This window comes from Amborella trichopoda, chromosome 12 (assembly GCF_054954075.1).
Source record: "Amborella trichopoda isolate Santa Cruz 75 chromosome 12, AtrichopodaSantaCruz75HAP2 v2.0, whole genome shotgun sequence".
NCBI lineage: Eukaryota > Viridiplantae > Streptophyta > Magnoliopsida > Amborellales > Amborellaceae > Amborella > Amborella trichopoda.
Genome location: NC_142347.1, coordinates 38842478 through 38914566, shown reverse-complemented (window position 1 = coordinate 38914566; position 72089 = coordinate 38842478). Strand labels below are relative to the sequence as shown.

At 35.0% G+C, this 72089-nt stretch overlaps 2 protein-coding genes, 2 long non-coding RNA genes and 1 other non-coding gene across 12 annotated transcripts in view; 2 read left to right on the top strand and 3 right to left on the bottom strand.

Moving 5' to 3' along the window:
* The first annotated feature begins 13919 nt into the window (after window positions 1-13919).
* Window positions 13920-20271, top strand: LOC18446898 (transcription factor bHLH76). 6 transcript variants are annotated; one of them, XM_088853733.1, is made up of 9 exons: window positions 13920-14100; window positions 14622-14671; window positions 16871-17086; window positions 17484-17549; window positions 17657-17725; window positions 18590-18661; window positions 18977-19048; window positions 19254-19388; window positions 19737-20271. In XM_088853733.1, the coding sequence occupies exons 3-9, from the start codon at window positions 16925-16927 to the stop codon at window positions 19836-19838; spliced, it is 678 nt and encodes a 225-aa protein (XP_088709859.1). In that variant the 5' UTR covers window positions 13920-14100; window positions 14622-14671; window positions 16871-16924; the 3' UTR covers window positions 19839-20271. The 6 variants fall into 6 exon arrangements, with proteins under 6 accessions (XP_088709859.1, XP_088709857.1, XP_088709856.1 ...); XM_088853730.1 differs by lacking the exon at window positions 13920-14100 and adding an exon at window positions 14138-14535; XM_088853731.1 differs by lacking the exon at window positions 13920-14100 and having other exon boundaries at window positions 14125-14671.
* A 6321-nt stretch (window positions 20272-26592) lies between these two features.
* Window positions 26593-33800, top strand: LOC18446897 (ATP phosphoribosyltransferase regulatory subunit). 3 transcript variants are annotated; one of them, XM_088853736.1, is made up of 4 exons: window positions 26593-26706; window positions 26794-27019; window positions 33239-33304; window positions 33399-33800. In XM_088853736.1, exons 2-4 carry the CDS (start codon window positions 26879-26881, stop codon window positions 33558-33560), a joined length of 369 nt encoding a protein of 122 aa, XP_088709862.1. In that variant the 5' UTR covers window positions 26593-26706; window positions 26794-26878; the 3' UTR covers window positions 33561-33800. The 3 variants fall into 3 exon arrangements, with proteins under 3 accessions (XP_088709862.1, XP_006857064.3, XP_088709861.1); XM_006857002.4 differs by having other exon boundaries at window positions 26593-26710; window positions 26828-27019; XM_088853735.1 differs by having other exon boundaries at window positions 26593-26710.
* An 18066-nt stretch (window positions 33801-51866) lies between these two features.
* LOC148779580 (uncharacterized) lies at window positions 51867-58668 on the bottom strand. Its single transcript, XR_016045309.1, has 2 exons — window positions 58490-58668; window positions 51867-52947 (listed from the first exon to the last, which is right to left on the bottom strand). It is a non-coding gene; the product is annotated as an uncharacterized LOC148779580 (long non-coding RNA).
* Window positions 58669-65047: 6379 nt separating this feature from the next.
* Window positions 65048-65186, bottom strand: LOC148779579 (U6atac minor spliceosomal RNA). The gene has a single exon (XR_016046644.1). It is a non-coding gene; the product is annotated as a U6atac minor spliceosomal RNA (small nuclear RNA).
* Window positions 65187-71177: 5991 nt separating this feature from the next.
* LOC110008365 (uncharacterized) overlaps window positions 71178-72089 on the bottom strand; it is a 1668-nt gene continuing 756 nt past the window's right edge. Inside the window, exons 2-3 of the long non-coding RNA XR_016045800.1 lie at window positions 71643-72062; window positions 71178-71549 (exon numbers count right to left, since the gene is read on the bottom strand). This is a non-coding gene — a long non-coding RNA (uncharacterized LOC110008365). The remainder of the gene's footprint in view (window positions 71550-71642; window positions 72063-72089) is intronic.

Below are 72089 nucleotides of genomic sequence, written 5' to 3'. Positions count from 1 at the left end.
TACATTTGAAACAATTATAAATCAAGGTTGGCCATAATAGACATAAAATTCTAATAGAATGAAATCTAACTACTAGAGAAAAAGTATGAACAAAATCTATACCTTCCTTGTGGTTATACCATTTAGTAACAAGTCGTGCTTTATATTTATTTATACTACCATCATCCTTGAGTTTTCTTTTTAATATTTATTTGCAACCAATGGGTTTTCTCCCACTAGGCAAACTACCAACTTCCATACATGGTTTTTAGTTATAGAATCCATTTCTTCATTCATAGCATTATATTCCAAAAATCGAATTCAAGAATTAATAGCTTATTTATAATTAGAAGGTTCAGGAATATATTGACAAGCAAAATTATAGTATTGGTCAAGAGTGTCCATGCAAATAAAATTCTGATATGGTGCTCTTCTGTTTCTAGAACTTCTCCTAGGTTCACTGTCATCTACATTAGTAAGTTCAAATTTATCACTCCCATTATCTATGTAGTTATCAAGGTTTTCTACATTAGGTTCATAATGTTCTATGTTTTCATTTACTCCTTTGTTATTGTCCAATTCATGTATATCTATAAGAGAAAGTTTGTCTATTTTCATATGTTCTTTTAAGAATTGTGCATCTCTATATTCAACCAAAGATTTGGTCTCATGGTCATAAAACCTATGACCCTTAGAAGTATCAGAGTACCCTAGGAATGAGCATTTTCTAGTTTTAGCCTACAACTTAGATCTCTAATGGATTGGGATAAGTACATGAGCATCACAACTCCAACTTTTTAAATGTTTCAATCGAGGGTTACGTTCAGTCCATAACTCGTAAGGTGTTTTCTCTACAGATTTTGAGGGAATCCAGTTTAAAATATACATAGCAGTAGGCAATGCTTCGCCCCAAAAAATTAAGGACAAGTTAGCATGACTCATCATCGATTGCACCATTTCCATAAAACTTCAGTTACGCCTTCAGCAACACCATTTTGTTGGAGTGTGTGAGGCATGGTCTTATAGTGTATTATCCCATTTTCTTTACAAAAAATATCAAACAAATTACAACAATATTCCCTTCTTCGGTCCGTTCTAAGGATTTTAATTCTTTTATCTAATTGGTTTTCAGCTTCTAATTTAAATTCTTTAAACATTTCAAGTGCATCAGATTTTCTACTAATTAGATAAATATAACCAAATCTCGAATAATCATTAATGAATGAAATAAAATATTCCATGCTCCTATGTGTTTTTACATTAAGTGACCAACATATATCAGAATGAATAATAGACAATAAATCATAAGATCTAGTTGCCTTACCAAAGGGTTTTCTACTCATTTTACCAAATAAACCTGGTTCACAATTTTTAAAATTTAAATTCGTTATTTTTAGGAATCAAGTCATCATTAACAAATCTAGAAATTCTATTTCTATTAATATGACCCACACCCATATGCCACAACAAACAAGTTTCATCATCACGCACCCTCAAAAAAGCAGAAAAAGATGAAATTTCATTTATTTTATCAAGCAAATACATATCCCCTCGAGCTTTCCCCCATACAATGATTTTCCTATTAATCCCAATAGAAACTTTCTCATCCATGAAATGAACTTCATATCATTTGGCATCAAGCCTCCCGACTGAGATCAAGTTACAATGCATCGAAAGAGCATAAAGAGTTTCAGAAAGGAGCAAGAAGTTACCATTTGGGATGACTAATTTATAAGTGCCAATACCCAATACATCAGACTTAGAATCATTGCCATAGAGATGACATGTTCCCCAACTTTAAGCTCTTTAAGTTCTACAAAGCCCTCTCTAGACCTGGATATGTGCTTAGTGGCTCCAGAGTCCACCCAACAATCATCAATAGACACATTAGCTATTAAACAATCAATTACTACAAACAAGTAGTCCGACCTTAGTTGGGTGTCTTGGGTGCCCTTTTGTTTGGGCATTGGGATTTAAAGTGTCTCATCGTCCCATAAATGAAATATGCCCCCTTGGGTCCATTGTGCAAAGACTTCTAGTTTTTATTTTCAACATTCTGCCTTTTATTATTGTTCCAAGGTTAGTAAGGTTTTTTTTTGTTAGAGGATTCTCCATTTCAAGGGTTTTGAGATTGAGCAATGCGAAGTGCATCAGCTCTCCTTGAAGATCTACGATCTCCTTTAGATTTCAATTCAATAACAAGATTTTGAAGCGTAAGATCCTTGCGGTTTAAAGATAAAGTAGTTACAACAGATTCCCAAGAATTAAGCAAACTATTCAATATAGTTAAAACTTGTTGTTGATCATTCAAAGCATAACGAGCACTCATAAGTTGTTTGCCCAACAAAATCATTTTCCTAACATGTTCAACCACAAAGTCATTTTCTTTTATCTTCAAATAATAGTACTCTTGAGTCAATACTCTTAAATTACTCATAGAAGTCACCCTAAATTGTATCTCCAATTCATCATAAATATCTTTGGTATTTTTAAATTCATCAAAACTTAATAATTCATCATCCATATTCTTTAAAATTATGATCCTACACCTCTTATTTTCTTTTCCCTAATTAGCATAAGCTGATCTTACTGCCTTATTGCTGACATCAGTGGGCTCAGTAGGAAATATAGTTGAAATAATATGATCTAAGTTTTCATGCTCTAAGATCAAGGCTAATCTTCTTTTCCATGTATTATAACTCAACCCATTGAGTTATTCTATCTTCAATTCTAGTTTGAGATCCATCATGATAAAAAAATACAGACTAAAAATAAATAAAATCTAGTTTATAGTTGCGATCTCACCGGGTGATAGTATGGACTATCAAAGATACAGCTCAAGAAAAAAATATACAACAACCGGTGAATGGAAGAAGCCTCCATGTGAATCCAGCTCAATCAATAATCCTTCCAACCCTTCTCATCAAATACTACCCAAATAGCAAACAAACAGCAACATATGGGGTTCCAGTAGATTATTTTCTCCCTCTGGATTTGGGGAAAAAAATGATAATAACAATATGGATTAAACCACAGTAAAATAGAAAAGATTCATAAACTATAATAATGCCAGAGAAGATGACTCTATTCTCAGGATAACAAACATCAATGAAAATCAGATATATGAACAGGAGAGGAGAATACACAGTGTCTAAAGGGGGGGAAAAAAAATTGAAAGGCTGATTAAAGTTCAAGTGTTTAGCCCTTTCTTTTGTAGTGCATCACAACAGCCAAAAAAAGAAGAAATTTTTTTTAAAAAAACTCACCATTGGTCATGGATGCCAGTTACCAGAGTTTGGGGGCCATGATCTTTGCTTAATTGTCCGGATAATTGCCATAGATGTCAAAAAAAATAGAAAAAAAAGTCCCATTGTTTTGTTTCTTCTCTTCCCTCATTCAAAAATTGGGCGAACCCTTAGGGAGTAAAAAATACTGAAAGAAACAAACCTTTCTCCGTTGAAATAGCAAGTGTAAAACAAAGGGTAGAAAAAGACGTATCATTTTGGCTCAATAGAGTTACTGCTAGAGAGAGAAACAAAGCTGTTGAAAAATATATGTTTGAAGATTAAAGATAGAATCAAACCAGCAAGAAAAAAAAAAACTTACCTCCTTTGCTTCTCTTTCTTCGTCCTTGAATCTTCAAAATCGACAGAAGATTTATGAATTTTTATTTGTCAACGAAACAGGAGGAGAAAATCTCTCCCTTTTGATGTATCAAGAGAGAGAAGATGGGCCAAGAGACTATGCCTCTAGATTTGACAAAGATTTGGGATTGGATCTATGCCCAAAAAAATCCCTTGACAAATTTATCTTTAGAGAGAGAGAGAGGAAAAGAGCACTAGGTTTCTTCTTTCTTTTTCTTTCCCAGAAGTTATGGATAGGGGTTATAACTTGTAAGTATAAAAGGGTGTTTTAGAATGGATAAAAAAAAAACTCTTGTAAGGACTTTGGATAGAAATAAATTGGAATCGAATAAATTTTTAGGGGTATTATAAGGAAATTACTGTGCCAAAAAAAAACCCCAAAAGTAGCCCCAATTTTTTTTTTTGTTTTTTTTTTTTATTTGGCACCAAAAACATTTATGTATTGAGATCTTCATTATATAGCTAAAAAAAATCCGGCAAGTTGTATTTTGATATCAATTTAGCCCATCTCGCTCTGATACCATTGTTAGTCTCAATAATGAAAATTAACGAATAAAATAAAATCGATAAATAACTTACTCGGATCTGTCTTTAAATCACACGAGAGATTTAAGATTCTATATTAAAACCTATAGACCAAGCTATCCGGTGACAGGCTACCTTGAGAGTCCTCTTAGTGGATCTCCTTCATCAATTTTCTATCATTCTCTATCTTTCTTACTTGAGGGGTTAACCTCTTTTTATAGAGAACCATATTTTGTAACTCTCACATTCATGGTCTATATAAGTTGAGATTCAAGTATAACTCATGCTTTAATTCCCTTAAGTGCAACCAATTAAGATTAACAAGTTGTCACCAAACTATTAACCTATATAATGAGTTAAACATGTCATTAGTGCACTAATGACTCACACAATAGGATGTCATCCAAGCATTCCTACAATTTGATGAAAGATATTTAGAAATTAAATAATTTTGTACATGTATACATAAAAAAAAGAACATTTCTTACAAAGAATCCCAACACAAAACTAGGTTTTCCCTCGAGTGACACTCGGTTTTCCCTCCAATGCAACATCCTATAAGCGCTCTAAAATGGATCTTAGTATATGACATTGCCTCATGTAAACCACATGAGATTTCACATATACTATATAATATGGCTTTTGAACCATTATTATAAAAATAAATTCTCTGGATAAAAGAGCTTGATAGGCCATATTTTCAACATATGTAACATAAACTAGAGGTTTTTTTTTCCATTTTCTCATATCATGAAGGTGAGCCTAAATGATCAAAAAGTCACAGCCTGATTACATTGTCAATCCTAAACAAATAGAATTTAGTTATTGTTTACTATAGCGTTTAAGAAGTGCTTTAGTGGAACAAACCTTAAAAAGAAACATGCTGATGTTAAACGGTATATGATTTACCAACTTTAATGATTTTTCTATAGTAATTTGACCCTTTAATATGACCCTTCTTGTGAATCTTAATGATAGCGTTGCAATAACTATTATTCCCAAACCAATAACTAAATAGTGAGGCGAACCTCTTGATTTGTTTTATGTTTCCCTCTTTTATAATTTGAAAAATATTGGGTGGATCAGCCAATCATGTGTTCTCCCAGGTTTTTTTGAACGTTAACTATTATTTTTATTAGATAAGGAGTAAAGCTCCATGATACAACAACAAACAAAGAGATGGAGAAAGGCGTTTTCCTGGATTTTGAGGCATGCTTTCTCTGCTTCCTCAACTATACTTACATACTTCCCCTATCCAACCGACCAGAATGAATGGTTAGATGGCTTCAATCACAATGTCACATCTCTGCACTATCTTATTTCGTTTTTCTACATAATATTTTGACACCAAGTTTTGGGCGTTCACTCCTCTCTTAAACTCGCACATGTAAAACAAAAATAAAAAAAAAATCTTTAATAAAATTAAATGATCAAAATACTCTTGAAAGTTTTAAAAGGTATTTTGGTCATTATATTTTATAAAAATAATAATATTTTTTTAGGTGCGTCCCATTGAGATGATGGCACGTACCAAATCCCATATCAATACAATCTGTAAAAAAAAACTAAAAATAAAATATATTGAGGGGTAGGATATGACTCACTTGATCTAAACTGAACAGCTAGATAGGGAAATTATATATCTTCTATTCCCTTTTGAGGAACATAGCAAGTATGTCCCAAATTCAGATCTTCTATAGATTTAGGACTCAAAAACATCCCAAATCACTGCAAGTCTATTTTTGCTACTATTCATAAAGATTTTTTATTAATTCAAATGAATAGTCTAAAGAAAACATAAAATTAATTATTTTTAAGGCTCAACATTCTTTTTCTTTTTGGTTTCTCGATCATGGTAGCCTATGTGACGTACTTAACTTTGAATCATTTAGGAGGATGGACTCGCTATAGGGGACACATCCCACGACTACTAACACTCTTATAATCTGTTGTATGAAAATATTTAAATCTTATCCCATATTCATTTCATTTTTATTTTTCCCATTTTCTTGTAATTTAGTGAATTTTTAAATATTTGAGAGTTAATTACATATATTCAGTGAATATAAGTGTAAAATCCGAGATTGTCTTTCCAACAATTGCCATCAACATTTCAGGAGTCAACCGAGTTACTGGACCTTGCCTCTTGGACAAGGCAAATTTGGGTGCCCAACTCAACAGGCACCAAAAAATTGTAAAAAATACATATATAAAAAATGTAAAAAATAGGAAATGTTTAAAAATATGTTTTCAGATGATTCGAATGGTAACTTTTATTGTTGCATGATCCAATTTTATATTTTTTTTCCTGAAATTTTCAAGGTATAAATCAATTTTTTCAATAGAATTTTTTTTCATATTCTATAGTTTTAAAATAATTTATATTACTTCATTTTAGTTTTGCTGAATTCAATTTTTTTTTTATACGGCAGGTAAAGAGAGATAGGGGTAGGTGAGAGAGAGATGTGAGAGTGAGAGAGAAAGAGGGGTAGGTGAGAGAGAGATGTGTGAGAGAGAGAAAGAGAGGTGTTTTTGTGTGCCAGAGAGAGAGAGATGTGAGAGTGAGAGAGAAAGAGAGGTGTTTTTATGTGTCAGAGAGAGAGAGATGTGAGAGTGAGAGAGAAAGAGAGGTGTTTTTGTGTGTGTGTGAGAGAGAGAGAGAGAGAGAGAGAGAAACAGTCGGGTTGGGTCAGGTCTGGGTGTGGGTGTACTTGGACCTTGAGCCAGACCCAAACCTACCCAAGTCCAAGACAAATCGTCCTAGAACCAAACCCGATAGGGAGTGCAAGACACGGACCGTCTCATATCCATCCCGAGAATCCAAGGCGGGTTGGGTTGACCCGACCCAAGTCCTATCCAATTCAGATAAAACTATAAGAGTTTTAAAAAATAAAACCTCATAAATTTTGATTCTCATACCCAAAAGTATATAACTATGAAAATATTTTAAAAAAATGATGCAAAAAAAAGTAGTAAAAATTTAGATTTTCAAAATAATTCAAAACAGATGGGAAAAATGTAAAGGGTGGGGTTTGTATAGAGCCGAGGCTCTAAACAATCAAAGTAAAGCGCATTTAAAATAATATTGAAAAATGTGATTTCAATGCTTGAAATCTTTGTGATAGCCTTAAAATACATTTCACCTTTAATTATAAAATATAAAGCTTCAAAAATAGAAACTTGATGGTCCAAAAATGCGTTACAAGATGCACTATTTCCTAAACTTAAAATTCATTTTTTTATCGTGTTCATGCATCTTGATGCCAAGATGATCAATTTCAGGATACTTGGGCATCAAAACAACTTCTTCTAGTGAAAGTTTTGAGGTGGGCTCTAATTTGATTGTTTAGAGCCTAGGCCCTATATAAACTTTTTCCAAATGTAAAAATAGGTATTTATGGCCAAAACACTTTCTAGAAAACGTATAAAAAAAAAATTTCCAAATAAATTTATTTTTGTTAGAATTTTTATTATTTTTTAAAAGGTGTGGTTTCTATAAGGTTGCAACCTTAAACAATCCAATTAAGGTGCACTTCCAAATTGTATCATAACATGTAATTTTGGTGAAAAATATTATTAGGATTATCTCAAAATATATTTTTATATCTAATTATAAAATTTAAAACCCCAAAAATGCTTAAACCCAAGTAGATCTATAAAAATATAAAAATCTTGAAAATGGACGGTTTAGATAATATATTGCAAGCTGCACAATATTTGAGACTCAAATCTTTTTTCTTGCTATATTCATACATCGCGATGTTGAGATGACCAATTAGAGGTTTTTTCAACATTAAAACAACTTTTTCTTATAGATTTTTGAAGTGCATATGTAATTCTACATTTTAAGGATGCAACCTTATATAAACTTTTTTCCTTTTTAAATTCCTTTTAATATCCCCTAGTTGAATACTCAATTGGAGCACAAATCGAGCTCGGCAAGGACCCGAGCCCCAATAACTCGACTAAGTAGAAACTAGAAAGTATTCTGCCGATTTTGTGAACGCTGGTTGTGACGCAATTTCAATGTGCAAGAATAAAGGTGAGTTTGTGACCACCTTTCATAAAAAAATGAATGGCCACAAGCCCTTAACTCTCAAAACCCCACTCTCTATTTATTGAGAAACCCAAGATTTAAAACACATAAAAACAAGGATGCAGTTTGTATAAGGCTGAGGCCCTAAACAATCAAAGTAAGCCGCATCTTGAAACATTATCGAAAACGTCATTTCAGCACAAAAAATCTTTATGATGGATTGAAAATTTATTTTCATATCTAATTATGAAATCCATAGCTTAAATAATGGTGTATATCAAGCAAAACTATGAAAACTTGAAAATCTTGAAAATTGACGGTTTAGATAATGCATTACAAGATGCACTATTTTCAAGACTTGAAGTCTATTTTTTTTTTTTACGTTCATGTATCGCAAGGTCAAGATGATCGGAATTTGAGGGTTTTTTAGTATCAAAACAACTTCTTCTACTGATTTTTTGAAGTACACCTTAATTTGATTGTTTACGGACTCATCCTTATATAAACAAAAATAATATGTATGTAACTATGTAAGAATGTCTCCCATTTGTGTGAGATAAAAAAGTAAAATTCATATAGGAGGCGGTGGGAAGGGGAAGAGGTGGCTATCTAACAAAATAGTGAATAAGAAAATAGAAATTGGCCTATATATATATATATATATATATATATATATATATATATATATCAAATCCCGCTTTATAATCGGGCCATGCTTTTAGACCCAGACCCGACCTGCCATGTCCATAAACAGAACCCAAACACTTGTATTCATATCATAAATAGACACACGTGTATGTGTCCATGTTACATAGACTATACGTCTTTTTTTGCCATTTTCTCAGACCATGAAAGTGGGCTTAAATGATAAAAAAGTCAGCCTGATTACATTGTCCATCCTAAACACACAGAATTTAGTTATTGTTTACTATAGTTTTTAAGAAGTGTTTTAGTTAAATAGAACTTAAAAAGAAACAAACTGATGTTAAATAGTGTATGAGTTGTCAACTTTAATGATTTTCTACAGTAATTTGACCCTTGGATATGACACTTCTAGTGGATCTTAATGATAGTGTTGCATTAACTATTATTCCCAAATCAATAATTAAATAGAGAGGCCGACCTCTTGATTTTTTTTTTGTATCTCTCTTTTATAATTTGAAAAATATTGGGTGGATCAGCCAATCATGTGTTCCCGCTTTTTTTTTTTTTTTTTTAATGTTAACTATTATTTTCATTAGATAAAGGAGCAAAGCTATGTAAATACAACAACAAACAAAGAATGAGAGAAATGTGTTCTCCTGGTTTTGAAGGACCTAGGATTCGAAGTATGTCCCAAATCCAGATCTTCAATGAATTTAGGACTCAAAAAAGATCCGAAATCACTAAGTCTATTTCTGCTACTATCCATATAACTTTTTTATTAAGGAAAAAGTTTATATAATGGTGCAACCTTAACATGTAGAATTAAAGTGCACCTCAATAATATGTTATAAATGATTATTTTGATATTGGAAAACTATCTAATTGATCATCTCAATATCGAGATGTATGCATATGAAAAGGAAAAAGGTTTTGAGTCCTAAAAAATAGTGTATCTTTCAACATATTATCTACACCGTCCATTTTCAAGATTTTCAAGTGTTCATATATCTAGTTGATTTGAACTATTTTTGGAGTTTAAGATTTTATAATTTCATATTCAAATAGATTCTCAAGGCATTCTAAGACTTTTTTACACCAAAACTATATTTATGATTAAATTTGGAGGTGTGCCTTAATTAGATTTTTTATGGTTGCAACTTTATACAAACCACACCCTTTTATTAATTCAAATAAATAATCTAAAAAAACATAAAATTAATTATTTTTAAGGCTCAAAATTCTTTTTCTTTGTGGAATCTCGATCTTGGTAGCCTATGCGACGGGCTCAACTTTGAATCTTTTAGGATGATGAACTCGCTATAGCGGGCGCGTCCCAGGAAACCTAACACTCTTATAGAATAGAATCTGGTGTATGCAAATATTTAAATCTTATCCTATATTCATTCATTTAATTTTTAGTTTTTCCATTTTCCTGTTTTGAGAGTTAATTGCATATATTTAGGAAATATTGGTGTAAAATCTGACGATCTTTCTAATAATTGCCATCAACATTTCAGGACTCGACCGAGTTACTTGGTCTTGCCTGATGAAGGAAAATTTGGGTGCCCAATTCAGCAGGCGCCAAATAAATTGTAAAAAATATATAGAAAATATAAAAAATAGAAAATATTTAAAAATATGTTTTTAGATGATTCTAATGGTTTTTAAGATGATTTGGGAACTTTTATTGTCGCCTGATCCAATTTTATTTTATTTTTTTTGAAATGTTCATGATACAAATCAATTTTTTCAGTTGTCCATCTTTCAATTTTTTTTCATCTTCTATAGTTTTTCAATAATTTCTATTGTTTCTTTTAATTTTTGCTGATTTAATATATTTTTTACCTTTCTGTTTATTTTTTTCTATTTTTTATTATATATATTGCGAGATCCTGACCGAAAGCAATTCTAAAAACATTGAATGCAAAGCAACCATTTGAAGTTACTTCTAGTAAGAAGAAGGGAACCTTATGACTAGCTCCCCAGGACCTTAAGGGTTCTCAGTCACACCCTCACGGCGGGAGAGAGAGAGAGGGGTTGGATCGAGTCCTGGTGTTCCTAGACTTTGAGCTAGACTAAAATCTACCCAAGTCCAAGACAAATCGTTCTAGACCCAGGCCTGATAGGGGGTACAAGACACGGACTGTCCCATACCCATCTTGGGAAGTTAAGTTGGGTCAGGGTGACCCGACCCAGGTCCAATATAAGTAGGATAAAATTATAGGAGGTTTTAAAAATAAAACCTCTTATATTTTGATTGTCAAACCCAAAAGTCTACAACTAATCAATCCCATGTATCAAAAGGTTTAACTCTAGAAATGTATACATTGAGATCATTTATTTATTTTTGATATAGGGAGATCATAATCATTATTAACCATTAGATATAATATTAGGTGGTTTAGAATGTGTCAGTGACTGGTCACAAAGTCTAAAATAAAATTTCTTGAATGTTGTGACCAATGTTAGAAAGTGCGACTCGAATCGAGTAATCAGTCTTAGCCTGAGCCTAATACTCAAGTCGGGTCTGAGTAAATAGTTTAAAAAAATAGATTAAAAAATCAACTTGATATTTTCAAAATAATCCAAAAAAGATGGAAAAATGTAAAAACAAATATATGTGGCCAAAAATACATTTGCCAACATGATAGAAAATACATATATAAAAAATACATTGGAAAATTTTCAGATTTTTTTTTATTTTTTGAATTTTTTAATATCCCTTTATTGAACACCCAATGGGGGACATCTCAGTTTGGCAAGGGCTTGAGTAACTCAGCTGATTTTACAAACACTGGTTGTGATATACTTCAATCCATTGAATATCACATCCAATGTGTAAGAATGATAGTGGGTTTGTGACCATATACCAAAAATGAATAATCTTATATTATATAATCGCTTGACTCCCTGAAGCCCACTCTCTCTTTATAGATAATCCAAAAATTTAAAAGACATAAAAAACGAAAATAATACGTATGTTACTATGTAAGAATGTCTCCCATTTGAGTGAGAAAAAAGAGTAAAATTCAAATTGAAGGCGGTGGGAAGGGAAGGGGGTGGCTATCTAACAAAGAATGAGTAAAAAAAAACAAAATGGCTTATATATTGGAACAGGAAATGACCTATTATGCTTTACAATGGGGTCCATGCTTCTTGACCCAAGCCCAACCTGTCGTGTCCAGAAGCAAGATCCAAGACCTCGACCTGTGTTGGGTCAACCCAACCGATTCCTAGTCCCAAGGAGAGATCTTCATGACATTGCATTATAGGATTGTATAAGAAGAGATCATTTATCTTTTGTATATTAAAGTCATAATTATTCTTGTTTTTTAAATTTTAAATGGATGGTATTAAGAGTGCTATTGAATAGGCAGCTTTTAAAAAAAAAAATACTTGAATTTCATAACTCATCCCAAGCCATCCAATTTGACATCTAATGAACGGAAATAATTGTCATCTTTATATCCAAAAGATAAAAAGTCTCTTTATAGACAATCCGTGATATTAGGGTGACATTTCAAAGTTCACGGAAATCATATTAAGAGGAAAATCAAAACGGATGAAACGATAGTTTAGCATACACGATATATGCTAAACCGGGGATGGTTATACCAACTGAATGTACGTACACATTTCCTAATTATAATCCCTATTTACTTCATATCTATCGTCCGTATTGGGAATCAAGGAACGTCTAACATACCCATCGTGTGTATATAAAAGGTAGGGAAATTTACGTATGGACCGGTTTTAATAGCGTTATAACTAAATAGTAAAAAAATAGGCTATTAACCCAGAACGATGGGAACTTTAAATTTTTTATTTTTTACCAAGTTTGCTTTCAATCTGATTTTTTAAACCTCAGATCATTTTTTTCTTTAAATTTTTTCCCGTTTTTAGCAAGTTTGCCCTAGTCCGATTTTTGAAACCTCGGACCCCTTGGTAACATTTTAAAAAAGAGAACAATTAACAGTATGATGTAACCGCGTTTTCAAACAAAGCTTTTGTTGCCTCCAACTATTGAGGAGAAATGGCGGGAGCCATGGCTACAGATTTCCATTAATGCGCGAGTGTTTATAAGTTGTGCTCTGGGTTTGGACCGGGTTCTGCCAAATTAGAAGGCAACTTAGATATGATATTTAACCATGGCTCCAGCCATTTCCCCACAATAGTTTCAAACTAACAATTTATTTATTTATTTTTATTTTTATTTTTATTTTTTGGGGAAAATGACCTTTAACTCACTATCCGAAATTTCCATTTTTATTAATCCTTTAGGTTAACCAAAATCCTTTGTATTTCTTCAAGTTTTAAACTTTAGCCCCCTAATTATATTTTTATTTGTTTTTTTTACAAATTTGATCTTTTTGTTTTACAAAATGAAAAACCCATATATTAGTTATCCATATTTTTTTTTGTCACTTGCTGTATAAATTTTATTGATGATAATAATTTATAATTATTAATAATAAAAATAATAACATCAATGATATATTAATTGTTAAATATTTCATTTCTTGTAAGTATTTTAATAAAGTTTTTGATAAATAAATAATAATAACCATTAACAATAGTAACAAATATCTTGATTAATCATTTTCAAGTTCAAACAATATTGATATAATTGTAAAATAGGTCATACTATTAAAAAAAATTATTATTTTTTTATGTCTAAATATATAGAGTGGGATTCACATAGGGTACGCAATGGAAGAGAAAGGAAGAGAAAATTTTGTAAAATGAAAAGATCAAATTTATTAAAAAAATAAAAAAAAGCACAATTAGTGGGCTAACAGTACCGAAATTTTAAATTTGAAGAGGTATAAAAGATTTTGTTGAACCCAAAGGGCTAATAAGGATAGAAGTTTTAAGCTGGGAGTAAAGATCATTTTTCTTTTTTTAAAAAATTGTCCCATGTTAAAAACATCAGGCACCTTACTGTTGAAAATAAGGTCTGATGTTGACCATTAACTCTTTTTTCTTTTTTTATGAAAAATATGATCCGACTTTGAAAACATCATACCACTTTGAAATGTTACCAAAACTTTTGATGTTTAAAAAATCGGACTAGAGGCAAACAACAAAATTGAAAAACTCGGGGTTCTCGTCCTTCTGAGTACGAACTTCACATCACATTTTTTGTGCTATTTCGTTATAACGCTATTAAAAACAGGTCCAGACTTACGTTAACATCTGTTTACTGATTTTTGCAAGATCATTTCGCTGATGACCGTTATTTTGTTTTTTTGCTGGAACTGATAGTTTGGGGTATGATAAGTCGCATTCTATTTGATTTTTTTGCTTCAACAATGTTCAGAGAATCAGTTCATAGAATCGTACAAACACTAAGAAGTGGAAATGATGGGATGCCATATTATGCATCTAGAGAGAGAAAGAGAGATGGGTTACAAACCAAAATAAAGAGGAGAAAGAGAGAACGGATTAATGGGGTTGAAGCGAGAGAGATGGGATTGAGAATAGAGACAGAGGGAAACATGGGTTGAGATGAAGAGATAGGCTTGAGATCTCTAAAGTTGAAATTAAGAGAGAGAGAATAAAATATTCATAAATGGGAAACAGATGTTGAGAAAATAGGCCCATAATAGTTCAACAACTGATAGCTGTTGAATGGACAGCACTGTCAGTAAAAGACTCAAGCTTGGTCCTGAAGAGAAGAACCTGCAACTAAGAGAGAGAAAAAGAGTATAGACAAAAAGCTGAAAAAGGATTAGGTTTGACAGCATTTCCTATTTATTAATCATTATTTTATTTTTTTATTTTTTTTACAGAGAGCAGTTGGTAGTGGTTAATCATTCAGAAAGTCTCCACAGTTTGACAGGTAAGCCTGTAAAAACACCCACCAATTTCCATTTTGTAATAATTAAGATGAATTTGATGCCTTTTGGGATTCTTTGACGGTACGTCATTTATGGGTCTCTGAAAACAAGCTCTGGTTTCTGGTTATGGAATCTTCAAACCTCAATAGATCATACCCATTTCCATTCCCTTATTAAGTCCTTAAGATTTTAAACCTGAATTTGATGTAATGGGTCTGAGTAAAACATCAAATTCTGGTAATTTTCTGAATTTTACTTGTTCTCATTGTGAAGTTCAATCTTCAAAGGATCTCTTTTTTACTTCCTCCTTGTAAAAGCCTCTGGTATACTGAAGCCCTCATTTGGGTCTCTGATGAAAACTGTTGTAAGTTTTTTTTTTTTGAGGCTATGGCATTGAGGATCAAGAAATTCTCCTAGTATTCATTTCTGGAAAGTCTTATCAATGACTGATCCTTTATGGGTTTGGCTGAGATTCAGCTTGAAAAATAAATAAGAAACTGCAGGTTTTTGTCTCCTGAGCTCCAACAGTGAAGTTTTAGGGGTTTTATGGATACCCAATTTCAGGGAATGGTTTTATAAGGGTTTTATATGCCAACTTCAGCAAATTTCAGAGTTTTATGTCTCAGGGTTCTATTTGATATACCAATTTTAGCAAAGATTTCATGTTTTGGGGTCTTTTTCTTTTGATACCCAATTTCCAGGAAATTCCTTAATTTAGTGCTTTGGGATTTCTTTCAGACTCCCAATCTCAGGATATTCCATTGTTTGGTCTTTTAGGGTTCTTCTCAGAACCCAATTTCAGGAATTTGCAGAGGGCGTTTGTTGTGGCATTTAAGGGCTTTTAATATCCAGGATTACAAGAATACTAGCTTTTTAATATAAATCTTACTGTAGAGTTATTAACAAAAATAAGAATACCAGGTCAGATTCTTTGAATTAGAGCTGGTTAGCAACTTAGTATATGATATACACCACTGGAAAGAGGAATCACTGGGGGCATCTGCTTTCTACTACTCTCTCTAACATTCCTTTACCTGTCTAATGTGTTGTGTTAGTTAATGCCATTCTTTGCTTCCTGTCTCCCTTTATGCTCTGAACACTTACTTTTCCTGTTTGTGGGGCATTAGCAGTGGATCAATCTAATGGTGGAGAGGTAAAGTTATATCTTTGGTGGATGGTGGATTTTATCTCTGACTGGTTTGTGGGCTTACCTTTTCTTTCTCTCTCTAGGATGCTGTTTTCTATAAATACTTTTCCCACTTTCACCTTCTTGGAACTCTAGAGAGCATAAAGCTGCTAAGCGTCCTTTGTTCCTTCTTGTGTCCTACAAGAAATTACCAGTTGTTATTCCAGTCAAATGCTCCTTGCTTTAGTTAGGGCTTATTGCTTTTTCTCCATTTAGATAATATCTTGGGCTTAATTAAGGTCAATGCCTTAGATAATTCGGCTTCAGTAGTAACTTTAGGGGAAGAGAGAATTGGGTTATCATTTTCTAAGCATGGGTACTGTTGGAGGGGATGACTTTGGGTTTGGAGAAAAAAATGAAAACCTTCTGGATTACTGGAACCCTGCATCTTGTCCAAATTTGCATTGTGATAAGTTCATGAAGAGTAGCACTACTAGTTCAGTTTCTCTATGTAAACCAGCTCCTTTTATGGATGGAGCATGTTCTTCTGGTAGTATGAGCTGTTCTTCCTTGACCACTGGCTGCGATCTTCATGCTCTAGAGAGAGAAGAAATGGGTTTTGAAGGGTCTATGCTTTCTCCACATCAGGGTACATTTCCTTCTCAAGATAGCCGGTTCTCTGAGATAGCTAGTCCTTTTGATCCTTTTCTAGATACCTCGATTGTTCAGGCTACTTCTCCTACAGAGCAACCATCAAAGGATCATCATAGAAATGTTGGGAACTCTGGAGTTTCAATTGGTAGACTTGATGGAAAGAAAAGGAAACGAACGGCTGAAAATCCCCCAATTGAATCTTCTTCCCAATTCAACAGTGTGCAGGTGTAATTGTAATTCTATCTATTATTCCCAATAATTTATCCATTACTAACTAGAGTTCTTTTATCCCTTTCATGATCAGTTTTTGCTTTTGTTGTTTGATACATCTGGTTTCTATTCTATCTCAACTTGTTTTCTACCTCAGACCATGATTAGAAAGACTAGAAGTCTAAATTAATGAATGATTTTTATGGCATAGACTATCAAAGAAGATGAGAAGAGAGATGTTAAATCTTCAAAAGGGGATGATGAAATGAAGTCTAAGATTGTTCAAAAGCCAGGCGCAAACACAGCTAAGCCTAGTTCGAAACAAGGTATGGAGCAACCACAAAATGGTGATGCTCCAAAGGAGGGTTACATCCATGTTAGAGCCAGAAGAGGCCAGGCCACTAATAGCCACAGTCTTGCAGAAAGAGTACTCTTCTCCTACATCTCTCTTCTTTTCTTTCTTTTGTTTTTTTAGTGGGTGGGGGTTGGGAATTGTTTCTTGTTTGCTATCTCTTACTAGAAAAAGTGGTTTTCTTAGTCATCTCTCTTCTTTGTTTCCCTTTCTTTCAGTTTAATACTTTTGTGGTGGTCGGTGGGGAGTTAGGATTCGGTTATTTTTGAAAATTTCTTACTACAAAGAGTAACCTTCTCATTCATTTCTTTTCCGCTTCTGAGGTTCTTTTTCCTTCCTTTTGATCGTTGTGGCGGGGGTTTGGGGTTGGGAATTGTTTCTGTTTTTCTTTATCTCAGTGTTTTATATGTATCTTTTTATTGATACAATTCCTCCATGGTCCAATTAGAAAGCTAAATCTCATGAAATATAGGTGAGAAGGGAAAGGATAAGTGAGCGTATGAAGTTTTTGCAAGATCTTGTTCCAGGATGCAGTAAGGTAAGAGATGGATGCTCGTTTTCGTCTTGAACTTCTCTAATTTAGCGTGGTGTTTCAGCTTTGCATCTGATCTCCATTTCACATTTTCTTTTATAATGGTTATACAGGTTACTGGGAAAGCATTAATGCTTGATGAGATAATCAATTATGTGCAGTCACTGCAAAAGCAGGTTGAGGTATGGTTCTGTCATTTAGAAACTGGAGGAAATATGTTCTTATTTCTGAATTCATAGTAGAAAAATCATTTTTTGGATACCAGTCTAAACCTCATGAACTTAATGGATGATCAGTCCTCTAAATTACAGTCTCTGAGATCTTTGTCTCTCTCTCTCTCTCTCAACCCCTTCGTAACTTCCTGATGAATTAGAATTGGTAAGCAAAGCATTTTCTTTGTGAGAATATATGCTACAATTCATATCCATTTTCCTATTTTAAAGAAGGATGTGGTTTGTATAAGGCCTCACCCATAAACAACTGAAGTAAGGCGCACCTTGAAATAATGTCGAGAGACGTCGTTTTAGTGCTAGAAATCTTTGTGATGGCCTAAAAACTTATTTTTTTATATCTAATTATAAAATTTAAAGCTTTACAAATACTGTAGATCGAGCAGAGCTATGAACACTTGAAAATCTTGAAAATTAACAGTCCAGAAAATGCATTACATGATGCACTATTTCCAATAATTGAAATCCATTTTTTCTCATGTCCATACATCTTGAGATCGAGATGATTGATTTGAGGATTTTTGAGCATCGAAACAATCTTTTCTAGTGAATTTTTGAGGTGTGCCTTAATTTGATTGTTTAGAACCTCACCCTTATATAAACATTTTCCTTTAAAGAAGGACCAAACTTCCCCCACACATGTTCAAATGAATCTATTAATGCTAGATTTTCTAAAAATGATGAAAATGTTCTCATGGGCTGACCTGAAAAAACAACTATTTCTCATACATGATAGTATTCCTTTCTGTATTCTGTATTTTTTAAAATATTTATTGATTTAATATTGTATTAGCCTCGGAATGCCTATTATTGCAGTTCCTGTCGATGAAGCTTGCCACTGTCAATCCACAGATGGACTCCAATATTGAAAGAATTCTTTCAGAAGATGTAAGAGAAGGCTTATAATAGTACCATTCACTGGGATCATCACTGTCCAATGAAATGATGGAGATGGACAGTTATGGAGAGAGTAGTACCCACCAGTGGGGTAACGTCCTGTTCTGGTGGGGTCCAACATTCTCTCCATTACCGTCCATTTCATTGGATGGTCATGACCTAATAGACTATGGTTTTCCTCTTTTTTTTTTTTGATGAAATGGTTTTCCTCCATCTCCATTGGATTATCAGTTATTTTTTTTATGGGCATTTTCCGTTAATGAAATAGCCGAATAGACTTGTATCTAACTGAATCATCTCGTGCAGCTACTGTCTATGAAGCTTGCCATGAATAACCTACAGGTGGAGTCTGATATCCAAAGGATCCTCTCGAAAGATGTAAGCATGTGACTAAATACTAAAAATGCTATCTATATATTTGATCCTGAAGTATTCTAGTAATAGAAAAATCTAGCAAGTTTATGCCTCGGTTTGTGTGTAATTGTTTTTGTGTTTGTGTGTGTGTGCGTGTGTGTGTGTGTGTGTGTGAGAGAGAGAGAGAGATTACAGGCTATTCTGAACATGGCTTTCTTTGTATTTGCAGATTCTTAATTCACAAGGTGGTGTCCCATTGCTTCTTGATTTCAGTCCAGGCCATTGCTTGTCTGACCCTTTTGTCAATTCATCTAGACAAGGAACATCACATGCAGGAACGGCAGCTCGCAGTATAGAAAACACAGTAAGCACGCTCAGATTTGTAAACTCTGCATAAATAGTGATGCTCTAGGTTTCTCCATCTCTAGTCATCTTGGCCTCACTTCCAAAAAGACTCGTATACTCTTTGGAGGGTGTGCTAAAATCCAATTCAACATGGAGAATCATAGTCCAATGGATCATGCTGGATGGTGATGGAGAGAGCAGGGCCCACAAGGTGCTTTTCTTAGTTCCATTTCACTGGATGATAATGACCAAATTGGACCATGGTTTTCCGAATTCCATTGATTCATAGTATTAGTTTTTTTTTTCTATAATTTTCATGAGCTATATACCTGTGCCACTTTTTCTTAATTAAAGCACGGGAACGCAGATACCAGGTGTTTGGGATGATGACCTACATAGCATTGTGCAGATGGGTTTTGGCACTGAAGTTCCTTTTGACATAGAGCCAAATAGCAAGATTACGAGGTAGTTGATTGGGCTTTTTCCTTCTTTTCTTTCTTTGGTTATTTGATTGGTTTCATCATCTCTTTGGGTTGGTTTTGTTGGCTTCCTTAACCACTACTCGGTATTCTCAGTTCTCAAAAGGAGTGGAATAGAATGCATAGTCTTTAACCTTACTGTTTGTCTTATGTTTGGGGTGGCAAAGATTATCCCCATCCATTTAAACTGATTCTGTGATAGATGTGTGGTCTGAAACCTCCTGATCCTTTGGTTCATTCTTCGAGTTTTATCAGAAGAGATGATTTGATTGACTAATCCAATGTATATGTAGAGACCTTAGAAGGGATCTCTCAAGTGTCATGTAATGTGGTTCTATTAACCAGAAAGAACAAAGAAAAATGTAAAAGGGGTGAATTGCTTGGGTTATGAAGTGAATGAGTTTTGTTTGTATTGAAGCTAAAGAGCATCGGAAGTCATCGTCGTCATCATCATCAAAGCTTTTTTTCAATTAATTAGGTTTGACTACACGAAAAGAACACTGGAAGTACTGATGTTCATATACTCACTAAATTTCTATAACTCCTGTTGTAATTTTTCTATGGCCAACTCGCCATTGTGGCTTATACATGTGCATCTTTAAATTCTACAATTGGTAAAAAAACTGGTGTTATAAGGGTTCTATGGCCGTTATAACACTTACACCCTAACTAGTAAGTTAAACGGCCCCAACAGTATGGTGGTGGTTATTTCTGTTGCAAAAGCTGCTTTGGGAGTTGTTATTTCTGTTGCAAAAGCTGCTTTATAGCAGCTTTGGGGGTTGTTATTTCTGTTAGAAAAGCTGCTACGCATAAGCATAAGTCTGTTATTGTTCGTTAAATAATTTCAAGAAAAAAATTTAAAGTAAAATTTGAAAAAAGTTTCTTTATTTTTTCACAAAACCATTGTAGTGGGAAAAATTTATAATCCACGGGCTAATGCATCATAAAGCTGGTGGAGCCCAATTTCTGCATAAATGTAATCTCATCCAAGCAATCAAAAAATATTTATAAAAATAAAACACATAAGGAAAAGGTAAAAATGAATGCGTCATTATGGTAAAAATTAGGGGTGGCAATGGACCCGGATTCAATGCGGGCCCCGAGGGTTTGACCCGATCAAGGTTCTGTTATGGGTTAAAAAATTGGATCTAGCAGGTCGGGTTTGGGTCTAAATCTTAGACCTGAACACCATTCCAGTCGAGGTCTAAGTTTTGTAATATTTTTCAGATCCTAATATATGAAATATATTTAAATATAATTAAATACATAGATTTTTTTGGGTAAGCTCTGGACTTGGACCCGATGTGACCCGACCAATTGCTACCCCTAGTAAAAATGAGTATTGTTGACCACCCGTTTGAAGGACGGGAGATCTAGGTACTGGCCAGTGAATTTATAACACAGTACACGCCCATTTCCTCCTAATGCTAAATGTTTTCCTCCGGTTTGTGGAGAGGGCCCTACCATGATAGGAATTGAGCTTAGGACGTAACGTTGCAAATCGTCAAGCGCTACCAATTGAGCCCTGGTTTTTTTCCTAAAAGCTATTATATATTTCCTCTATACATTTTGAATCTCAAAATTTGAGTTGTAATCTTTTACAATCCATAGAACAATCTTGGTAAAAAAAAAAATTTCCAAAATAAATTCTTTATGTACTAGAAAAATTTATGTCTCAACGATGAATAAAGACCGTCTAATTTTTTATTTCCTAGATTCAAGTTTCACAAAATTTTAAAAATAATTTTTTTATTTTAAAAATAATCATCATCATCATCAAAGTTGTTTTTCAACTATTTGGGTCGGCTTATTTTAAAAATAATCATCTAATAATTATCATGTGTTTTCAAAATTTTAGACTAAGAAAATTCCAGTAGATATTTTGAGTGAGAGAGGAGATGCGCAGTATCCACCCTACTTGCGCAGTTTCCAAAAGTTTCTCCTATAACCATTTTTCAAAGTGATATGCTTATATTTCTCTTTTATCTTCTTCCTATTTCCTTTTTTTTTTGTACCCTTCTTCTTTTTCTTTTCTTTTTTATTTTTTTGTTTGGTTGTAATTTTTTCCTTGATTCTTCAAAGTTAAATGCCATTTACAATGTTCATTAGTAATTATAAAACAGAACTACACTAACCCGTGTCGTTTTCCTTAACTCCGAGTTAGCCACCCTAGTTATCTAAGTGTAGAGTCCCCTAACTACAATTACCCCGTGCTGTTTTACTTAACTCTGAGTTAGCCACCCCGCTTATCTAAGTGTCGAGTCCCCTAGATAATGAAGGGAAGCAAGATTATAAAGACCAGACTGTTCATCAAACTAGTAAAGGGTTAGCTTAATTAAATTTAGTATAGTTGTTAGTCGAACTGGTTGGATTTTATTTGAAAAATAAAAAGAAAAAACACAATAGTTCAAAAATTTAAAATATAAACTTTAATTCCAAAGCCAAAATCGGTTTACCCAACCAACCGAAATTAATAAAATATATTGGCTTGGACTTGGCTTCTAACTTGACTTCGTTTCTATTTTGAACCAAACGAATCAAGGTACTATTCGATGGTCGAACCAGCAGATCTGATCCAGTCTTGCTACCTAATTGGAAAAATATGCATGTAGGATTCACGTGCAATAGTAGTGATCCAGTCTTGCTACCTAGCTGGGAAAATATTCATGTAGGATTCAAGTGCAATAGTAGTTGTATATGCTAGCATGAAAATAGACATGCCATTCAGCCATCTAGTTTAAGTTGGGAGGCTCATTTCTTTTTTAGAAATTCGTCATATTTATCAGAAATTTAAAACAGAATTTGAGATGGAAAATATATTTCTAAGCGGCCGTGTCAAACCAGTGTTTTGAAACTGCAATCACTAGAGCGATGTTTCACCCACCCACTGATCCTTGTGGAATAGTTGGATCGGTGATCCTGATAAATCCACATTGGTAATTTAGAAAGTATTAAAAATAACTTAAAATAAAGATTATGGGGTGAGGATTTAGATGTGACCTAAAAAACATAAAAATGCCTAAAATATTAAAATATATATACATAAGGGGAATTTAGGGGAACCAGGATACATACATAGAAATTAGGCGGCATTATTTCTGAAAAATATTTTTTTTGTTATTAACACATATCTGACGATTTGATGGTTGTGATATTTTTGTAAAAAAAAAAAGAGTCTTGTTGAATGGGAAAGCAGATATATAAACGGACAATTGTCTAACCCATTGGATATATAACGGGCAATGTCCAAAATTGGCCATTAACCATCAACTCAAATCAACTCCAAATTGGTCACCAGGTCAGGTCGACCTGAGAAAATTTATGGGACCTGGCCAGACCAGACCAAACCTGAAGTTATTAGACCCGGACCTAGAGCCTGGCTCCGAACAAAGCAATGTACCAAGGTTGCTTAGCACATGGTAGGATGCCCTTTCTAGGATAGGGCAACCGTTTGAATCTTTAGAAGATTTTCGTGAAGCTCTTAGCAAGGATGCTACAGCAAATCATTTGAGGGGTATCGTATAAGGGCAAAATGCAAGGGTGGTGGATACAAATGAGAGATATATGCTAGGAAGCTTGATAGAACGAATGTTTTTAGAATCAAAACATGGAAAAGAGAACCACTTATGCACTATTGGGACAAGTAATGATGTACATAGAAGAGCATCACAGAAATTTATTGCATCCTTAATTAAGGATAAATTAAGTGACACTGCGCATTACAAGGCTAAAGAAATCATGAGTGATTTGTTTCGAGATTATGGGTTAGAATTACCCTATTGGAAGGCTTGGTGAGGAAAAGAAACGGCCATCAAATACATACATGGTTCGCAAGGGAAGACATACAACCAGTTACCAGCATATGTAAATCGTATGATAGAGACGAATCCTAGGAGTTCTGCGACATGATAAGTATTGTCAGGTGGTAGATTTTTTTTATTGTTCTTAAGCTTTTATGGGTCAATACATGGCTTAAAAATGGATGTCGTCCACTTCTAATTCTCGATGGAACATCACTGAAGGCAAGATACCTTGAGACTCTACTTGCTGTCAACTCACTCGATAGGGAAGGACAAATATTTCCCGTTGCATTCGCAATTGTAGATGTCGAAAGTACTGAGAACTGTTTATGGTTTATGAAATCTCTAAAAATTGCTATTGGAACGGATCGTGAAATCATTTTTTTGTTAGATAGACACCCTGGTCTAATTAATACTGTATGTCAAGTTTTTGAGAATGTCCATCGTGCCTTCTGTGAGCGTCATTTAGTGGAGAATTCAAGAAAGAAGAAAAACACATACCTAATGATGTTAAGAAGGTAATCATAAATACCTTTATCAGAGCGTGTAAAGCATATAGGCAGCAATAATATTTTGATAAGATGATGGAAATTAGATCACTTTCTGAATATGCATGCAAGTGGTTCATGGAAGCATCATCAAACTGTTGGGTTACGTCACAGTTCAAGGGTAATCGATATGATCAAGTAACAAATGCTTAATTATGTAATTGTAGGTAATCTATCAAATGCAAATTCTTACATGGTTGGTGGTTTGCTTGTGTGCTTGTATAATTGTAGGTAAATATATCTAAGGCAAATACAAATAAGTGATTTTTTTATTATGTTTTATTATAGGTAACTTGGCAACCATATGAGTAGTACATCTGATTAGATATACTCAGTAAAGAAAAGGCGTTGTGCCGATCATATCTGATAAGTTTCCATATTGCAGAGTACTATATGCCTGATCGTATACTGCGATAATTTGGGAAGATGCAAGTGATTCATGTTGGGCCACCCAAGTGGGATAGGAGGGAAATGGTCAGTTTACACCCCACAAGTTGGATTGACGACTTGAGTAGCGAGATAAGCGACTAACAACAATGAGAACGCAATGTTGTCAAGGCAGACATGGATAAATATGGTGGAATGTTATGAATATATGGCATGGTACACCATGTTCACCCATAGATATAGAAATACGCCCATGTGCCCCCCCATGCAGTAGCAAATTTCTCCCCCTTCGCAGGCCATGATGTTAGAAATACTCTCATGTGCCCCCCCTCGCAGCCACAGTCAAATGTGTCCCCTTCTTGCAGGTCATGATGACCATAGGAGATTGGTATATTATATAAATTATGTATTTTAGTTTTTATCGACTTAATATATATTCATTGTAATTATCTATTTTGTTTTTTATTGTCTACTTGTAACGATTAACCTGTATAGGGACGCTATAAGCTGCGCTTGGTGGTAAACTATTAGCAGGGGAATTCAAACGTTATGTACATGCAACCCATGATTTGCTATTGTAAAACACTCATATGGATACAGATGCCAAGGAGATGGTGGAGGGCGAGGGTGGAAGCGAAAACAAGGAGAGAGATAGTGGAGATGATGAAAGCGAGAGCGAGGAGGGAGATAGTGGAGATGAGGAAATCGAGACTGAGGAGGGAGATGGTGGACATGAGAAAAGCGAGACTTAGGAGGGAGACGGTGGAGATGAGGAAAGAGAGAGCGAGACCGAGAGAGATGCCCATAATCAATGCCATTGAACACTCCATTGATATGGACACTATTTTTTTTCTTCCATTTGGAGTCCCAATTGTAAGAAAGTTGCCAGTAGCTAAACTTGATCTGCAGTATTAGAATGCAGTTGCTTCATATCTTCTCATGACAATATAACACTATGGGATGGTGATAGAGGTTGTTGTTGGCATGAGCACTCCCCATAAGCGGCTAGTCCAGCAGTTCCAGGAGGCAGTTGGCACTGAGGTCACTGCAACTCGTGGGTCCGGGGTATGGAACGGGCAGTCCGGCACTGAAGTCACTGTAAATGGTACAATCTGGCATTTGGAAGGGACAGTCTGGTATTGAAGTCACTGGAATTGGTCTGGTCTGGTGTTTAAAAGGGGCAGTCCGGCACTGAAGTCACTGTAAATGGTACAGTTCGGCGTTTGGAAGGCGCAGTCCAGCACTGAAGTTACTGAAATTGGCCCGGTCCGGCGTTACGAAGGGGCAGTCTGGCGAATATGTCAATGGAGGGTGCGATCCAGTGTTTGTAAGACCCGGTCCGACAACGATCTTTGTGGTCCGGCGTTTGGATGTCGCGGTCTAGGGATTTGCTACTGGAGGGGCAATCCAGTATTTTAAAAGTGCGGTCAGGCAATTGATCCTAGATTAATGAGCGATTTGGCATTTGTGAGCTACGATCTGGTGTTTATGTCATTGGAGAGGGCGGTCCGACTGTTAGCAACCGCGATCTGGCTTTTCCTTTTATTAGGTTCTGAAAATGATTTGTTATGTACGGGAAGTATATTTTCGTTAAAAAAATATCTCTTTGTGTTGGGGGGTTATTTGGTACAAGATAGTTTGAGGGAAAAATTTATTAGCAAAACTTAGGTCGGGGTAAAGTGGTTAGAAATATCATGTTGGGGGGTTTTGTGCGATTATCCCTTACAAATTGTTGAAGTGATTTTTAAGTGTTCCGCCTTAAAAAATCTGATGGGGCTGGCCGAAACTTATATTATCTCTCTTCTCGCTGCTGGTGGAGTGGGTGTCTCTCTTCTTCTCGCTGCTCCTGAAGTTGATTCTCGTATACGATCGTTTCTCTCACTTTGCATTTCTTTTTTGGTTTCTCTCTGTTCTTCCTCAATGACGAGCCCCTCTCTGCCCTCAGCCGTTATATCCTCTCTCTCCACAAAACTACCCTCTCCCTCTCATCCCCCGCAACAAATCTCCCCACCATTTTTCTACAATCAATTACATCTCAAAACCTTTGTGTCAAACCCCACTTTTATCCAGAATCCACAATTGGGATTCACCATGCATGCTTCGAGGAGGGCCCCAAGCTTTAGGCAGGTATAACTAGGAACGAATTCTCGCAAACCCATTTTGGGTTTTGTTTTCAGCTGGTTTTGAATTGGGTTTTCTTTTATTTGCAGAGAAAGGATTGAATTCCATTGAAATTTGAATCAGGAAGCTGGAATTGTGAGAGAACCAGTTGGGCACTATGAGGAAGAAGAGGAAATGGAAGAACAGGAGGAAGAGGAGGATGATAGGAGCTTGGATCTTCTGGTTCGGTTTATTCAAAATGTGTTTCGGAAGATCTCGAAAAGAGCTCGAAAGGCTGTGCGCTCAGTGTTGCCCATAGCCATTCCAACTAAACTGGTTAGTCACTGCGATTTCATTATATCATCCTCAAACTCAACAAAAAAAAAAAAAAAACATCCTGATTAGAATTTATCTTCTTGTTTCTTGATAGTAATATGAAATTACAAGTCTACTTGGAAATTTCTAGATACCCATGATAGTATTGAAGATCTTTTAAATAACATATACCTCATGCTGATGGTGTGGATTTTTTTTGGGCAATCTTTATGCTTAATTGACTTCCTGGAAATAATTATATGACATGGTTTTGATGGACTGTTTCTAACATTTAAATGATATTGTTTTGTTAGGTAAATATTCATCAACACTTTTTGGTTGGAAAAATTGTAGATAAAAAGATCTCATTTTTACCCTTTTGTAAAGCACTACACAGTACACACTGAGATGCTTCATTTCTCAACGGAATCGTGGTTAATTCAGGAAGCTTTAGTCATCGTGTTGTATCTTTTTATCGTTTTCTGACATTTAGGGCAGTTGTACATCTGTATCGAGCTTAGATTTGTATATTTCTTTACCAAGCCCTGAAACTATTCAATGATTAATAAAAAAATAAATAAATAAATAAAAATAATCATGCACCATTGAATTTGTGATCGAAATGATCTAGAGAGAGTAACCAGCAAAAATACCTGGCCGATAATAGAGTAATACCTATTAGTGTACCAAAGCCTGGGCTCTTTGGAGGTGTATTCAGATGGATGCTTCTGGCTACGAAAACTCTTTTTGGAGAAGAAAATGCGAGTACAGGATTTGGGAATTTGATTTCCCGCAACAAAAACTCTCAAAGGAAAATCTACAACAAAATTTTAGTTGCAAATTACCTGTAGATTTTTCAATATGCTGTTAAAGGAGATGATGATATATGAGATAATGATATTTGGAAAGGGCTTTCTGTTTTTATGTTAGTTTTTGGGATCTTGTGGATTTGTGGGATTTGTGCACAGAATGATTGTGATTGCTACAATTATTAGAATATACTAACCTTTTTTTTGCATTACTGTGGATTTAAATTTGTTATGTATTTTTTTTCTCTTTTTATATTCAATATATGTTGACCTTAGTTAGAAATATGCATAAGGGAAAATCAGCAATAACATGGTGACAAAAAAAAAAAAGGGGGTTGGTTTGATTTGGAACCAAAAAAAGGGATAGAAAAATGGCGCCTAAATGATTGGTAGGTGAAAATCTAAAATAGTCCGGTTTACATAAGAAGATGGAGTGAGAAAAAGAGAAGATAATGTATGTGCATGTGAATGTGTCTCACATGAAATTTCAACTAAACATCAATTCACAATGAACACCTACTTTGTCGAAATCGACCAATTTTTTTATTTTGGATGGATTTAACTATGCAATTTAACTAGTGTGAAGACACGCTTTTGAGTTGGCCAATTGATTCAACTATCTATTAGGATGAAAATTTGTTGCTTATTGGATGCATGGTTATGCCAATACATATACGCGTGATCAATTTCCAATCTCAAAACAAGTTTTCCTTGTGCAAAATTGAGAAGCTTTCTCCATGGACAGCATTGGGGAAGTTTGTTTGTCTTCAGAAAAACATCCTTCAACTACCATAAAGTTCTTTTTCTGGATCCTCCTGCTACCATAGCCTTCTTTTTCTGGATATATTTATCTTCGTTTTCTTTATAAGAACTATATCATGATCTTTTTTTGACAGAATCGTATTTAAATAGCCAATTAAACGTTTTCCAAGAAGACGCATCTTTTACAGAACCGTATTTTAATAGCCAATTTGCTAACTTTGATATTGACTCAATTGTATCAAATCACCGTAGTAGTTCAGGGGTATCAGGTGTCTGTGATCTAGCATCTGTTATTTCTGTGATACACTTAAAAAACCAAGAATTGCTTTATTCATGATGAGTACTGTCCCTTTCACAGGAAAAAAAAATGTCAAAAATGTAGCACTCATAGGTTTAATGTAATCGATAAAAATATATAACAAAGTTTCGCCTAAGATATCATTCGTTGGTGAGAATGGTATTCCAAAAAAGTGAATTTTGAAGACAAGAATAATGTGATATTGGTTCACGGAGTCTTCTTATTGAGAATATCAGTAATATATTGTGCATCTAAGCTCTGTTATGAGAACTCTGGTTGAACATTCTAAACTACTGTGGATCTGAACTATAATACAGCCTGGAAGGATTGTTTCATACTAAGACCTATATATAAAGATAATATCACGAAGACCGCTTTCCGAAGGTACAATTTCAACTTGACCACTTTCTGAAGGCATAATTTCCACTCAGGCGTCTGTTTCTAGCTCTGCAAATCTCAAATTGATAATCTACCAGAGACCTGCCTCCCAATTTGGTCTTAGATAAACCCCCCAAGTAGTTGCCACCAATCAGAGGCATACAACATACCCCAAATATCGTTCCTAAAGCTACATTTCTGAGCCTCCCTGCCTATCACATGAGTCCCACAGATCATGCTAAGCTTCACCTGCAAGTTGAAGACTCACTGGCTAAGGGGTTTTCTGATGAGAGCACAAGGTCATGTGGAGCATATGTGCACCTTTCTTCCAAGAAAGATGGAACATGGCTTATGTGCATAGACAACAAGACTGAAAAAACAAGTAAAATTGAACTTTTTAGTCCCAAGTCATTGTTTGACAAACATAGATCATTTTCTTGAACATTCTCAAAAGGGTTGGCATATTTATCACATGAGATGCACTCTGAAGTGTTGAGAGCGATGAAGAATAGATTGAAGACAATAGATTCAAGGCAGGAACCATTCAAGATCATTTCAAAGCATGAGATTTCTCCAACTGGAGGAGATTGAAAAGACTGCTTTCCAAAGGATTAATTTGTCACCCAGATGTCCATTTGGAGCGATTTCAAATCTCAATTCCACGATCTCTCCGAGATCTATGACCACTATATCTATAGGTTTTCTGTTATTCGGATGTTTCACGCTCCAAATCATGGTCAAAAGCATGCTGAGAAACTTAGTTATATTAATTTAGTTTTGAAGTTGTAATCCATCTCACACCATCCTCATATCTTTCTGGACCTTCTAAGTTCCAGAACGTCTTAACCCCTTTAGAAACCCTAAAACCTATCTTAAAACTTGCCTAACTCTGGTTCTTACTTCATTTAGACCTCATATTGTCCAATTCTATCCCTGCTGAGAAAGTTCATAAGAGCCAAAACTCTGCTGTCCTGGTCTTTGTAGGTATTTAATCCCTTTAGAACTCCTAAATCCTAAACTTATGAGAATTACCCATACCATTTGTTTCTATGCCCATCGCGTGTCACCTTCGTGTTGGAGCCAAGCCCCCTTGGTCCTACATCAATTTTTTTGTTAGATATGTTCACTGGGGAAGCTTAAGTACCTGTAAAACTGATTCACTCGTATATGATATAAATATGTAACATGTACTTGGAATCTTTTACTTAAACTGGGGCAAATTCTGCGCCTTAAATACACATCATCAAAACAGTGTTTTAATGCACTGAGACTAGGCTATATAGAAAGTCTGGCTTTTTGATATTTTGAATTACTAATTCCAGTTTGATCCCTTTAGGTATCATACTTTTCTCTGATACTTGTCATCTAGCTCAATATTTTTTGGTATTTAGTCATGATCTGCAAACTTGAAGATGAATGGGTAGGCACTTGTACTAATTACTCTTATTACTTTAGATTATAACAGTGGCTATGTACTTCACAATCCCTCGAGCATTTCAATAAGAAACCAATTCTAGAGAATTTTGTTGTGGACTCCATGTTTTGCCTTTTTGTATTTGTTCCCCAAGAATTAATATCTGCTCTAACTAAAGTTCACGTGTCATTTGACTTTTGGCAGAGATGATTCCTAGTCTCACTGACATGACCAAGTGTTCTCCCCATACTTCAACCTAGGGTTACCAGGACACAATCAATTGTTGAACCAGAAAAGTGAGCATTGCAGTCAGTTATAAAACCTCTTTTCTCCTTAACTATCCAAAAAAGAAGAAACTAAGGTGACCCGCTGGTCCACTTTGACTAGACCATTGACCGCTGGAACTAAGTTTGTTCAACCAAAAAGTGAAACCAGAGAAAAAAAAAGAAAATCTAAATAAACAATAGGAAAAAGGGAAATGTGGTTTGAATTTTGAGCATCAATCAAGTGAATCGATACTTCATAAGATAATAATATGTTTCTCTTGATTCTAAGTTGGAAAAAGATTTAGTTCTTAGAAAACCAAATCACATGACAAGCATCAAGTGATAAGATAAATTGGAATCTCGACCATTCAATCTAACTATTCGTCCAAGATCTTTTGCACTTCAGATATTGAGGGAAATTGATAAAGCGGCTACAAATAGAAATATTGTACAGCATCATTAATGTTCCATCAATCAAGTATATCAACTTCCAGTGTCATGGTCTACTTACTTTTCCTCATTGCCATTCTCATCCTCCTACCTTTTCCCCCTTCTCTCTTTCCGCCATAAGAAATTAATGCTTAGTCAGGTTTTCTATTTAGTAAGTCAGGTTTTCTATTTAGTTGCTTTTGCATTCCTCTATATTGAAATTATTTGATGATCTAGTGATCATGTTCCTCACCATATACATTGTCCCCTGATTGGGATTAGTTTTTTGTTTCATGTTTGTGCCTGTTTTTTTAATGAGATTCTTGTTTGCGTCTTCTTTGATATTTTATTAATTTCTAAGGATATATTATTCATCTCTGGCTAAAGGGATTTGGTCCTTTTTTATTTATTGTTTTGGATGTGCCATGTCATTGCCCTATTCATGTTGATTTTTCTTATCATCCGTGTATAGTTCGTATATGCTCTTATATAAATTCTGCTGACCTGTAACAATCTTACAATTTATTGTAAGAGAGAAAACTTAATTGCAGAAAAGTTAAAAACATGAATAAAGCAAAGTTAAAACATGAATAAAGTTACAAATTTGAACTCATTAATTATACTTTATAGGTTTATCTTGTAATGTAATTTGTATGGCTATTTGCATCATCCTTACACTGCTTTGGCTTCAATGAAATATTCTCTTTTGCCATCCATGACACAATGGGGAGCTTCTATTCATAGAAACAAGAATGTCACCTTTGAGCATGAAATCCTCACAAATTCGTATAATGGAAGATTTTTCTTTTCTGTAGAAATAATTTGCTCCTTAAGAATAGTTTTGCAGCAAGGCTAACCTATGATCCCAAACTATCCAAGGTGGAGACAGAATATCTTTAATATGGAAAAAGGAAAGTAATAATTGGATCTAACGTGTTGTGGATCAATCATTAACTCTGTAATTGGATCTGACATGTTGTGGATCAATCATTAACTCTGTGTTGTTGGCTACCATATCAATTTCAAATACTGAAAATGCACACAAGTTCAATGGAAAATGCACATCTTGGGTCATAACTGTCCAACGAGTTGGATGATGGGAGAGAGTTTGGACTCATCTCAATGGTGGTTTCTACCTCTCCAAATATTTTATTCACAGAGATCTTTGTAAATGCTTTCAAATAAAATAGTTTCCAGGAAATGCCAATATCTTTTTGACCCCGCGAAAGTAGAAATGTTAGTAGGTATTCACTTGTTATTTTCTGTGCTGAGACTATTTCTTAAACATTCAAAATATGTATAAATATTAAGAGGTAAAATACCCCACTCCTTGTGTACAAACTAGATATGTCCTATATGTGACCTCAGCTGACCCTTATCAGCAAGAGATAGCTGACATGAGCCATTTCAACATTTCTCCATCTTGTTGGAGTTGAGTGGAGCAATGGTCCATCTCAACCAACTGCTGTTGATTTGATGGTTGGGACTACATCTAGCGTGCTGTTTGTATGCTACATGCGGTATGGTATACTTTCCTCAACTAAAATTTATTGGTTGGGTCACAAATAATGTACCCCCAAAGCATGATTTAAACCTGATATGAAACCGATACAAGAAATGCACTAACCCAATATCGTATTTTCCTTCATGTATGCGAGTTATATTGGTCAATGCATATTGTAAAATTATTTGACTGTAGAATTTGTTCCATGTCTAGTAGGTAAAATATCAAATACAAAGTATTTGTTATCAGAATTTATTTATACCCAAATCCATAAAAAAATAAAAAAAAGAAATACCATGTTTTCCGTCCTATTACCACTTTGTTTGCAACTCATGGATCTTCTGGATTTGTGTTTATTTGTTTCCTGTGTCTAATAACAGGTGGGTTTTTCAGTCAATGGTGTCCTCATAATAGCCTTTCTCTGGGTTTTGAAGGCACTCCTTGAGGTAATAGCAGCTTCGTTTTCGCTCACCCGCTTGCAATTGCAGTAATTTTTTGATCATCCGTTTTGCCTTCTCTCACTTGATGTAATTTGTCCAGGTTGTGTGCACACTTGGAAGTATAGTGTTTGTAAGCATCTTGTTCATTCGGGGCACATGGGCTGGTCTATCCTACTTTCAAAACAATCATCCCACTCATCGATCTAATGGAGGATTATATGACGACGACAGTGCATGGGATGGTGTACAACCTGCTACTTGATTCACTTCTTGTTGTTCAGAGAGAGAGAGAGAGAGAGAGAGAGAGGTTGTTTTGAAGTTTGTAAAATTATGTACTTGAAAGTTGAGCTACAAAACGAACAATGCATAGAGCTTTGTAGACAAAAGCCAGTCTTGGAGTCGAATTGACTTAATTAAATGTGGAGAAAAAACCAAATGCTCCTGAAGTAATAAAATGTACATTTGCTCCCTAGGTAAAACTCTAACTAGGAGCATTTACCAAGTTTTTGCATGTAAACTATTCAACCTAGAACGGCTTGAGTATCCACCTTTGTTATGCCTTTGGGAAATCACGCCCCACAATTAGACACATATTAGTGTTCATGTATTTTTTAAATAAAAGAAAAAAGTACTTCAAGTATTAAAAATATTTGCATATTGCAGTGCTTTGAAACTGAGCGATTTTTTATCCAGACTGGCGATCTGGATAGGAATCAGTTGGGACTGAATTGATTTCGAGATGGTAGGGGTCCCGGCCTGGTTCCTCCCTAAAATTTCTTTTATGTAATTATTATTTTTAAGCTTATCTAATGTTTTTTTAAGCCCTTTTTAAATCTCCATTTCATAAGTCACTGTTTTAATTTTATTGTATTTATTTTTTAAAATTTTTCTAGATCTCTAATTGAGACTTATCCAAACCTAATTCAGATCGTTGATACAATGATCTGACATAAATCTGTAGATGAATGATCTAACCCACCAATCCAGGTTTTGAGACACTAGCGTAATGTAGCATGCTTTCTAGACGTTACTTTATATTTTAAAGATTTTTAGGTATTTATAGAATAATTATGAAGTTTTAAGTTTCATAGTTTGGGGTAGAAATAGATTTTCAGGCATCATGGGATTTCTGGGCACTGAGATGAAATGCATCTTGTAGCGGGATTTAGAGGTGTCTTTGTTTTAGATAGTTTTAAGCTTGACGCTCTTTATAAATGGCACCTTCCTTTTTTGACCTAGTTTTCTGGGAGATTTTGGACGTCGGAGCTGAACATCCCACTTCCGTGTTTGATTTCGCTACATAGAAGTTTTCGCAGGGAAGGGCCATCCAAGATCTGTCATCGAGAGGCAGGGCCGAGAGTGTGGATTCTTGAGAAAGAGAGCCAAGCAACCTCACTCTCTTCTCCTCCCTTGATTTTGGGGCCCTTCTTTCTCTGTCACTTTTAAGGTTAAGATTTTGGTTATCTGATTTGGGATTGCTTTGTGATTTTGTGGATAAGAGGCAAATGTGAGAGAAAAGAGACGGGTTAGGGTTTATTAGATATAGGGCACATTTCTGGGCTGCCCTTTTTTGGCTCGAAATGGTGGAATTTACAAAATGAAGTTGTAAACGATTTGGGGATTGTTGTAGCAGAAAGAGATTTTTTGTTGCCATAGAAGAGGGTTGAGACGAATATTTTCAAAATGATTAAGGAGGTAAAGTTTTGATTTACCTAAAAAGTATTGTACTGCTTGTACCCCCATCTAAAGATCACTACATGTGTATATCTATCTCTCAAATAGATAAACGTCTCAAGCAAAATGACTAAATGTATGGGTGGATGAGGAAGATGGTTATCTATGGATGATCTGTGAAGCTCCTTGACTCTAGATGGATCTTTATCCCCCAAGCCTTTCTGTGTATCCCTCATTTCTCTCTGAATCTCTTAAAGCTACTGTTCTTTTTGTTATTGGTTCATTTCTCCCACCCACTATTGATATCTGGGGTCTTAGGGATTGGGCTAAGAGAGCCTGGAATCTTCCTTACTCCCCTGTAGTCCTTTCTTTCGGGAGTAACATGATCGTTTTTTTTCCTTTCCTTTACTGATGACGTAAAGTCCTCTTTGTTCACAACACCTGGTGTGTCCGGAATAACTCTTATCAGTGGATTCTTGAAAACCGCGGGATCACGCTAATCTCACTTCATGCTCCCTGTCACACCCCAAGAATTTGCAATACTGATATTTTTGAGATGTGACAGTCAAAACATATATACATCTCTTGATATGAAAAATTTACAGTGGCGAATTCTTACAAAGTAATAAAGAAAGCTTAGGCACAATTACAATATCTTCCAAAGTTACCCTTGAAGAGTACTCAAAATGAAACCGCAGTTATCCTGAAAAATGTTTACCATAGTTTGATGAGTTTGGCTACACAGTAAGTGATCATCATAATCTTAAAAAAATAATCATGATTGAAAGATATAAACGAACTTTCAAAATGGAGGTCAATTTAAAAACAATGCGAACACGAGCATTTTCAGAAATGCACAATTAAACATAATCCAAATGATTAAAATGCATATAACATTTTAACGGCAGTGCATAATTCAAAGATTCCACAAAATTACCCTACTGGCGTCCCAAGTAGGTCACCTATATACCCCATCAGCGTCTTGATGGGTCCACTTAATCTCTATTGGCGTCCCCGATAGGTCCACTTAATCCTGCAGGTCCACTTATACCTCACCGGCATATCGGATGAGTCCACTTAATCCTTATCGACGTCCCAGATAGGTCCACTTATACCTCACCGGCGAACCGGATGAGTCCACTTGCATACTTAAAGTATTTCTAAATCTCTTTAAACATTCGAAAGCAGTAATATTATGTACTCAACATATCACTGAAATCATTAATATGAATTTCACTGAAACCATTAATAACAGTCACTTTCAATAACATTTCAAAAATAACCAATCAAATATTTTGGGCTCAAATTTAGAAAGGCATTCTAGCATAATTGCCAGTTTAATATGTATAGGAAAAACTCTTATAGAATTTCAAGAATACGAAATTATCACAATTTATGGGATATCAATTCATAAATAAACATTTCACAACAATGCTATAATCAATTGTAAAAATATCAATTTTTAAATAATAAGGCAGTCATTTGCACATGAATTTTACAATAGAAAGAAATATCACATTTTACTAAAAGCAGAAATATCACATTTATTTCTAATAATTTTACAGTATCTAAAATTTTCTAACAATAGACAAGAAAAATAAATAAATTTATTTCGAATAATTTACAACATTCAAAATTTCTAACATAGATAAAATATCACAATTTTTATTAAAAAGGTTATGTTTCAAAATAATGAGGTCGCGTGCGTATAAAATTTATCGCGCCTGAAATTCATGATAATAAGCAGAAATAATTATTTAATTTAATTTTGTAAAAGAATAGATTATTTTTCAAGATAATAATGTCACTTACACATAAAACTTATAAAATAAAGATCCTGGACGGAAATATCACTATTTATTAAAAACAGATTATTTTTCAGAAAGACGATGTCACTTACCTAAAATATTTTTGAGAGGGAGCTTCCAATAAAAATTGGGCTAGAGAGAGAGACCTCAAAATTTTCTAGGGTGAGAATCCTCTCCTCTCATATTTAAACTCTTACGACACCTTATAATAATATTTTATTAAGTTACACCTCATACACGAGGTGTAACGTTTATATTACCTCTTATATGCTTAAAGCCCACGTCCACTGAACGTTGCAAGGCAGCAGCAAACAAAACAAATTCAAACTAAAAGCTTTGAAAATGGTGATGGTCCCTAAAGACTATCATGCTTATATGGACCATCACTTATAAAAAGTTTCTTTTTTTTTTTTTTTTGATATTTTAGGATTATTACACTCCCCTTGTTAGGTTCGCTTTGGAGGTATCCCTCTCCATGCTTGGAATATGGGAATCATTCAATATCTAGCCAATTTGGTGAGGGGTTTTTGTGGACGTGGACAGGGAATGTATGGTGTGTCCTGATCTCTCTTTTATTAGAGTCAATATTCTTAGATGTGACCATTCCTTGACTCCCTCATTGATCAACCTTTTTGTTGGTTCAAACCTTTTTATCATTGATGTCACCATTGAAGGTTTGAAAACTGTCAACCCTCCGACTCTGACCCCTCTTGAAGTTTCTACTGGTAAGGAAGATCGCTCCTGGGTTGAGGTTCTTAGAAAGCCTAAAGCTAGACCCCATGTTCAACGTCTTGGAGTCAATATTAGACATACTAGGGTTTGGCCTCCATTGGCGAACTAGGGTCCTCATTGGTTGAACCCCAGATTTGCAAGGCCACGTGGCAATAGATCTGAGGTTGAATCGCTTGGATCTTCTTCCTCTTCCTCCAAAAAAGTTAAAATTTGGGAGCCTACTGGCCGTTATTTTACGAAGGATTTTTTAGGATTTCATTCATTGAAACCGTCAGCTATTTTGAAAAATAAAAGAAAGAAGCTTTACTCTCTGATTCTGTTTCTGGCCCCTCTTTACCTGCCTTTTTGGGTGCCGCTCCTAAGCCTTTTTGTTATGAGCCTGCCTCTTTGTCCAAAGCCCATTTTTTGGGCTCTTATCCCATGTTTTCATCTCAGCTTCCTCCATTTGATCCGTCACCGTATCTCCCTACCCATCCTGCACCTCTCCCCAATTCTGCTTCCATCGCCAATCTTGCTCCTCCTCTATTGCCACTCCCTACCCATGCCGTACCTTGTCCCATTACTACCTCCACCGTCCATCTTGCCCCTTCTCTCACGTCTGTTTCCACCACCTCTGTCTCTTCATCCTCTTTTTTCCCTTTTTTTCTCCCAGTGACGTCAACCTCTCCCACTTGACTCCTTACCCCTTTCAAGCCTGTTCAATTCTGAAACATGATTTTCTTCATTTGCTCTCTTTTTTCTCTTAGTCATCATCTTTCTGCTCTTCTTTTTTTCTTCACCATTTTCATTCGGAGGATTCTTCTTTTCTGTTTTTCAGCGAGGCATTCCAGGGTCCTGATTTTGACATCGTCACCTGCTGCCAATTGGTCAGCTGTGGTTGTTGATATCGTTGATTCAATTGATGAAGATGAGGTTGTCTACACCAATCCTATTTTTGATGTAGCTTCTGGAGCCATAATTGTGGCGGATAACCCTGACTTTGCTGCGATCCCTCTAGCTATAGTTGAACGGAACGTACCACCACTTTTGGTGAAAACTATTGGTGAACCTTTGGCTAATGAAGCTATCCCATCGGAGACGTTTGTGAAACACTTTGCACAACCTTCAGATTCATCGCCCTGTATCTCTTCAGGCTGGAACCCTGAAATTCAGCCAGGTGCTAGGATTGATTCTACGCCTATTCACGTGATTGAGCATCTTTCAAAGATTATACCAAGCAACCTCAGCTATGTAATGTTCAATTGTATGTTCAAGGACATGGGCGCTACTTTCATTGCTCCTCCAGAGGTATCTTTTGCCATCTCTGCACTTCTTGCTTGCTAAAATCCCACTTAGAATTGTTTTGCCCTAGTTGCTTTGAAGTTTACACTGAGGAGGCACCATTATTTGATGGCGTTAAGTGTTCAAAGTGTGTCACAGTTTCACATTCGACCTGTGTTTCTCCTGATTGTTTACATGCTTATGCCTGCGCTCACTGCACAAACCCTAAATTTCCTTTCACAAATAATGGTGATTATAATAAGAAAGGGCGGGGAATTGATAGGAACTTGTGTTCTATAACCCTTAATTCTAGACCAGTCATGAATTTCTCTACTGCAAAGACTCAAATTTCTTCTCTCTTTATGAATAGATTTGCAATGACTGCTAGGGGTGAAGCCGATCGAAGAGCCATGGATTCTTTGATTGCAAAAAGAAGGGCAAGAGATGCTCTTGTAAAATCCCTTAAATTTATAGCACCCAAACAGAGAACTCGAACCCCTTTTCTCTAATATCCGTTTGAAACAGAGAACTCGAACCCCTACATTCTTTTGAGACAGAGAAGTCAAGTCGAGCCCAAATGTGTATTTAACGAGCCTCGTTTTCAATTAAAAAAGGAAAAAGTTTATATAGAGCCCAGGCTCTAAACAATCAAACTAAAGCCCACCTCCAAAATTTCACTAGAAGATGTTGTTTGATGCCAAAATATCCTCAAATTAGTCATCTCGACATCAACATGCATGGACATAAGAAAAAAATGGATTTCAAGTTTTGGAAATAGTGCATCTTGTAACGCATTTTTTGACCGTCAATTTTCAAGATTTTCAAGTTTCCATAGATCTACTCGATCCACACTGTTTTCAAAGCTTTAAAATTTACAATTACATATACAAGTATATTTTAAGGCTATCACAAAGATTTTCAGCTTTGAAATCATATTTCTCGACACTATTTGAAGATGCGATGTGCTTTGATTGTTTAGAGGTTCGGCTCAACACAATCCACACCAATTAAAAAATTGCGTGTAAACTTTAACCATAATTATAGAGTGACCATAGTCACCATACCCTAGTTAAAGCATTTAATGACAAAAAAATTAGTGTATTTTTTTTTTTGTACCTACTAAGTAGGTGTGATGTTTGTTAAAGTATTTAATGAACAAATTTATATGGTAAATTTTTATGGATGGATTAGTTATTGATGGCTTTGACATAATTTTTACTTTTTAGAATTTCAAAATTTCTAATATTTTAAAATTATCCGATTTTTTTATTCCGGTTTTTTGAGCCTAGTTCGATATATTGGCGATATCTTTACATGAAGTATTTTTGCCGATCCGTATTTTTTATCTGATTTTTTCATCCAACTTTTTAAAATAAAAACTATTTCTTTTCGATTTTATGGTGAGCCGATTTATTGATAGTCTCCGACTGATAACTATGGTAAAGAGTCTCTAGGGTAATGGTTCTGTGTGCTTTGAGGGTGTGGATGCCATTGGATTTTTTAGGGGTATGTGGGTTCTTTGGGACCCAACAGCTTTGCTTTGCTTAGATGTTTTAAATCTGATAGGTTCTTGACAATTACTTTTGAATGTTCTGTCAAGGGTTTTCGTTGGGTGCTTATTAATGTGTACGGGCCCCATATTGCTACCCTTAAAGGTGCCTTTTTGGATGATTTGCAATCTTTTATTTCCTCTTTGGGACTTCTTGTTTGCATTGGAAGGGATTTTAACCTTATTCACTACTTAGATGAAATTTCCACTTATTCCCGATTAAATTCTCATATGCATCTATTTGATGACTTCATAATGAAGAATGATTTATTAGATCTTCTTACTAGTGGAGCTCACTTTACTTGGTCCAATAATTGTTCCTCTAATCTGATCATGCCCAAGATTGACAGCTTTCTTGTCTCAGATGCTTAGAAAAGAGTATTCCCTTTGATCAAGGTTAATGCTCTTACCAAACTTTCCTCTGATCACCTCCCTATCTGTCTTCATACTGAGGAAGTTTTATTTGGACCTAGACCTTTTCATTTTGATGTTTACTGGATCGATGAACCTGAAGTTGTGAATATCATCAATCGTACTTCGGGTAGATGTTATGTTTTGGGCAGTTTTGGCTTCTGTCTTCATAAGAAGCTAATCTGCCTAAAGCACAAACCATCTCTTGGAAAAAAGCAAACCAATATCAACTTAAATACAAGATTGATACCACTTTGATGGACTTAGAGATAATTAAAAATTCTATTCAGGAAAACCAAGTTTTATTTGATGAGATGATTGTTAATAAAAATTCTTTGAATGATAAGCTACGTGATCTCTTAGGATGGAGGAGATTTATTAGAAACAGAGATCAAGAGTTAAATGACTCAAGGAGGATGACAGAAATACCAATTTTTTTCATGCTATCGCGAACACGCGTAGAAGACAATTTGATATTTCTACTATTTCTCAACCGGGTGTATCGGAAGGCGATTTTTCTGCTCGCGATGAGGCCATTGTTCAACATTTTGAGTCTATTTTTTCTAGTGATTTTAACCTTGGGTTATCTTAGATGGTATTCTTTTTAAATCTATGCCACATTTCTTGGTTTCTAATCTGGAAAGGGATATTACTTTGGAAGAAGTTAGACTGACTGTTTTTGCTATCATGGGGATAAAGCCCCTGGCCCTGATGGTTTCCTTCTTATATTCTTATAGCGTTTTTGGGATCTGCTACACGATGATGAATGGTTAAAAAATTTATATCCACTGCGAGTGTTCTCAAGGGCATTAATTCTACTTATATTTATTTAATTCCAAAAAAAGATATCATTGATGATATTGGCGATATTCGACCGATTAGTCTTTTGTCCAATCTTTATAAAATTATTGTAAAAGTTTTAGCATAGATACTTAAGTTGGTTCTCCCTTTTGTGATCTCTGATGAACAATCAACCTTCATTAGAGATCGCATGATCACGGATAACATTCTTATTGCCCAGGAATGCATTCACTCTAGAAATCTTTCTGAGCAGCCCAGAGTGGTTATTAAATTGGATATAGAGAAGGCTTTTGACATAGTTGAATGGCAAGTGCTAAGTAAGATTATAAGAAGAATGAGTTTCGGTGTTGATGAATTTCTTGGATTATGGGGTGCATTTTTTCGACCCACTTCTCGATTCTTATTAACGGATCTCCTAAAGGGTTCTTCCATGCTTCTAGGGGCATTAGACAATGTGACCCTCTATCTCCTTTTCTTTTTACCTTAGTAGCAGAGGGTTTCAGTTTGATGTTTAAGAATGTTGTAAATGCAGGTCTTCTTACAGGTTTCCAAGTTTCATCATCTGGGCATACTATTTCACATTGGCAATATGCAGATGACACCTGATTTTTTGTGATGCCAATGAAGAGGAATTGCAAAATCTGAGCACATTCCTCCTATGTTGCCATCTAGCTTTGAGCCTCAAAGTAAATTTTCATAAGACCGCAATTGTAGGCATCTCTTGCTCTAACAACCTTTTGAATTATCTTGCTTTAATTTTGGGTTGCAGAGTTGAGAAATTTCCCCTTAAATATTTAGGGGTTTCTATCTTTAATCGTAAGCTCACTCGTGCAGCCTGGGTCCCTCTTATTCACAATTATCTAGTTAAATTAGACCTATGGAAGACCAATACTTTATCTTTTGGTGAACGCATCACTTTGGTTAAATCCATCTATGCGCATCTTTTTATTTATTTGATGTCAGTCCTACAAATACCTAATGAAGTAATCAAGCTTATTGAAAAATATATGTGATTCAATTGGGGTAATATGGATAACCACATAAAGTTTCATTTGGTGAACTGGGACCATATTTGTATGCCGTCAAAGCTAGGGGGTTTGGATATCAAAACGCTTAAACTTGTAAACTGTGCGCTTCTTTCTATATGGTGGTAGAGAATCTTTCAAGATTCTTCTCATCTCTGGAAGGATGTGCTAATTGCTAAATATAGTTTCGATCATCTCACCCACTCAATTAAAAAAGGTAGAGGAGGCAAATTCACCTCACAAATTTGGAAGGATATTTATAGTTGCAGAAATATTGTTTTCAACAACATCAGATGGCTTATTGGCAATGGAGATAACACTCTCATTTGGTTCAACGAAAGGCTTGGTGATGCACCTCTCTCTTCTTATCCTGACCTCTTTGTCAGAGTTGCTCAACCTGATGCAAAACTGTCAGAGTTGATTTCTCTTTCCCCCTCTAATTGTATGGTTTGGAACATTGGATGCCGCTACAATAGGCTATCGGACATGGTTATTTCGCAGCTTCATAATCTCCTCCAACAGCTTGAACAAGTTTACATATCTTCTAATGCCGAAGACTTGGTCATATGCGAATCAGAAACTGATGGATTTTATTCTGTCAAATCAGTGTATAGGCTTTTTTTTATGGATCGGGTCCATATTGTTGATACAACTTTGGGTTCTATTTGGAAATGGCCAGTTCCAGTTAAAATCCAAGCCTTCCTATAGGTCGCATGTCAAAGGAAATGTTTAACAGTAGACAATCTGCAAAAGAGGGGTAAAATTCTTCCAAACATTGGCTTGATGTGCAAAAATAATGAAGAATATTGCTCTCATCTTTTCTTTCACTGTCCTTTTGCCTTGATCTTATGGCTCTGAGCCTTCTCCTTATTAGGTTTTTTCCTCATGATACTTTTGAATCTCATTAACATTATTAACCATCTTTCTACCATTGGATTACCAAAAAAATGAGTTGTGGTCTGGAAAATTTTCAGAAGTGCAATCTTATGACAGATTTGGTTAAAATGTAATAGGAGAACCTTTGATGGGGTGTCTCAGAGTATTGAAAGGGTAAAATATCTTATTTTATAATCTCTTTGTAATTGGTTTTCGTCCACGCTTGAAGGACGGGGTGCTCTTCGGACTGATATTTATATGAATATGAAATTTTTGGCTCATTCCTCTTCTCACTCTAGTCATCCCCTTCGAACTTGGACTGCACCTCTAGAAGCTTGCTTCAAACTTAATTTTGATGGTAGCTCATTTGGAAATCCAGGGCCTGCAGATGTTGGTGGGTTACTTCACAACAATTTGTGATTGGTTTTTTTTTCTTATTCGGGTCCTTGTGGGTCTACAACAGCCGATCATGCTGAATTGGCTGCTTTCCTTTAAGGCATTTATATTATCATCGACATGGTTTTCATTGGTGATATTATAATTGAAGGGGATTCCTTGAATGTTATCAAATGGTGTAGAAAAGGGCAAAGGATCCCCTGATCCCTATTTACTCTTTGGTTAAAAATTCAAGACCTGTGCATCTAGCCTAATTTGAGGATAAGCTTCGACCACACCATGAAGTTGTTAATGGGTTGATGGGCTAGCTAAACATGGTGCTTCTCTTCCTTTTTTTGCAAGTTTCTAACGATTTGATCCAATCTTTACAATCTCATACTCTTGAAGCATTGCTTTAATGTAAGTTCATAACATTTGTCTAAAAAAAAAAAAAGTTAGTCGCATGGAAGTGAGGCCTTCCACGCAGCACTTTTTTAGTATCGCCCATCCATAAAAAATAGTGGAAGGGTAGTCTTCCATCCTTCGTGGGAGACTCCCTCCCACTCCATACTTCGTGGGAGACTCCCTTTCACTCCCAAATTGTCTAGGGTGTCAAACATGCCCTCCGGGTTTCTCTTTGATTTTCTTCCTCTACCTGCATAAAGGCCGCCAATGGGCCCATGGTGGCCCGCTTGCTTTTGGGTAGGGCCCAATTTTTGGCCGAACTCAGGCAATTTGATGAGGCACATATAGATTGGGCCTTGTACATTTGAAACGATTTTGGGCTTGGATCCAAGCACGCCTAGGAGCCCTAGGCCTGGCCTAAAAATTTTACTATATATTTTATATATTAAATATAAATTCTTACATGTATTATATTGATTTTATTTTTATAATTTTAAAGGGGTAGATTTGTTTAAATCAGGCTAGGCTCGGGCCAAAATGATATGAATTTGGGCAGGCCCAAGCCTCCTCTACTCTCTTTTGGGTGGGCTTCGGCCAAGGTTGGCCTTACTCAACCCGGCCCATTGTCAATCCTACATGGCAACAGTATTTATGGTCTTAACTTACATAAATTTGGACCCAAATACTATTCGGGTCCGGGTCTAAGTCTATATAGACCAAACCTGAATAATGTTAGTATTTAAATAATATAATATTTTAATAATAGTTAAATAAATATAATTATCTTTTTGTAATTATAATATTTAACATATATTTAAATTTACATATTTTTTTATTTTTATGTTGGGTCTAAGGTTGGGTCCAGTTGTGACTAAAACATTAGAGGATTGTGGAGGTCTTACCTCTTCAACTACCATAGTATTATAAACATGTGCGCAAGAAGTGCCATCAAATTGCCCTCCGTACGAAGTTTCGTGCACAAGCGCACCGCACGCGCTCAACTCAACGCGTGAGATTCGAGGGAAAACCGAGCCATTTTTTTGCACGCATTGTGGTGGCTTTTGCACAATTATGCACCCTACTATTTGCCCCACATTCCCCTAAACACGTGCTCAAGAAGTGCCACGAAATTGCCCTCCATACAAAGTGTAGTGCACATGCACAACGTGTGCGCTCAACTTAACACCTGCGACTCGTGCGAAAACCGTGCCGCTCTGCTATGTATTTTCGTATGTCATGTAACCTAGTTCTACTGTCAATCATAAATATACATGCATCACGACCAATATAATCTAAAGTCCCATCGATACTTGATCGGAGTTCTCCATCAAAAATATAATAAATCAATATGCTATCACCCATTTTCTTTTGCCCTGCACAAAAATCGTAATAATTTACACTCCATATATTAGCCTTGAACTTGTGAAAAATTGGCAGGCTGCTAGAATTTTTTTCAAAGAGCTACAATTAAATTTTAATAAGAGGTAGGCATATTGTTGGGGGGTATATAACCTACAAACACAAGAGCTACTACTAAAATTAACAAGGGCTAGGCATAATTTTTGTTTTTTATTGACAAACTAAATTTGAACAAAATAAATAGGATGGATCATTCATACCCAAAATTTACAGTAAAACAAACCCATAGAGAATAAATTTATAATAGGAAATAAAAATTTAGCTGAACATAGTTAAACATTTGGGCAGTGCGAGCTAAGCAGCACCAGAAGTACTATTTGGAAAGGGGAAAAACCTTAATAGGTGTTGGAGTGAGTATGGAATATACTTGAACTCTACTAAAATGATAGTTATAGCAAGCTGGCTTCTGCCCTTTTCTGGTGCATTCCATTTTATAACTTCTAGATTATATTGATCTATCTACCAGCCTATATCTTCCTCGTTTTTTAGGCTTTCAAGTTGCAGCAAATTATAAATGAGTTCCTTCTCCTGAGCTAAGGCATTGCTATAGCTTAGTTGTACACTGTGATCTATGGTTGCAGCAAATTATAAATGAGTTCCTTCTCTTGAGCTAAGGCATTACCATGGCTTAGTTGTACATTGTGATCTATAATTGTAGTTTGAGACAGTAAATCAAGAGGCTGGACCCTAATGTTTCTGTATTATGATTATCACTATCTCGGCAACTTGATCAAAGTGGCCAGAAGCCATATCCAAATAAGTCTTTAACGTCTTCGACAGGGTGTAGCTAGCACTGTCCAAATTTTTAGCTTGCACTGCCCAATAAAGAATAAATTTATAATAGGGAATAAAAATTTACAGCTACTAGTAATATCCAAGTCCTAAAGGATACCACAATCAAACCAATCATCTATTCTTTTAAATAGTTTAAACAGAGTGGATAATCAAGAGTGAGAAACAGATACATAGGGATTCAATTTCTTCTCTCTGATTTAAATCTATAATGCATGCTATCTAACAAAGAAAGGAATAAGACAACAATATATATCATCAATAATTTGCCTAAATAAAGTCCAATGAGGTAAAATTTCATGTGGGATCAAAGAGAAAAAAAGATACATATATAAACATTATTGAAAAAGAGAATATGGGAATGATTTGGGGAATGTGACAACGATTTATTTTTTATTTTTATAATAAATAAATAAAATACTCTTTCATACATTTGATGCGGTTGATTTGGGGCTAAGAGATCAAGCTACAAATCGAGCTTGGGCTGGGTTGACAAATCCTAGCCCGAGATGGTTCACAAAGTCAGTGAGAGATCATGGGTCCTTCGTAGAGATAGAGCGAGAGATAGGGTGAGAGATCGAGCCTTGGATTTGGGTAGAGAGATCAAGAGAGAGAGGGAAAAGCTCAGGCCTGCGGGAGAGAGAGAGGAGCTCGGGCCTGGTTTGGGGGAGAGAGACCGAGAGAGAGAAAGCTCGAGCCTAGTTTTGGGGAGAGAGGGAGCCTGAGCCGATGTGGAGAGAGATAGATAGGCAAAAGTGGGTCCTGGGAGTAGAAAGAAAAAAATATAAAAAATGGGTTAGGGTTACGTGCGGGTAAGGGAGAGGCATTTTAGTCTACTTTTTGTTGCTTTTTGAGTTGGGGGTTATTTGCTAGGAAAGATAGTTTTGGGGAAAAAGTTGTTATGAAAAGTTAGGTTGGGGGTAAAGTGCTTAAGAAGTTCATTTTGGGGGGTTTTATACAATGTTCCAAATTTTTAAGAGTTTATCTAAGTTTCCAATAACGATCCCACAATATAAATGAGACTGTTGCTATAAGACTATTTTTCTTTTTGTATTGAAAATCTCAATTGCTATGAGCTATTGGATGTCAAATTCGATGGCTTGGAATGTGATGTAAAGTTTGAACACATAAATTTTGGACTTTAGATCTCGTAAACGACACACTTACAATCACCCGATTTGAAATCTAACAAACAAGAATAATTGTGACCTTCTTAGTTTAAAATAAATGGTATCTTTCCAATATAAATTTGTAGGTTTTTACGAGGGGCAAGATGTCACCCATATATAAATATAAATTTCGTGAGACCCACTTCTCATTCGTTCGATCAAGGTGGACGGCTTGCATCATTCATCTCACATTCTCATGCTAAAATAATTTTTAGTGAAATTTATGGCGTCCCCTCTTCTTATTAGGGCACAACTAGCCAAAAAAAAGTTATTTCTTGTGAAAATAATGTCCAAAATCCCTCCAAAATTTTCAAAGGTACTCTGATAACTTTTCATCGAGAGAAAAAAATTTTATTTTTTATTGATGAATATTACATTGTTTTATTGGATATGTTGAAGGTTATAATCAAAGCATAGCAAAAACATAGGAAAGGGGTTGGGTCATGGTGGTAGCTTCCCCACACCTAATCGATGCATTATGGTTTCTATTCCTACCGCTAATACCACCCCACTAACACATTCAAAAATCTGACTCCTAATCTACTTTAAAAAAAAACCAGGTAGGGCGTTGTCTTCCTAATTGAATTACCCCCAAAAAAAAGGCATAAAAGGCCAAAATCAATCTAAAGGATTAGTAACCACTAATGACCGCTCCATAGCACCACGCCCTGCCAATATGCCTGCCATATATGTGTGTGTGTGAAAATAAGATATTCAATCCAAAAGCCAAATCCATCAGTTACCTCCAAAAAAAGGTACAAGTCCATTTAGAAACCAAATTGCACTAATTAATAACATTTAAGGAATCTCCTTCTATCGGATACTAGCCACCAATATGCCTGCCAACAATGGACCTCAAACCTTCCAAAAAGGCTCTAATCTCATCTTCATTTGCGGTTGCAAAGCCACAAGGTCCTCTATAAGAGAATACCACCACATCTCTCACTACACCCTATTCCTTCTAAAGCCGAGTTACCCAAAGAGCTTACATCAAAATTCAATTTCAAACAGCCAGCCCTAAGAGGGGTCCAAAAAGCTTTTGGCACAAAATTAAGCATATAAAGATTGTGAAGATTGATATTAATATCTGCTTTGGCAATCCGACAACCTTCTTTAGTAGAGGAGGACCAACTCCAAATGTTATGTATCATCTCAGCTTTTATATAGTCCACAATGAAACATTTCCCTTTTAAAAGTCCTTCTATTATGTTCCATTCATACCTCCCACAGTAAAGATGCACGAAATATTCTCCAGAGCATACATCCAATCTTTGGAAGCCAACTAGCTCCATTTGTCCGAAAATATCAGTCTGGTGCATGGCCAGAGTAATGCAACATCCAAAGCTAATACGCACTCCAAAAACAAAGGATCACTTGTTTCCTCATCACCAAGGCAAAACAAACATTCATTGCTCTCTCCTTCAAATTATAAAGAGTTAAAGTCTTGCCATAAAAGAGCACCCACAAAAATGCAAACATTTCATGGAGACGATTGCTACCACCTTATCATGTCGTTAAAGAGAATCGCATACGTAGATCTATCAGAGAACACCCCATTATGGGTGGCTTCTCACACACCCTCATCATCAAATTTATGAGAGAAATGTGAGACTCCAATGCCATTAACAAAGCTTCAAATTGCGATAACACAAAATCTTGCACCCTATAAACATCGAATGTCCCAAGAGATGAATTGGTTGTTGCAGGAGTATAACTCATTAATCTTAGGCATAGGATCAGCCACTCTAGCAAAGATCTCTGGGAAGTTAAATTTCAGCAGTTTATCCCACAACCAAGTCTGGTGCCATGTTTACGCTCAAATTTACGTCAATCTCTGAGCGAGATCAATCCAAATATCTTTTGAAACCAATTAATTTTAAAAATCAATAAAGAGAATAGGGTCGCTCAAATTATAGGCTCAAAGGCATTGCAGATATTTATAGATATGGTTCTCATTTGAGTCTGCCGACAACGCCATCTCTCAATCCACATATAAGACCTTAAAAAGCTTCTAATTACTAAGTAAATTTTCTAAGAATAAAAAGTTACAAAAAAAATGAACTAAAACTAAAGAAAATAATAAATTAAAGAGAATAAAGGAGACTGCTTGCCTTAGGCAGAGTTTTGGATTCGATTCAGGGGCCGCTCCTCTCGTGCCACCATCTCCATTTTTAATGTTTTTGTTAACCGATTTTTGCTAAATCTTGGGTTATCTTACCTAGATCTAATTATTCTAAGGCTTAAAAAAGGGTTAGGGAGCCTACGTGTGAATTTCTCTAATTATTTCTAAGGATAGTAGATCGTTTCCTATATTTTTCTAAGGAATTTGTGGTCTCCTAAGTTTTATTACAAATTTTTTGGGATTGTCAGATATTTTTGGGGATTTTTCTAATTTTTTATGAATTTTTAGGATTTATCTAGGATTTTTCCTAATTTCTAGAATTTGTTGAGAATTTCCCAATAATTTATCGAGATTTTTCTAACTAATTTTTGGGATATTTTTGGTGTGTTTCTTGGGATTTTTTATGGGATATTTATAAGTTTTGACTAGGGTTAGGCTTGAAAATAGTTGATTTAATCGAAGGGTTCAAATTCAACCAAGGATAAGGTATATTTCAAATTTTCTGAAATATTCAATTTTAAACCGCCTAAAAAATACTTATCAACAAAGAATTGGGTGAACAAATCACCGCCTTAGGCCCATCGGGTTTTCCGACTCTTGGCAAGTTGCACGGCCAGATGCACCGCGTGGCATGTGGCATGTGGCATGTGTGTGACACGTGGCGTGTTGTGCACTGGGGCATTTTGGTCATTTTCCTAGATATTCCTGAGGCTCTAACTTGTTAATGGTGAGTCCGATTTGAGTGATTATTGGATCATCAGAAGGCTCTCAGAGTCTACTATAGCTTCGAATAGTTTTGGATAGTATGAGACAATTAAATTGGGTCTAAGTTGACTATGACTCGTTAAGGTTTGTGTGGTCCTTAAGACTCAAAATCAGAGTTTCTAAGAATTCCCTTAGCCAGAATTTTGAAGGGGTGTCTACAGTTGTCCTTCTTTAACATTCACCTAGGACACCGAGTGAATGACAAATAAGTAAACAAACAACCCACGATGGACAGAAAATTTATGGTGTCATCATTTTGAATGATCAATACCCTATTAGGAAGGTGGACACCGACGGATATTTTTTTATCTGTAAGAAATTGAACTAGCATTACGCTATCTTTGAGACAATGGTGTTGAGAGGTCTTTGCAAAATCGGGATCCAAAGTGATAATTAACATAAACTATGATATCTTTAAGCTGGTGACTTCTCCATACTAAGATTACCCCAATGCTACCTTGACCATCGATATAGTCATCCTCGGCTTTAGACCTTTTTCTTTGGGTTTGGTTTTCAATGGAACAGAGTTTTGAATTAAAAAAAAAATGATGAGGATGATTTTCTAGCAAGTTAAACTTCTATTGACCTTTGATTCTAAATCCTTAGGATCTATAGGTTCAAGCTGAAGCTTTTAGAATCTATGGGTTGTTTTTCCTAAGGCCTACAACACAGTATTAAGGATTTGGTAGCGGCGGAAACATTATGTACAAGCCCCTTTCGAAATTCCTTCATTTTTTAAAAATATTTTAAAATTTTTTGAAAACCAAGATAAAAATTTTAAAACAAATGCAGGGCTTCAGGCTACAATTTTAACCAAAGGAATTAAATTTTTAGAAAAGTTATTGTCATGTAGGAAAAATAAAGGGAGAAATTTAAAAAAAAAAAAAAAGAAGACAAACAAACAAACAAACATATTTCATTTAGTTAACTTTTTAAGCTTATGCAACCACAGAGCCCTCTAAGCTTTGTGACGTAATGCAACAATGGGTGGATCTTTATACCTGCCCTGACTCTTTTACATTGCATAGGTTTGACGTTGAACTGAAATATTGGGTATCCGGTCTTTTTTCTATCATATAGGTTAGACGTCTTCCTATCTCGACTCTTTTACATCTCATGATTTTGACATTTGATTGAGGTTGGCTTCCCAATTGTTTTACGTCGCACGGGTTGGATTTTTTTACTGAATTTGATTCTTGATTCCTAGTCGTTTACATCGTATGTCAGAAGTAAAGAGAAAGAAAGGAGAGCGGTTTAAAAGGGTTTATTCGACTATGCTTTTGTCGAGGTTTGTTCAAAAAAATTTATGCAACTTTCACTGGTACAGTAAATTTCAATTTGTCATGCCCATTGATGTAGCCCTTCTGGGATAAACCACATAAATCTTTGTGCACTTGTAGTATGCGTTTGATGCTTTATTTCTCACACTTTATTTTCCAAAAATCAATCGATTGGGTTTAGAGCTTTCGCGCTCAACACATAGCCACAACATAAACCAACTCTGTGTTTTGAAAGAACAAAGCTCGGAACGCTACTAAGCTGTAGAAAGAACCTCAACACACTCATGGATCCCAACACCCAGCAAACCAAACTTCTCATAATTTGCGAACGAACCAAAACTTCTATCTTGGTCTTTCAAGCAAGTCGTCATTTCAAAAACATTTTGATCCATAAAGCATTGGGAACAGTAGATACAAACAACTCTGATATCAACAAGCCCCACAATTTTCGTTGTTTTAAAGTTCGCAGTATAAAGAATCCTTTATCAAATGGCATATCATTTCAATAACGCCCACAAAAACTGAAAATCTCTTCAATCCTAGCTGAAACTCCATGTCCAAAAGCTCTGCATGATCTGAAATGCCCAAAAGCGATCGAACAACTGGCTCCTTACAGGTAGATAAATCAACAAGTTGAGAGAAAATGTTTTTGAATATGATGTGTGGATTTCTCTCTTTCCACCCAAAGCAGCTTCAAATCAGATAAAAGGGACATAATAAGAGCTGGACCAGCCACTCGTCTTGCATTGCATGGGACCCCATTTGGATTTGCAGGCAATGGTAAGTAACGATGAGGTTCCTCAGTGGCAATTTATTGTACTACATTTCCAGAAGGTTTCTATATGCATCCAAAGCACTCTCAACCAGAGAAGCAGTCAAGTTATTACCTACTTCAGGGAGAATGGTGCCATTACTTGCAAAGTCCCTTCTTCCACTTCTCATGAAAGAAGTGTACCCACTGATTCATTATTTCAACAGTAAGCTATTCAGATAATCAATTTCCTTCACATCTTTGTGCCATTTTGGTGTTGCCTCCACATATTCTTGGTTCCCATCTTAGCGAAAGCCATTAAAATCTTTAGTGGCGATTGGATCTCTTTGTGCTTCATAAGTAAGCCAACAGGAAGATCACTTCTTCCATAGAAACATCCATTGTTTTATGATAATTCTGTGTGGATAGTTTTTCCTTTAACCATGAACAAAAATATCACGACTTTTAAAGTATTTAGTAAGCATCAATAAAGTTTGTGTTAAGAAAAAAAAAATCCACTACTATTTCTACATATTCCAAAAATATTAAAACTACAGCTTACTAACATGGAATCATTTCAACTTCGAAATGTATAGATAAATTTCAACGACAAACTGAAAGCCTATTTCATATCTAATAATAAAATTCAAAACTAAAAAAATGGTGCAGATCGATCAGATCTACAAACACTTGAAGATCTCTTAAGAATGAACAGTCTAGATAATATGTTACAAGATGCATCATTCTTAAGACATGCAATTATATTTTTTTTCCATATCCGTATAGCTTGAGGTCAACATGATCAATTGGAGGGTTCTCTATCATCAAAATAACTTTTTTCGATGGATTTGGAGAACCTTTTAAAAAGGAAAAAAAATTATACGCAAACAAAAGATAGAATTTGTACTTTGTAGCAAGCAATACTTCATGCCTATATTCAAAAACTCGACTCAACAGGGGATTCAGCTCTTGGCGGAGCCAAGTGGACTCAGCCGAGTCTTCCACAACCCAAAAAGTGGCAAAAAAAAAATGTAAAAAATAAATAAAAATAGTTAAAAATAAGAAAAAAAACATAAAAACATAAAAGACAGTGTGGTGACCGTTAAAGGCCCATAAAGATAAAAGAACTCGAAAAGTTTGATTTAGATCTTAAATATTTTTTAAATTAAAAAAAAAATCAGAAAGTTCCCAAATCAACTTAAATCCAAAAAACTAATGCAAGTAATATGGTGCTATTTCCAAAAACAAAAATTAAATTTTTTCTATTTTTAATATTTCTTCCCCAATTAATAAGGGTTACGCAAATATGGATTTGGTTGGGGGTTTTAATCGGGGGAAAGGTTTCTATGCTTCCCCTACAGCATAGAAGTTCTATCCTCCTTTTACCATCCAACCGTCCAATTTTGATCAAGAGAGCCACTCACCGTTTGATCATAGATCCGACGTTTCAAAATATTTTATTTTTAATTTTTTTTATAAAATTTGCATTAATATAAAATTTGATACATGCTATGTTCTCATTGGGGGTCACCTATAAAAAATATTAAAAATAATTTTTCAATAAAATATAATAATCAAAATACCCCTTGAAGCTTTCAGGGGTATTTTGGTCACTTTATTTTATTAAAACTATCGTTTTTACATTTTTCGCTAGTGCGATTTTAATAGAAGAATGGACATATAAGATTTGGTGTTAAAATAAGTTATAGAAAAAAATTAAAAATAAAATAATGTAGAGATGTGACATTGTGATTGGGGCAATCTTAACCCTCCATTCAGAATGAACGGTTGGATAAGGGAGAGTATAGAACTTCTATATTATAGAAAAAAGATAGAAAGCTTACTCGTGCGTACTCAACTTCAGTAACAAAAGGGCAAAGGCGTAATACGTTACGTTTTGAAAACCTATGGGGCGGACAGAATTAAATTAAAAAAAAAAAAAACAAAACAAGCTACGGCGTGGAAAGAATTTAAAATAAATAATAATAATAATAATAATAAAGGAGTGCGAGATGCACTTAGTATGTAATAGAGAACATTTATTTGCTCAATTTTATCAAAAACATTACTTTTATATCAATTAATCCCCTAAAAAATTGGGAGATTCGCTTAATTAATAATCCCGTCTTCTTTGTGAAAAATGTTGGATTCCTGGTAGAAAATAAAATTTGTCATTTACCATCCGAAGATGAGCTCCTGGGTCATTTCCTTTACGTTAAAGCAGAGTGTTTAGGAACTCACCCTCGCCAGAAGCCTTAGAAGAAGAAAAAAAATAAAAAAAATGAAAAAACATGAAAAATAAGAGAAAACAGTTTGATAGGGTTGCAACCCATCAAAATAAGTAAAGCCTTACATCATAACTTAACGAAAATTGTAATTCAAGCATTAGAAAAACCTTTAGGCTGATTATCTTGGCTTCAACATTATGATTGTGAAGGAAAAAAAAAATTCCAAGCTCTAAAAATAGTGTATATTGTAACAAATCATCTAGACCGTTCATTGCACCTTAAAAATAAGTGTTCATTGATCCACAAGCATTTTTTTAGTTCGAATTTCATTGTCGGTGTTGGAAATTGATTTTTGTCAATATTGAAAATTGATTTTAGAGTCGTCATAGAGATTTGTGTTGCGGAAAGTGCTTTCCGAATGAAGATTTCAGATGACGTTTTACTTTGTTTTTATAAAGCCTAAGCCTTATAGAAACCTCATCCAAAAATAAAATAAATTTAATAAAATTTAAATAAAACCAAAAGCAACCTTAAAATTTTTAAACAAGTCTAGAAAAAATAATGATTTACAGTTGGGGACATTTAAAAAAAATCCAAAAAAAATATAAAAATAAGGATTACGACCAAAATAAAACCAATCCTTGCCAAAAACTAAAGGTGGCAACAGGCCAGCTCCGACCCAACCCAACCTTAACCTTGGCCTGGCACTTGTCCTCTTAAGGTCTAGCGGAGTAGAGCCAAAAACAAATAAAAAAAGACATACAAGAAAAAGAAAAGATGGCCAGGCCAGCCTTGGCCCTAGCCAGGCCCTTGGGCCACATTTTGTGGCCCAGCTGCTATTTTTTTTAGGGCCGGACTGGGCTATTTTTTTTAGGGCCGGACTGGGCCACGCATCAGAACCTTGCCAGCCCTACCAAAAACAACCAAATTATACGTAAAAAATCTATACAACGATCCCGTAGTTTTGCTATTTTTACAGCTTTTTCAAAATTATTTTAAGTGCCCCAAGTTGTATACAAAATTCCAAACCAATCCAGTATGAGTGTGAAATGTGTTCTTTCTTTTTGTTATAGCCTAAATTCGAGCTACCACTTCACGTAATTGGATAATCCATAAAATGCGGTTTTATATAGTTGAAGCTAAACCTGTATTAATCAAATGACGAGGAAAACGATTTTTTGCTAAAATGGTGGAAAGTGCTCATTTAAATGCAAACAACAGTGCTAAACAATGAAAAATAATGCAAACTTAATTGACATATATATATATATATATATATATATATATATATATATATATATATATATTATTGTCACCAATATGAAATTTATTTTTATTAAGTTCTGGAGGTGGTTTAAACATGATTGCTTTAGGAAAAGAAGGAGTCACCTCCTTCGATACTAGTCTTTCTATTCGTTCTGTTTGTTTTCCTAAAGACTGCGTATATAGATTGGTATAATTGTTTTATTCTACAATATGGGGAATAAGTTCTTATTTCTTACCGATTTTTTTGGGTAAGACTTTATATAGTGTGGCAATTATATCATATAAAGATTGAGGTGGTTCTCATTTACTTGATGGGGTTACTCCTTTGAGTATTATACTTTTTTCAGGAGGGTGTGTACTAGCAGTAGTAGTACCATCTGTGCTAATATATGTTTTTTCTTCTAAAGTTTGAAGATTATCGAATGAAGGAATATTTACTTTATATTGCGTACATATTTCCCTTAACCATGTAAAAAATCCTTTAGGTTTTTTTTCTTTTTTGAGAAATTTATTATATTTTTTATGAAATAATTCTATTAATCTAGGTTGAAAAGTTTGCAGATACCATTTTTTAATATTTTGGTTTTCTGAAGAAAGATAATCTTTTTTAAGATAATAAATATTAATTTTCTTCTTTTTTCTTTCTAATTTAGCAGCTAAATATGCTGCTATATATTCATCATTATATGTATTATTAGTATTTATCACTTCTTCTGTATCATCCTCTATTTGTAATGTAAGTATTTAAAATTCCTCTATGTTGGGTTCAGGAGTATATGTGGGAAGAACTACATGATCAGTCGTTCTTCTTACTCCTTGTAGTTGAAAATCTGAAGATGGTGTAGGTTGTGAAGTAGAAGGAAGTATAATGACATCAGGAGTAGTATGACAGGATTTTTTAGCAGGTATTAATGGTTTTTTATTTCTTTTCCTATTAATATCTAGATCATTCTTGACTCTAGATTGTTGGAATTTTATTTCAATATTTCCATCTGGATGTTCAATTATTTGGTTTGGAATATTATTTCTAGGTGCTTCTTGGGGTTGGTTTGCATGTTGTAATGCCCAAGACTGAGGTAAAATAATATCTGACCAAGTAATTGTTTTTGGTACAATTGTATGTGATTTTTCTATATTTGTTTGAAATAATCTAGTTTGATCTTTTTTATCAACTTGCATAATATTGGGGCAAAGAGTATTCATTACTTTATAATAGATTCTATATACTATTGCTAAATTCTGAGAACCATGTATTATATTAAATCCATGAGTTTTCAAATTTATAGATAATATATCTAAAATGTTTGGATCTGTTAAAGAAACAAAAAAATTCGGAAAACAATTAAAATATATTGGTCCACTACATAGGCTGGATTCTACCATACCTAGTAGTGAATCTGCAAAGTTATTGTGTCTTGTATCTCTTAGGCATACAAGCACAGAAGTGTTTAACCCTAGTCGGGTTAAAGGTTTAATGGCTATTTGGATTAACCCAATGTGTAAATATTTATAATTATTTTCTTTATGTTTTTCAATAACCTTTTTTTAGAGTAGTTGAAAGTCTTCTTGATTTTGTGTTACTGATAGACTTTCTTCTACTGTTTTTATAGCATAACCTAATTTGAATTTAAATGATATTTTTTGATAAATATCTTTTATTGGTACCTTGAGAATATTCCAATTTTGGATATGATCTTCAATATCATTTATAATAATCTGTTCTTTATTTTTCACCCTTAATGTTTGAGGTTGAGTTGCAGTATTACCTTTAAGATTCCTAATTAAATTTGTCATCTGTAGGTTGCGGATAATGACAATCTGGATGACCAAGGGTCCAGCGTGTTCCCCTAAGCGGCTCTTCCTGGCCTTGGCGGGTACTTTGCATAGAATTGTCCTTTCGTCTCTTGCCTTAACTCTAGGACCAACTTTCTTAGATGCAAATTTAAGTAGGTTTCTACAGTAATAATGTAACTTTTACTCTTAACAGTTTCTTGTATCTTAGCTCTGATACCAAAACGCGCCCAAATCTACAGTATTTAAAGTTACAGTATTCAATTATTTGACCCGACTATGTTATAACAAGTAAGCAAATAGCATACCATTGTATTTGATTAATTCTTGTAGGATTTTGTAAAAGTTGAGACAAAATAGAATTATGCAGATGAATGGTAGAATTGATATATCTATTACTATCCATTGTGTGTGGTTGAAATCTCCTATTTTCACATTAAACACTATTTTAAACTGCATAACATTAATATTTCATTCGTATTTGTATAAGTACATTGAAAAGAGATGCAAACACAGACTGTATACAAACTGGTACAAATGACTATATGTAAATAAACTGTAAAAACTACACTTACTGTTTACATATGCAATAACTGGAAAATAGTTTCCAGTGTAGAGGGCAATAGGAAAAAAGAGAGTGAAGATTACAATCACACATGCTAGGTATAATAAAAAAGGAGGAAAGATAGAACCTGGAATTCAAAGTGAACTATTGTGACCTGGTAGTCATGAGCTATGAGGTCAGGATAGCTGTTTGCAGAGTATCTTCAGAGAGAGAGAGCAGAGAGAGAGCAGGGAGAGAAAGCAGAGAGAGCAGAGAAGAGGAGTAGAGCGGAGAGAAGAGGCTTGGAGAGACTGAGACTTGCGACCTAAAGTTTGAATGAGAGGGAGCCCTCTCTTATATAGAGGAGTTTGCTTCGTGATGAAGCAAAGGGGTGAGATGATGTGATAAGACAAAAAGGGAGATGAGAAGACGTAAAGTAAAAGAAAAGACAAAAAGGGGAAAAGGAGATGCTTAAAGCGGCATCATGTACAGTAGCTTTTTTGTTTCCTTGTGTTAGTGGTTACAGTAAAATGTCATCTTTGAACAGTGGCTTTTGTCTTCTTGTGTCGGTGGCGGCATCTTTGCATAGTGGCTTTTGTCTTCTTATGTCGGTGGCTACAGTGAAAGGCATCAACTATTTGTCTTATATGTCAGTAGCATAGTGAAAGGCATCATTCTTGAATAGTGGCGACTTGGTACTGTGGAGTTGTGGAGTATCAAGGTCTTTGGCTGAACTCATTTGGATCTTCTTCTTTTGGGTCTGTTTCTTCTTTTGGATCTGTTTCGTTGAGTTGGAAATATTTATTGGTGTGCAATAGTGAAGATTGTACGGTTTCATCTGATGAAATCGGTTTCTTCCTGCTTCTGCAAAGATCTCCTTCATTTGTTGTTCTAACATTTCTTTGGAAGCATTCGGGTTGGATTGGAGCATGTTTCGTAGATATGTGGGAAAGTCAAATGAAGTATTGGCTGTATTATGGTCACTTGAACTTGGATTATATATGAGTTTTTGTGGAGGTATTCTTTTGGGAACTATAGTTGTAGGATCCATATTAAAGATATCCCACCATTTGACTGAGATGGTTTTGCCTAGTCTGGGAATGTAGGTATGGTCGGCTGTATTATTAACAGAGATGGTATATTCCCATTTCATAATCCATGGGAGTTGGTATAAAGCCACAAAGTAGAGGTGATTGTCAATATTATTATCACTATTATTGAACTGCACAAATTGTTCCTGCACTTTTTGGAAAGCAGGAGGAAAAATTGTAGTGGTTGATCCTCAAACTAAAAACCAATTTTTAAACCAGTTAGGGAATCGTTCAAAAATAGGTAATCTAAACTGGATGTACCAGCTATGAGTATCGTTTGGATTTTGATAATAAAATATTTTATGCCAAGCTTCTATATATTCGGCATATTTGTAATATTTGTATGAAAACTCGAAATTATGTAATTTCTTTCCTTGAGCAGGATTGCAACCACACTCATCATAAGAGAGTAATTTCTTAATCTGAATTTTGGAGTAAGCAATGACTCTAGTATTCTGTTGGTAGTAATGGACAACAGATATGGGTCCTGTTTCCATGAGAATTGCTTCATAATATTCTCTGGTTTTGACTCCATTGGTTGGATTCAAATGATTTATCAAATATAACGGTGTGAGTTTGATGGGGTCCATATTTGTATGGTGGTCATCAATGGTGAAATCCATAAGGTAGGCTCTTTCAATGTATAAAGACCTAGGCAAATTAGGCCTCTGATTTGATTTAAACTGTGCTTGAGAATAAGCAGGAGTAGAAGTATTAGCATCGGGGTAGGTAATTTGGTGAATAGGAGAATTGGAAGGTGAAAGGGTTGCCAAAGGCGGGAATTCACCTTCAAATGGTATTATATTAACTAATCGAGGAACTCCTCGTTCTTTTTCAGCATTTTTATTGACGTAGAAAGCTGCACAGCTCCAAAGTGATAAGCTTGGTCGTATTAACTTTTTTGTTTGAAGGTCATTAATTTTTGTTCTACACATATCTAATAAAGTAGTGTTCATTTGTATTGGTCTAGCTTTTGTAGGTATTTGATTTTCATCAAATCCTTGTTCATATGGTAGACTAATACTGTGCTTTTTCCTTTCCCAAAAATCATTGGGATGCTCACTACAAATTGAGGTTTCTATTTGTTGTTGAATTGATTGAATTTTTTGTTGAATCAAAGGATCTTGTATTTGTTCTTCTATATGTTTATATTTAATTTCTTGTTTTAAAGTACAAAGAAATTTTTCTTTGTTTTGTAACTGACTTTTGACATTATTAATTTTCTTTAATTTTGGTTTATGAATAAAATCAAAGTATATTGGTACATTTTGATAGTTCGAAGATATTCCTGTTTGATCTATTGATAAGGGTATATATATATGTATATATATATGGAAAAAGATGAGATTAGCCCACTAGCTTATATGAACACATGAGCCCAACGTTTTAGATTGAATCTGAGCCGATCTGACGATCACAGATATTTGGTAGTATTTGAATTTTAGTTTTTTTTTTCTATAAATCCAAATCAGTTGAAAATTTAAGTGTGTGTTCATCAAAAATAAGTGAATCTTCGAAAAATATCAAAAAAATATTTTACATTAAATAAATTAACCAAAATACCCCCAAAAAGTTTCAATAAGTATTTTGGTCATTTTGTTTTTCACGGATAATTCTTTTTATATTTTTATTATGTACACTTTGATGAGAATAACATACACCTAAAATTTCAAATAATTTAGATCTGTAGAAAAAAAAAAAAAAAAAGTCAAGCACTATCGGAACATCAGATCGATCTAGAGTCAATCTGAACTGTTGGGCTCATATGTTCATATGAGCAAGTGGACTAATCCCATCATTTCCTTATATATATATATATATATATATATATATATATATATATATATATTTGAAGGTTAACTCCATGAAAATTAGAATGGGCCCAAATGCACCAAAAGAAAATAAAGAGAGAAAAAAAAAAAAGACGAGAATTAGAACAAAATAGAGGCTTTTGCAAGAGCATCAACATCAAAAACCTCTCCCTGTTAAAATGCAAGAATATAATCTCTCTCCGCCCAGTATTAACAGCATCTCCTCTATTACTGCATTCCACGCCCACGAAATGATGGATGGATCCTTACACCATTTAATCACATCAGAATAATCACTTTCAAGGACCACTTTTCGACTTTTCGATGTTATTGCTCAAGCTTTTAACATACAATATTTAAGTGCCATGAGCTCAGCCTCATTCGCCTGACATGGTGGTAACCATCCCTGAGTGATCCAAATTACTTGCCCTCTATTATCTCTCAGCAAACCACCATACCCCACAATTGCTCCATTATTTCTAATGCCGTAATCAAAGTTCAATTTGACCCAATGTGGTTGAAAATGTCCTTTGGGAATATCCTTAAACTCCTTAGTCATCTGCACCAACTGGATGATTAATCTCATGACAGCCTGCCTCATCTGCGATATATCTCTAGCTCTATCTTCAAAAATTCCGTTCTCTCTTTCCAAAGCTGCTAAGTTATTGTCGCTACTATAATCTTCCAAGGTGACAAACCATACTTAGAAAAAGGCATGAGACTCAATTAGCATCTACACCATTGACACTAGCATGGCCCAACTGCACGAATCTTATTCAACATCCAACCCCAAATATCAAAATTGAAGAGGCAGTGAAGAAACAAGTGGTTATTGGTTTCAGCATCCTGCCAACACAAAATGCACATGTTAATGATTATCGTACCTCGTTTACTCAATTGATGAATAGACAAAAGCACCATCTCTATCCAACAACTACGAGAATGCCTTGACACGATGTGGAATTTTACAGGCCCAAACCTTGGCAGAACCTTCTGAAAATATGAAAATGACTGTCCTTGCTGATCGCAGCATAGAGTGACCTAACGGTGAATGATCCCCTTGGAGTAATTTGCCAAACAAGGCACAGTACCAGAAACTTTGAAAGCAAGAATATAAGATGATAGCATGCATAAAATACAGTATTGATGACCATAAGGGAATTGAGTAGTTACCATGGAATATAGCACAAAACAATTGTGATTATGCTCGTACTAAAAGCAGGTTATATTAAGCTAAAATTAAGGAACAAGGAACTTGTTAGCTGAAAGGTTGGGCATAAGTATACAAAGTGTCTACATAAGTGAGCTTCATCACCCTAGAAAAAATAAATAATTAAAAAAATCATCATTTCTTTTAAACTCCAATTTTAAACTCATGACCATAAAGTATAGACGTTTTCTACCTCCCTTAAGTTCTGGTGACACCATCCGATCATGAGCTCTCTCTAAAAATTCACTCAGAAGTACCACATCCAAAGTCCAAACCTTCCAGATAATAGAAAGAAATGCAATAACATGTTAAGGGCATTAACACAATTTTTTATTGGGAAGTTCAAACAAAATTGAGAAAAGTGAGGAAATGTCCTAATAGCTTCAACCTGAATGACAGTTGCCAGGTCAGAAGGTGAACAACCGAAGTAAAAGTCCTCAAGTATGCCTTGACTTTTGTACCAATTTTAGCTGCCTTCCAGCTAGTGTATCCATTAGAGCCAGTATTTGAAAAATCCCCGATTCAATCTGGAATCGGGCACTCCGGATCAGGTATTGGTGATACGCTCCAGATCGGGTATCGGTAATATTGAGCTGCGGCTTTTTTGGCATCGTTACACGTAAATAATTTTGCACACCTGATTTTTTTGGTATCGGTACACGTGAACAAAACTGACAACGCTGACATTTTCTTGCATGTCCTCGTCCTTTTATGCCAGGTGGTCATGCCTAGTATAGCTTTGCACCATGCCCTTGAAAACTCAAGTTACACACCTTGTGCCATGTGTTTGACGGGGTGACTTGTGCCAAGTGTTTTATAGGTGAAGTGCTCCTTCATCGTTTCGATGTGGGGCAAATGTTCTTTGCCTATTCACTCTATTGTATTAACGTCTATTGTTAAAATTATATCAAGCTTTTTGCTATAAACAAGGCATTAAGTTATTGGTTAATAGAGATTAAAAAGAAAAAAATAGTACTAACTCACATAACATTAGAACAAAAAAAAATAATATTAATACCAGTTTATTGACCATTAAAAAAATTACTAGTTTATAAGATATTTTAAAATTAAAAAAAATAACACTAGCTCAAACCACTTTAAATCTATTTTAAAGTTGCTTTGTCAATTATCCTACATTGCAAGTATGATAATTATATATTTTTCTAATTTTATTAGAATATAATTATAAATTTACGTTTCTAAATTCTATACTTTTGTAGATTTATTTATTTGTAAGGGTCCCACCTTTGTTTATTATTAATAATTATACATTGATAACCAAATCTTGTATTTTTTTTGTTTATTTATTTACATTATAAATTATATAATGTATTATTTTTATTATAGCTGTAAATAATTTTTTAAAAAAAATTAGATGATATTATAAGACAAATTTTAAATTTATTCATATAGGGAAAGAACATCTCAATATTTGCATATTGATGAAAAAAATGAAAGTTCTTAATGTAATGCCCCCATTTCTTATTGGATTCCTAAAAAACAACATTAATAATGATTTTATAATAATTTTTTTAGATTTTTTTTTAGGCCAAATCGGACCAATTCGATCGATTCCCTATCCGAAACGTCAATTCATCAATTCGAATGGGTTTTTGAGGTGCCCAATCCAAGGCACCCATCTGCTTTTTAAACCACTAAATAGAACAGATGGTTTGTAACCAAATATTCCTATTCACCAAGCTGATCTCATTAAAATATTCACTCGTCAAAAGCTCCAATAAACCACCATACGAGAACCCAATAAATAGAATCTGCAGGAAATAAACGGAGATTATCTAAGTTGGTTTTCAACTAAAATGAAGGGATAAGTTTGTAAACAATGAAGACCCACCAATGACAAAAGAAAGGGGATTTTATACTATCAGATCATTTACCTATAGTACAAAGAGGTCACAATCAATTCTAAGCTATCAAATGTGGGATGTGATAGCATGGGGTATTGTCATGGGTCTTGGAAATGTTTTATTTGGACTTTGAGCCCAGTGAATGGTAGACCCGCAACCGTCCAATTTGAAATCCAACGGCCAATAGTCACTGTGACCTCCTTGTAATGGTCTTTTTCTTTACTTACCCAAAGGGAAAAAAAAGGACAAATTTGAAGAATCAAGAAATTCCAATAAACAGCTAACCATCCATCACAAAGGATTAATAAATTTGTATCCAACTATCCAAGAAAAAGTAAAATAAACAAGAGCGATGTTGCCAAATACAGTTTGGATCACCTTTTCTCAAAAATAATTCTTTTGACAAAAGACCAAAGCAAAAAAAACAAGTAGTTTAGCCCAGTAGTTTCAACGACTTTATAATATTTTACTTCAGGTAACGTAAGCATCTCGCTTCGACCAAAAGACCAAAGCAAAAAAACAAACAAACAAACAATAAAAAGGTTTTTGTCTGGGAAATAAACCCTATTCAAATTCAAGATCAACCTTTTTATATGAGAGTGACACATTCTTAAACCACATTCTGAAATACGTAACATTTTACTAAAATACTTTACATTTTACTGAGCTTTCGACAATCAATAAGCCCATCACAAGCATTTTCAAATACCTTCAGCACATTTTTAACCAAAAGAAACATAGTTGGTAATATACACCTCAATAGAAGTGGGAAACCTTAACTGCATCTGTATCCAGTAACGTATGAGCCAAAAGACTGTTCCAGTCCCAATCAGGGGAGATGCCAACGGCCTCTCCTTTCAGCAATCGCAAAGTTAAAATCTAGGATCATATGACGTGCAATTTTCTCAGAACAAAATGCCCATTTATATAGTTTATGGCTTCATACGCATGGATTCATCCTCAAACCTTCTCAAGGAACGACACCAAGAAAAACCAAGTGCTTTTAATTTGTTCTAAGAAAACAAAGTAGTCTCACTTTTACTCGATTACATTTTAAAGTCCAAATTTTCCATCTTATATTTTTTAAGAAAAACTGAAAAAATAATCCAAATTGTCATAAATCATATAGTAAAATGCTGAGTAAAGCAAAATAAAACATAAATAATAACAGTTGAGAATATTTAGAACTAAAGATGTCATGAAGTGAAGTGCATATTCTATTGCAAGCACGCCATATGATTCTCTAAAGCAGTTCATTCTCAAGAGAATAAGATCCAATAGTCTTCAGTTTCGTTGTCTTATTTGAAGAAACATCAAAGTCCGGAAGTAACTCCAATCTCAACACAAAGATTTCTTAGCTATCACCTAGAGAAAAAGCATCCCTTCTCCCACTCCCACAAATCCTTCCATGGCATTTAGATTGTCTAAACATCTAACATATAATTGATAGAGAAACTAAACAAAAGAATGCGATGAGAAATATTTGCAGGCAGTCGATTTGCATCTGGTGTTCTTCAAACGTAGGCGTAAATAATTAGGAACAAGTTATTATGAATTGAGTTGCACCATACACATACTATAGTTGACAATCCCCAAACAACAAATGTGAAGGCTTTATGAGTTGTTATGGGTGCTAAAAACCACTAACGTTTGGTTAAAGGGCACTATTTATAAATTCCTCAAACATTAGGTAAGGGTAGGTTTGAAACTTTCACAGAAATATGGCATTTTGAGAGCAGATATAATGGAATTTTATCAATAAATATACCAATATTTTAGTGAAATATCAATTATGTCCTTATCAAGATGACAAAATACCCATCATCGCATCAAGCATACTTCTGATGGTTACTCAACTCAGCAAACTTGGTCCAGTGGGTTATGGGGGTTTCTTTCCAACATATTATTTCCTCCTATTTGGGATTCATCAGGCACAATAATCCCGCGATGACCTAATCCTTGGCCCCACTTTAGGGCCTCAAAAAATTTTAATTGGGAATGCGGAAACTCTAATATTTATAGAGGGTGCCTCCAAAAATGTGATATCACGGGCTTCCCCTTGCCCATGACGATTTGATCGCATTGTTGACCAATTCTTTGATCTATGTAGGCATACTCCCACCTCCTTTCATCATACATGGTGGGAGACCAACTCCAAAGCTGATTTCCTTGCCAAAGAAGGTGTTAGCTCAAAGGGTGATGGAACCATTTTGGCAACTTTTTAATCTCAGTTGCATTTCTATTCTTGGTTGAAGTTTTAGTATTTTTCAGGGGTCAATACGTCCGCACTTCTGAAATACCTGGTGCCTTTTAGTTAACCTTATTTTGCAATGTACAGAGCACCGAATTTGTGGCTTGCCATTTTTAGCTAGTGTATTTACTACTTTTTAAAAAAAATTAGTAACTTTTACTCACAACAAGAGTACCCTTTGTCTTCTAGTAGTAATTGTGCAAGCACCATTACATGATGACCAAGCTACACTTTACAAAAGAAAAAAATTAAAATAAAAAAAAAAAAAAAAATCAAATATTGGTAAATCCATCCTTCGCAACCCATTCTAATATTAACTTTGTATTTTAAAGGATTGTAAAGGTTAGATTATCCCATACTTGATTTCCTAGTAAGTAGCCAATAATAATCATCATCATCACTCGAGCCCTATCCCAATTATTTGGGGCCAACTATACAAATATCGTTCAGCCATTTTGCTCTATCCTGGGCCAATACACTCAATCAAACCATAAGTCAGCATATTTCTTCTTATTACTTCCATCCATGTCCTTTAGGGCGTTCCCCTTTCCCATTTAAAGCCTTCCAATTGAACCAAATAGTCCCTCCTAACCGGTGCCGTATTAGGTCTACGTTCTACATGGCCAGCTCACCTAAGTCTACTTTCCCTAATCTTATCACCTATTGGAGCCACCCCTAAATTCTCTTGGATGTATTCATTTTGAATTGTATCCTTTCTTGTCTTGCCACCAATCTATCTCAACATCCACATCTCAGTTACATTCATCCCATGGATATATTGTTTCTTGACCACCCAACATTTTGTCTCATACAGTATCGTTGGTCATTCAACCGTCTTATAAACTTCCCTTTCGATTTCATTGATATACAGCAATCATATAAAAACTCCAGAATCTAGATGCATATCTCCACTTCGCCCACCCAAGTCGAATTCTATGTGTGAAATCTTCCACAATCTCTCCATTCTCCTGAATTATAGAACCAAGATATTGAAAAATCTTTTAGATATTTCTTAAATGCTTCCTCATTTCTACTCCTATTATTACTGAACTTGCATCCTATATACTTTGTCTTTGTCCGGCTAATTTTAAAACCATGAGATTCTTGAGCATCCCTAAAAAGTTCTAACTTTGAGTTGACGCCGCCTCTACTCTCATCAATCATAACTATGTCATTGGCAAATAACATATATACTACAATACATCATCATGTAGGTGCCTAATAAGTAGCCAACAATACTAATATTTAATAGCAGTAGTACCTGATCATCAAGGAAGTCAGTACACTCATCACTATCATGCCATTAGACATTATTAACCCATTGACCCCAACACTAAGTAATGACGTGGACTGCAATATGTTCCTATAGGGAATAGTTAATTATCAAAGACATTTTTAAACCCGAAGGATGGAAATCTTATTGAGCTCAAAGAAAACAGAAATAGCCAAAAGAAATCAAATAATGTAGCAAACACTACATTGAAGAAACCAGGGCAACATAGGGGATCAGACTTCTTGTGCAAGCCGAGGAAATTTGTGAAGTAACTGTATATCCTTAGCTAAAATCATCTACTTGTGTATGCATGCATCTCAACACTTCGATTTTTGGGTTGTTCAGTTGTAGGAATCAAACTTGTGACATAGAGTTTCAAACATCAACACCTAATCAATCAAGCTCAACCCACATAAAACATGAGATTTTCATTCTTTTTTTCTTCTCTTTTTTGTGTGTGTGTGTGAAGGGGGGAGGAGTTGGGGTGTCAGTAAGTGGAGGTTACACTGCCTTAACCACTGAGCTAAGAGCCTCATTCCCTGGGGCAGTTTAGAAGTGGGGGCCGAACATGGGATGCAGTCTTGCAGTAGTCAATAACCTAAGTAATGAAACCCAGGCCAGTTCTTAACCATACATATCGATGGCTGACTACACATTAGTTTAAACTACCCAATAGCGATAAAGAATCACAATAAGGCAACTATAGAATCAAATGATTCAAAGGTGACAACATATTTTGAGAGTCAAACACCTAGAATAGCCCTCTCAATGGAGAGTCTTCAACAAAGCAAACATTACCCTGGATCAGGCTTGGCACTGATAATTTCTTCAGGAATATGCTCATCATCCTAATCTGGAATGGCCACACATTACAATCTTCCAACGTTCTATTGTAAAACGAGTATGAGGTTCCAAGTTCTTAAAACAACACAATCACATATCAAACGAAAGTTCTACACAGAACTAGGAACCTCTTCAGCAGAAATACCTCAAGGAACCACAATAAATTTGGACTCATCACATACCTCATCAATACATAGAAAAGATGCTTTCAAAAACTACAATAAACAAAAGGGAAAGTTATCAAATATCCATGAGAAATGCATTATTTAACATTTTACACATTTGCAACTATTCCGCCCCATGATTGTGTGTGTTTTAGTGGTTATTTTGAAATTAAATCAAACAATATGAGTAAATTAAATACTTCATATCTTATGTTATGATGATAAATTTTCCTAAACAACAAGACACCCACCTATCAACTATTGCAGAAGAAAAAGAAAATAAAATATTAATATCTTCTAGCTGATTAGTTTCACATTTTGAGTTCTTCAGAATCAAGTGGAGTAATGCAAACATGTGGTAAATAACGTGCCACACCAAACAACTCTTCTACGGGAAGGGTAATCATCTTTTCACAGTTTCACCCTTATCCATAGAAAATGGTGTTCTCAAAATAAGAAGGGCCAATATGCAGTAGCTATCGCCATGCACCCAAAGCCCCATCGAGTAGACCCCACATATAAAGTCACGTTATTCACAAATTGTGGGTCATCCTAACAGGCCATAAATATATCCATTGCCAAATCCCAATAGCACTCTAAAGACATTGCAATCATGTTATTCATGCCTAATTTATTGTCATCAACACGACCACCATCCTTATACTTGAATACAATGGTATCAAGCTGATTCCAAGGGTAGTTCCAATTATCAACATTAGGCGCACCCAATACACAATAGGAATTCACTCCATGCCAAGAGATCAGAGTAGTGGAGGTCTTAGGCCTGGCATTAAGTGCAATTCCTCAAGCTGTGATTTAGTAAATAGAAGCCATCCCGCACATTATGTCCCAGATATTTCAATCGCCTTAATCTTCATACTCAACTTAGTAATCCAGTAAAGTAAGAACAATACAATGACACAATTACTTAAGATCCAAATATAAAGCCAACAAAAACAATGTAATAAGGACCAAATGGAAGCATATGATGAATGACACTGACAGAATAGTCGGATAAGTTGTAAACATTACAACTAGATAAGAGATCAAGAAACAACAATGAAAAGGCAGAACCTACTATAAGGTGGTGGGTAAGTTATATAATTACACCAAGGAGAGAACTAATTTACCCATTGTAGTGTTTTCCCCAGCAGAAAATACAAAAACTAAAATATAAAGATGCTAAAATAGGATATTTGACGAATAAATGCAAGATGTGATTCACAGGGTAGGATCTGTAGCTCATTCATACTCAATTCCACACACAGACTCCATCCGGAAGAAGTGCCGCATTAGTAACAAAAGTCAAATATCATGTACATTTTAAGATCATATCACCAAAACACCTTAGACCAAATAATAAGATGACCATTCACTTTTTATATGTATCATCAACTTAATTAAGCCAGAAATCACATTAAAGTAACATTAAGCATTAAAGCACGGGCAGTTCCACAGGACACAATCCAGGGAAAGAACAGATGTAAGGCACACAGATTTAAATAACTTAGTGTTAAAATCAAGGTAGTATTACTCCATAGCAGAAGAGAAAAAAGCTCATGGGCTATGATCAAATCATTTTCTAATAGAAGTTAGACAGGGTTCAGAAATGAAGTCTATCGCAAAGATCAAGTTTGGAGATGGAAGCTTATTTAAAGTGGAGAAGGTTTTCAGATAAAGTGGAGAAGTGCCATAGTCCACCATAGAAGTAAACTAAAAAAAAACAAACATCGCCAAAGAAATGAACCAGGGTTTCATGCTAATGGATAGAAATGCCAAAAAAAAAATTGAATTACCCATAAATGCTCATTATGCAAGCCTGTGAACTGCATTTGGGTGTGCGTCGGATATCCAGTTTCCATCTCTGACATCATCAATACATATAGAATACAAAATTCACATCTGAAAATCTATTAGTCCTCACCCTAGCAACATGAAACATTCAGTCTGCAACATAAGAACGAACAAGGAAGGAAAATCTCATCTGCATTTTATTATGCAAAGATACCTCTACGAGCATCGACTTTAGGGGCCTCAATTATACCCTCCTCTTTGCAAGTTGAAGTCATTAGATAAGCCTTCACAAGGCAGACGAGAACATCTGCAACTGAGCAGATGAAAAGAAAGATTGTGCTTTCCTTTGGGCAATTTTGAGAGACCTCAAGCTCAAGGCACAGTGGAACATGGCTGCAGCTAATGAATACTTATAGTCCTTTACAGTCTTCACCTCAAGCACAGGAATATTACAACCAATCATCACTGAGGACGATAAGCAGAATGTGCATAAAACGACATAATGCATGGAGCACCTACCTTAACAGCTTCAGATTCAACAAAACATAAAAGTCTATATCTACTAAAGACTACAAACACCAATCCATTACATATTGAATCAAATTTATTAGTCTATCTCTACTAAAGACTACAAAGCACCAATCTATTACACGTAGAATCAAATTAATTAGTATATCTCTACTGAAGAGTACACAGCACCAATCTGAAAATGATATTCTTTACAATGAATCAAAAATCAAGAAAACACTTGCGAACCACCAATCTGCCAGTTGAAAATGAAGAAGCAAAAATCAAAAATTAGCCCAGCGAACCACCAATCTGCCAGTTGAAAATGAAGAATCAGAAATCAAAAAATAGCCTATTGACATCTTGCGAACCACCAATCTGCCAGAACCGCTTGCCAGCCTGCATTTAAAAATAAATAAAAATAAACAAAATAGTAAACTCATTCAAGTTACCACTAAAAAAACTCAATAAAAAAGTTTTCTAGTCCAATACCTAATAATGAGCAGCTTAATATCCAATTGAATCCCAAAGAATGAAGACAGCAACCCAAAAGCTTCCTCCTCCTCTGTCATGCCTCGGCCCTGGGACCGGTAGCCGAGATAACTGATCCGCAATGGTAACCGAGCCATCCGGATGAATAAAGAGAAATGGCGGGTCAGATACCCAAGGTAAGGGAGCCGCAATGCCAAGTGAGCCATCCGGATGAAAAAAGGTCACTGGCGGGTCAGTGGATTGCTGTTGCTGCTCGAAAACATTCAGCCATGGCCGTGCTGTGATTTCCTCAGCTAAGGCTCGGAACAAGACGTCGACCCTCAACATACCTCTAGGACCCTCACCAGTCTGAATCAAACTGAGCAACAACCTCAGTTGATTCTCATGCATATCCTCACCGAAATCCGTATCGAAATCCATCTGGAATCAACATATGTAATCCATCAA

Bases quoted from the DNA above. Each gene is read 5' to 3' on its own strand.
- LOC18446898 (XM_020675278.2), top strand. From the start codon at position 16,168: ATGGGTACTGTTGGAGGGGATGACTTTGGGTTTGGAGAAAAAAATGAA. The intron at 17,087-17,483 runs GTACTCTTCTCC...CATGAAATATAG, and splicing joins GCCACAGTCTTGCAGAAAGA to GTGAGAAGGGAAAGGATAAG. The intron at 17,550-17,656 runs GTAAGAGATGGA...ATGGTTATACAG, and splicing joins TTGTTCCAGGATGCAGTAAG to GTTACTGGGAAAGCATTAAT.
- LOC18446897 (XM_006857002.4), top strand. From the start codon at position 26,675: ATGCATGCTTCGAGGAGGGCCCCAAGCTTTAGGCAG. The intron at 27,020-33,238 runs GTTAGTCACTGC...GTCTAATAACAG, and splicing joins TAGCCATTCCAACTAAACTG to GTGGGTTTTTCAGTCAATGG. The intron at 33,305-33,398 runs GTAATAGCAGCT...TAATTTGTCCAG, and splicing joins TTTTGAAGGCACTCCTTGAG to GTTGTGTGCACACTTGGAAG.